The sequence below is a fragment of the Dermacentor variabilis genome, chromosome 9 (assembly GCF_050947875.1).
Source record: "Dermacentor variabilis isolate Ectoservices chromosome 9, ASM5094787v1, whole genome shotgun sequence".
Classification (NCBI taxonomy): domain Eukaryota; kingdom Metazoa; phylum Arthropoda; class Arachnida; order Ixodida; family Ixodidae; genus Dermacentor; species Dermacentor variabilis.
In genome coordinates this window covers 141298301-141358251 of record NC_134576.1, presented here as the reverse complement: position 1 = coordinate 141358251, position 59951 = coordinate 141298301, and the positions used below count along the sequence as shown (strand labels likewise).

General features: G+C 45.1%; 3 protein-coding genes and 1 long non-coding RNA gene across 4 annotated transcripts; all 4 read left to right on the top strand.

The window, feature by feature from the left end:
* Nucleotides 1–7986: 7986 nt before the first annotated feature.
* LOC142557697 (lysosomal alpha-mannosidase-like) lies at nt 7987–13096 on the top strand. Its single transcript, XM_075669732.1, has 5 exons — nt 7987–8144; nt 9274–9376; nt 11590–11739; nt 12142–12338; nt 12971–13096. The coding sequence occupies exons 1-5, from the start codon at nt 8007–8009 to the stop codon at nt 13094–13096; spliced, it is 714 nt and encodes a 237-aa protein (XP_075525847.1). The 5' UTR covers nt 7987–8006.
* Nucleotides 13097–13612: 516 nt separating this feature from the next.
* LOC142558570 (lysosomal alpha-mannosidase-like) lies at nt 13613–17294 on the top strand. Its single transcript, XM_075670704.1, has 4 exons — nt 13613–13691; nt 14627–14686; nt 15289–15471; nt 16935–17294. Exons 1-4 carry the CDS (start codon nt 13641–13643, stop codon nt 17292–17294), a joined length of 654 nt encoding a protein of 217 aa, XP_075526819.1. The 5' UTR covers nt 13613–13640.
* Nucleotides 17295–18867: 1573 nt separating this feature from the next.
* Nucleotides 18868–19663, top strand: LOC142557696 (uncharacterized). The gene is made up of 3 exons (XR_012822812.1): nt 18868–18932; nt 19454–19493; nt 19594–19663. It is a non-coding gene; the product is annotated as an uncharacterized LOC142557696 (long non-coding RNA).
* Nucleotides 19664–20755: 1092 nt separating this feature from the next.
* LOC142557695 (lysosomal alpha-mannosidase-like) lies at nt 20756–50306 on the top strand. Its single transcript, XM_075669731.1, has 11 exons — nt 20756–20917; nt 22335–22460; nt 27164–27355; nt 28024–28236; nt 29671–29789; nt 30471–30590; nt 32370–32442; nt 33558–33644; nt 36199–36417; nt 47091–47222; nt 47525–50306. Exons 1-11 carry the CDS (start codon nt 20813–20815, stop codon nt 47774–47776), a joined length of 1638 nt encoding a protein of 545 aa, XP_075525846.1. The 5' UTR covers nt 20756–20812; the 3' UTR covers nt 47777–50306.
* The last annotated feature ends 9645 nt before the right edge of the window (nt 50307–59951 follow it).

The following is a 59951-nucleotide window of genomic DNA, read 5'->3' as shown; positions in this document are numbered from 1 at the left end:
TATATGTATAAATGGGCTTTCTGTTGCGTGAACCCTACGAAACCTAATGTATCATCTCTGATACGCTGAATTTGATGCCCAACTACTACGATAGAAGAGCTGGGAAACCAATGTAGAGCCCATACTAGCGTTTTCCATAAGCTCGAAAGAAAGTTTCAGTTGTGAATAATTTAGAAGACTGAATTACTAACTAATATTTACCTTACTAATAATTTAAGCAAATTATTTTAATTTTCCTTGGTGCAAAAAGAGGCTCGGTCTTTTTGTGGTTAACGTCCATTTAACACACAGAATCCGTGAAGAAAACCAAATGCAAGCTTTTAATTTATTTTACTCGCTGAAAACCAATACACGACAACGCCGCTATAATAAAGGCCTTCAGGCGCATATAGTGTTCCGAATAAATGAAGTTTAAAAATATATATAATTTGGGACGCATGTGACCCATGCATCGTACACGGTTAGCACGTGTAAAACCTCGGACAGACGACGGCACCGCCCGCGTGAACTTCCATTCGAGCTCTCAAATACCCGCGAAACTGCGGCAGCTCGGATCGGAGATACACGGCTCGCCTGATTCAGTTCTCGGACGACGCTCAAAAGGCAAATAGATGGCGCGGTTTTTTGGCGAATGCCGGGAGAAAAGCTCGTACAAACCTGCGGCTGCGCTACAAAGTCCTCCGCCTGACCTGGCTAGGCTTGCGTATCGTGCAGTGTGACGAGCATTCCTTAAGCACGGCGCGAATCCTCCCTTACCAAACCTCCTCGCCAAAGGCCCGTTCATTGTTCTCCGTTGGCACAATCACGCGTGCGGAGACCTAATCCTCGAAATTAAACGAGTTCGCAATCCGAGCGTGGGCCGAGACCATATGGCGTCGGCTCGGATTGTCCGCCGAGCGGCGCCAGCGGTCTTTTTTTCTGAGCGAGCTGTTTGTTTGCTCAGACGCGAAAGTGGGGAGGAGGTCTATCGAACACCAGAAGCTCAGCGCTGTGACTCAAACTGTATAAACTCTGGAGATTAATGAGAGAGCGTCTAGGCGCACGTATACAAAGCACAGTGGGTGGGATCAGTATGTCTATCTGTTCCTTTCCGTCCGTATAGCGCCAAACTTGAGGCAAACATTTTTTTAGACAGTTTGTTTGAGAGAACCGGTACCCCGGGTCCAAACCAACGAGGTTGCGGCCAACCAGACAGGTGAGGCAAATTAAGAAAGTAATTACCTAAACATGCCATGCATTGGATTGATCGTAAGGTACTCTAAGAAGTTTGTTGATAACAATAATACGACCTCCCATAATGTTAATATAGCGGATTCACTTCCGTCAAGGGTGCCCGCACCACCTTGTCTTACTGTTAGAAATAAAATGCAGCTTGCTTTTGATTTATCAATGGTGAAAGTCAAAGCTTAGTGCGTGCAAACATTTTCCTGATATGAGACGAGCGAAAAAGTAGTGGTTGTTCCGTTGTTGTCGATTAAATGATACGACCCACAAAAAATAAGCCACTGAAGGCACCGGCAATCCAACAAAAATAAACTCCAGCGACTAAGAAAAGTGAAGAACAAATAACAGAAACAAAAGCGAGAAGGGGGACGAGAGACATCAGAAGGATAAAACATCGCGCAAGTCAAGCCTAGCCTGCCATACTTTATGCACAAGCAGAGAGCACATATTATATCGGCAACATGTGAGCATACAATCACACTGCCTTAACATCCGAGCGGTCACTACACGACATAGAAGACTAGACGGAACCTTGCACACATTGCAAAATAAAGCGCGTCGCTATAGATGATACACGTAAATAAGTGACAACACGTTCCAAATAAAAATAAAAAGGAAGCGATTGGCACAAGTTCAACTCGTAGTGCAAACAGGAAACCTTACCTCAGAGACGGCTCCCATTTCACCGTTAAAATACACGTAAAACTTAGAAATGCTCTAGTATAACAACCACTGAACGGATTTGAAGGAAATTTGTTGCGTTTAGAGAGAAAGCTTAATTTTACCGAAGATTGCGCGCGCGGCACTGATGTAGAGCATCAGTTGCTTTACAAATGTTGCGGAGAACAGTAAACTAAAAAAAGAAGATAAATTGAAGCATCAAATTGACATTCCATCATATCGCACGAAAATAGATAAAGAAATTTTACAAAGCATGCCTGTCATAGCGTCTATAACAGACAAGTACCACGCACAAGTTCGCATCGTTATATTTCTAACATCGCGAAGCTTTTCGTCCGTGAGAGTTGTTTGTCCGTATAGTAAAACGGCGCCAGAAAGCACACGGAACCAGGCGAAGAAGAACGGCCCGTACACAGGGCATCCTGTGTACGTGCCGTTCTCCTTCGTTTGGCCCCATTTTGGCCCCTCTGGCGCTGTTTTACTACGAATATGAGCCCACTAGCTCAAAAAGACGTATTGACTAGTCGTTTGTCGTTGGAGCTTCCTTCGATAATAATCATTCTGACATCCCGATTGGCTGACATCTGCTTTTGCTAACAGTCCTAGCGTAAGAAAGATTATTGTGAATACGTGCACCAGTTTGCAAAAGTATTATTCGCAAATTGTTTCTATGCTTCAGAGCAATGTGCAGTAGACTGACTGCGCACGCTTTAGAAGTCCTATAAGAGCCTGTTTACGTAGCTGCGATAGCCGTTTTTATTGCACCGTTATAGTTTTAGGAAGGATGGGTTAATCTCTTTTTTGTTTCCATTTCCTTTTTCTTTCGTAAAATTAAACGGCTAGGCTAAATATTTTTTAAAAACTGAGAGTTATAAACCTTGAGCAGCGTAATGTAATCGTACTGCACAAATCAGGGAAGCCGGTATGGGTTCGGCGCATACTTCACTGCTAGTGCTAATGCTCGTGCTGACGCCGATTCACGCCATGAATAAACGCATGCGCCCAGATTGGTTTTCGAGAGTAAAAAAGAACACAAGCCTAAGTACCATTTCAAGAAGAGCGTCCTGGCCGTCGCCATGTTGTCCCCTGGTTTGTGCTCATTGCAGAATATGCGACACGTGCCTTTGTATTCCCGCTGCGTATTCCAGACAGGAAGTTCTCGCTCTCCCCAGTGAGTACGTCTGTAGCCCGCTAAAATTTCCGCGCAGCCATGCACTATCACTTTTCTGAAAAGCCTAGGTTCAGCGCATGCATCACTCCCCATGCTAATGTTTGCGCTAACGCCGATTCACGCCATGAATAAACGAATATGCCCAGATTGGCTTCGTCGCAAAAATAATAATAGTCTTAATAAAAGTAATACTATTGCTTTTTACGATGTCCGAGGAGCCGTGTCCAATCTTCTCTGTGAAGCGCTATAGATCGGTCACTGAGAAAGAGGTAGGAGCGGTATAAGCAGGGAAACGAAGGGAAAGGTTTGAAAGCGATTCCTTCCTGTTGCTCCAGTTCACTTCGAAATATACACGAAAGCCCAACCCCAGGACAAGCAAAACACATGCTACGCCTTAACGATGCGAGCACTAAAGCGATGTAAACTATATAAACGTGAACATTATCATAAGTAAGAAAGCAAACATTGAAGACGTTGTTCTACAAAAAAGAAATAATTCCAACTATATATGATTGATCCTTGTAACGCGATTTGGTGCCGATTACGCTCATTATGCTTTCCGCGTAAATGGTGTTGTGGCGGTTACGATTACAAGTATGACTACTTATTTTAGTACCTCTTTCTTCGCTTAACTTGTTCATCGCTGTTTTCTTAATTACATTGACCGAAGACCTTTCCCTTCATTCAACCGTGACTATTTCTAGAACATCATTTGCACGTACTTAAAATTTGAAATTTATGCTAGTTGGTATGAATTCATCGTGACGTACGTATGATGCGCTAAACGAGAACACAAGAAGAACACGGGCAAGGTGCGTCCGTCTTCTCCATTGTATCTGTTCTTGCTTGGCGTCTATTATACGTACGATATAACGTAAGCCAGCCACTGCAGTTTAAGAGAGTAAAAAAAAAAATAAAGATAACATTCTGGTGTGTCACGTGCCGAAAGAAGACCTTATTGTGAGGCACGCCGTAGTTGGGAATTCAGTACTAAATGTGACCACCTGGGGTTCTTCAACATGTACATAAATCGAGCAAAACGAGCGTTTTTGCACTTTCCCTCCATCGAAATAAAGTTCAAGGGACACGTGACCTGCGATACAACGGAATTACCGCGAACCCTGGTCATATAGCCCCCAGCTCAAAGTTTCAACGTTTATAAGCTTCAATGCCCTTGCGACCAACACAGTGATACATTAGATTAGAAGCGTCCTGTCTTAACGGATCTGAAATTGGCATTTATCGTGGAGACTATATGTCCCGCAAACTGTCGCGGCCTACTGTACGTATGAATTTGGATGTTGGTCAATGTAAACTTCGCATCCAATCTCTCGCGTGCTATTTATTCAGAATTTGAATTTCCGAGAACTGCGGTTACGCGCTCGATAAAGCAACAGAGAGAACTCGCCGAGACGGCCGCCAGTCCGGAAACAAGAGCCTGGAAAGTGGAGCGCCGTTGGCGCGACAGAAACCTGCGCGACCCGCATGCGTCAGGCCCCGGGGGAATGGATTTTATTTGGAGCTGACCGTCGTTACCCTGCCGACTCGACGCTGGATCCGCACAGGCTAAGATAAAAAGGAAAAAGAAAGGCAGACGCAGCTGCTTGGATTGACAGCGCTATGCGGGCCGCGACGGGAGCAGCTGTTGTCATTGCGATTATTTTTGCTTCCGGACTCAATGACAGAACGAGCCTGCGTCTGTTTAGCACAGTAGGTAGCTTATGGGAGCGATGTAGTTTGTGCTCTAAAACAAAAAACAAGAAATGTGAGGTAGCAATGAAGGAAAAATTTTTGTGCTTCTCAAAGCGGCTATAGAAAGCCCAACGACCAAAACCTCGGCAACGACGGTTAAAGCTACGGTGGTGATCACAGCCCTGATGACGACGGCATGAATGCTCACACGGTGAGAATGAGCACGTTGGTGATGTCTGAGAGATGCGTTACGAAATCTATACGGAGTAGCCTCAGCAGCTATTAGAGTGAAAAAGAAAGAAAGAGAGCTTCCTTCTAACCGAAGGCATATAGACGTGTAAACATGGGGCGCCCCCCCCCCCCCCCCCCCCGTAGAAACTGTGCTCACGCCTATGACCAAAGGCAGTGTTTATTTACAGCTAGCGTTTCATCGAACATAGAGAAAAATCATGCGTGGGCTTCGGTACCGGAGGCACAACACCCGTTCACTTTTGTTTACCTAATACGCAAAGTAATAGCTAGAAATGAAAAGCTTATTGCGGCCGCTAAAGAAATCGGCTCGAAGCAGAAATGGCTTTGTCATTTCTGGCCTACCATGAGAATACGGACACTCTTGGCAGGCTTGACTTCCAAATGTACCAGAAGAATCCAATGGCCGAAACTGCAGCCCGAGAACAAGCTATCGAGTTTTATGCGGTCATGATTGCAGTGGGCTTCATTTTCGTGGCACTGATTGTTCTTTAAGGCCGCACCTTACGAAGGGGAACACGTCGTTAGAATTCAGTGCGACCGAAGTTTAGTATTTGTACTGCTTTGTGAGAAAACTGTGGTGGGTACCAAGAGTTAAGCGTACATCTGTTAAAAAGTGTTGTGAAGGTTACGACAAATTTCAGTCGCTAGAAAATACTGTTTGGATATTTTGAGCAAATTAATTTAGATTTACCTGCTCTAATATGAATAGCCTACGTACTCTTAGATGAGACTGCACTGCACATGACTGCGCCATAAGCAAGCAGCGAAATGCAAGTTCTAGAATTTTACATTTCGTAACTTTTGCAAGAGACTGGTTCCATTATCTGCTTCTCGATGTGCGCAGCGACAGGAAAAATGGAAGAGCACACTAACTTAAGAGGACGTTCCACAGCGCGCCCAATTTTTTTCAAAATACGTGTTAGACAAAAAAAAAATATCACCTGACCGCCAAAGACCGGTTGTAGCGAAATATCTGCTTCATTTAAAAAGTTTAATATTATTGGAACAGCACTCCAATTTAGGGCTCCAATTTCTTTGGAAAAATTACCCAGAAATTGAAGATTCCTAGAAATTCAGAAATAAAGTTCGCAGACCTCACAGCAGAAACAATATCACAATTCTGTAAAGCGTATCCAACAGGCGAACAAATTTATATATTATGCATTCCATTGAAACACTAACACGTAATTTGTGAAAGGGCTCTGGAAAAACTATCCAGTAATATATATATATATTACTGGATAGTTTTTCTTACTGGATATATATTCTTTTTTTTTCGTAAACAACACACTAATGAACGAGGTGTATCCTCTTTGGTTCACACATAAAAGGAGTTCGCAGAGTTCCTTTCATTGCTAAGCTACCGTCTTTAATTACCTTTCTTGGGGTAATTGTTTAAGCTATCTGCAGAACTAAATCAGAGAAATTCTCCCAGATATCACTATACTCAAGAAGAATGGCACACGATAGTGCAAGCAGCCAACGGGATCCTGGGCTGAGGGTCCGCAACATTGCTTTGCCCCTCTTTTATTTCTTGTTTGTTGTAGGTGAAGTTTACTACTACTACTACTACTACTACTACTACTACTACTACTACTACTACTACTACTACTACTACTACTACTAATACTACTAATTTAATCTCCTGCCCTGTGAAGCGTGCACCGCCGCATAATATTAAAGCGTGCAAAGAAGCCCTTGCGTTCAAAAAGTATATGGTGAGAATAAGAAAATGCGGTCGTTAGACAAAAGGTAGATCACTCTCAGGCCTGCCCTGTTTATATATATTTAAAAATGCAAATATTATGTTATTTCGCCCTCGTTGTACCAATCTAAATAAAATTTGATGCATTAACTATGAAACGTTAAAATGTAATAGCAGCAATTTTTTATGTGAACTTCTGTTTCTGTGAAAATTACCGGAAATTCAAGAATATGTACAAAAGAAAACTTAAGCACGAAGCTTAGAATGTTTAATGCCGCAATTAAAAAGTGGTATCATAGTACAGTGAATTCGAGTAACTGCGGCGTCTAAAGCGAAAACTGATATGGTGTACAATGAGTATGCACAGAAATTATTTGCCGTAAAACGTTTTCAGTCCTAATGCAGAAGAAATACTCTACCGAAGCGCTAATTTGTTGCCTTGGGTTTGCCTACTTTAGTCGCTCTAATTAATGCCATTGTCTAAGTTGTGATATCAATCTTCTATGCAAAGTCGCGGGGTTGTGCAACCTTGTAATTCAATTCCTTGTGAATTTTGCCTCTTTTTCGGCCAGAAGACGTGTCGGCAACATAAGAACGTGATGCACGCAGGTTCATATACTCTGAATTTTTAATGTATATTTTATTTAGTATAATGTTTCAGTGGTTGCCTGACGAGAACATTTCTGCGTTTCCGGTGTGTTGCTTTAAGGTAGTCGATTTTCGTACTGACCTGGAGCTATTTCTTAAGCGTGCATTTTTCGAATAATTGTTGGTTCCAAGCTTGGCTATGATGCAGGCTATGGTGTTACGGTGAACTAAGGTATATCATGTGTTTTTTTTTTCTCTTTTTCTTTTATGCAGAAAACTTAAAAAGCTATCATATCTTGAACCTTGACATTTTTTGCCGAAGAGGGCATTAGCCGCCAGCATTGTCAACAATAATTTCGTTAATAACCTAAAATTAACTAATTAAATATTTATTTGCTATCGTTACTAAAGCACCTAAATAAATATCAGACTCATAATGTTACGTTATTTTGTGTTTAGCTGTTCAGATTCCCTTCACCCAACGTATACATCTACTGTTCAACACAGATACAAGTGACCTCAGATGGTGGTACATATACAAAGAGCAAGCATATCCGTTTCTACTCGCTTTCCCCACTAAAAAAGCACAGCAAAAGCGACGTGCGTGTGGTGTCGGATCGTTTCCAGGAAGCGAAGCCGAGCCGCGTCTCTGCTTACGCCACAGAAAGCAGGAGTATCGCGGACAGTGCAAACATGCGTGGACTGCGCTCGGCGATCCTTGTGATGCAGCCGCTACTGCTGCGGCTACTACTTTCGATGTGGCTGCGACTGGTACCTGTGGTAAAGCAGACAGATGGAATAGTCGACGCAGCCAATCCATGCGAACTCAAGGTGAGAGGCACTAACCCCCTCTCGTACGCAAACGGACATTAGTTGATTGATTGATTGATTGATTGATTGATTGATTGATTGATTGATTGATTGATTGATTGATTGATTGATTGATTTGTAAATTTGCTTGTGAGCTTTTTTCTAGCACTTGAAGAGCATGCAAAGGGAAGAAGTGATTCTAGGTGTAAAAAAATAGAAAGAGTATTTAATTCTGACGAGTTTGAATTGATCACAAATGCATTAGCGTTGAGGCACCTGCTTTAGAGAGGACAAAAATGCGCGGATAAGCACGGGAAGTTAATGAAAGAAATAATAAAATACAGAAAAGAGAGGAAACCAGGGAAAACTTGGTGTTTATAATTCGACGCAGTGATCATATGCGGTAAGAAAGACATCAAAGTTGTGACCACTCTCCCATTCCGTTGTGGACAACTGCACAATTCGAGAGCTTTTTCTGTGACTCAACGCTCTTCTGAGGGTGCAGCTTCATCCGGAGGTGCAAATCCTGATTGCGACTGGTCACAGAGACTTGTCAAATCATGGAACTGCAGCCATTCGCTGTAATTTGCGGGTTGTCATTTCGTTCTCGTTTTACTGCTATGGTCATATGTCGTCAAAATATCGACTATGCCAGCCTTACTATTTTGTCATATTTTCAAGCCGGTCAATAAGCACCGGTCACCGATGGACGCACTAAAGTGCGTCTACACAGATATACATGGTATAGAGCAACATGCTTGAGGACGATGATTTTTACTAATATCTCCTTTGAAACGCGGCAGCGAAAAATAGCCACATAACCTCCTTGATCTAATCAAGTTCTTCTACACTTACATGTTATCTTTGCGCCACTTGTCATGATGGGTCGTTCATGTTACGCAAGACGTTGCCGGCTACAGCCAAAAAAAAAAAAACATTTGTGTGATTGATTATTGCCGGGAAACGTTGTTCGGTATGGATTGAAAAATTCGGCTCTAGTTGCACATAAAGCGTAATAAAGTGACGGATGGTTATCCAGCTGAGGGCTCTGCAAAGTAAGATTAGGGTTCTTAACCAGGGATCTTAAATGCTGCAGAAGCGCTATTCATTTGGTAACTCAGGCAGGAGTAGCTTTTGTTGACGTTCGCAGGGCTGCCCTGCTTCCAAGCCGGGCTACATCAACGTTCACGTTCTCAGTCACAGCCACATCGACGCTGGATGGCTTCAGACTGTGGACGTCATATACGAAACGTGTGAGTATTAACTTACTTCTTGCGCTGGTTGCATTCCTCTCCTAATCACGTAGTTCATCCGAATCATTAAACTTTCATCCCAACGTCTATTTCAGAAGGTTTATCCGCTATGAAAATTCTTACCACTCGGATCGAACTTAAGAAGAAATCTCTATACCTGCAACCCTCCCTGTTAGAGTACACTTAAAACAAACTTGAACGGACTAAGTTAGATTTTTTTAAAAAACTCAAATTTTAGTGTCTACTGAGCGCAAATTTTCTATTTAGCGCCTCGTCGTTGTTCAGATGTAGCTGAATATCGAAAAGTTCTCAGTCTGCGCATCAAATTTAGAAACCCCGTATAACTCCACATTAAAAATAGACGTCACACTTTTGCAAAATGCAGTACTTGTACATACTACAGCGCACACATATCATGTTATGCATTGCTCTGAAATATGCGAGCAATTTTTACTTAGTACTTTAACAAACTCATGTTAACAGTGTAGCGAGAGAAAGGGTCTACAAGAAGATGGAAACGAGATTATTACAATTGTCGAGCAACGAACGTCTAAGCCTAAAGCAAATGTTTCGACACAAGGAGTTGTCTTCATCAGGGCAAAGGAACGACTTCACCTAAATTGCCTACCAATATATTCACTTTTGTCTGTTATAGACTCTCAAGCAGGCGCATTTTACAGATCATACTTGACAAACAGGGCTAGAACAGACGAAAAGAGGAAGGTACCCCACGCACGACCACTGACTCACAATTACAAATTGTTGTTGTTGTTGTTGTTGTTGTTGTTGTTGTTGTTGTTGTTGTTGTTGTTGTTGTTGTTGTTGTTGTTGTTGTTGTTGTTGTTGTTGTTGTTGTTGTTGTTGTTGTTGTTGTTGTTGTTGTTGTTGTTCTTCTTCGAAGTTTTTGTGTGTCAAGTTCTTTAGTGCACACTTTTTTGATTATGAGGTTTTACGTGCCAGAACCACTTTTTGAGTATGAGGCACGCCGTAGTGGAGGACTCCGGAAATTTTGACCACCTGGGGTTCTTTAACGTGCACTTAAATCTAAGTACACGGGTGTTTTCGCATTTAGCTGTGCATATTCGAATGAGTGAAAAAAAAAAACTACACGAACCTGCGCTGAGTGCTCTAGAAAAGACTCTCTTCGGCCAAGTATCAGAATAGCACAATTTGTTCCCGAGAGAAGGCTACCTGTCAGTTCAATCAGTCTGGCCCCGCGCGGTTGCTCGCCGTGGTGGCTTAACGGCTATGGTGTTGTAAGCACAAGGTCGCGGAATCAAATCCTGGCCGTGGCGGCCGTATTTCGACGGAGGCGAAATGCAAAAACGCCCGGGTCCCGAGCATTGGGGTCACGCTAAAGGTTCCCAGGTGGTCAAAATAATCCGGAGTCCCCCACTATGGCGTGCCTAAGAGAGATTAAGAGAGAGTGCCTCAGAAAGGTCCCAGAAAAGGGAAAGGTGGTCTTGGTTTTTACTTGTAAAATGTTGCTCGGTGTGTTGCGTTCAAAATGAAGGCGATTTGAAAATGACACTTGGGGTGGGGGGGGGGGGGGGAGTATTCTAATGTGTAGACGTAGTATATGTCAAAGCTTGTGAAGAAAGCCAATATTCTGAAAGCAAGCGAACAAGCTTAAAGCATACCGTTGCCTAGAAGGCATAAAACCTAACGTGGTTCTTAGTACAAATGGTGCTAACAGCGGTTTAAATTGTACACGTAATTCCTCTAGGAAGCACGCTAACCAGAGGGCAGCTTTTAGCGTAACTTGGACAAGCTATACGTACACGTATCCCAGGAGACACCAAACGATGAGGAGTAGGGCTGGTTCAGACATCTCATGGCACTTTTGTACAATTGAAGAGCACAGAAGTTTTAGTGAATCGAACGACTGTACCCCTATTATCTGCTGGCGTAAACGTGACGACGGTGGCATCACCTAACCTAAGCTATTACATTCTCGATTACAAGAGTAATCCAAAACAAGAGTGTTTCTATAGCATTGCTTTTAATCACGGTGTCGAGAAAGTTGCCGCTAACGGCGCAGCTGTTGTGTAGGGAGCCTTCCTGCGCACACACGCTAAACCCCCGTTCGCAGCTGTGCGTGTGAAGACAGTTGAACACGTATTTTGATATGTGTATAACAGAGCCCGTCTCCGCTAAGCTAAACCCCTTTATCAGGTGCCAGAGTGCAAACAGGAAGTCGCACATCTTCGCAGACGCGACGGCTATCTACGACACGACAACATTCGCCCTGCTCCAGAAACCGAGCCGGCGTTTCGTTTCCGCCGAGAACGTCTTCTTCGCTCGGTGGTGGCGACAAAAGCCAGCACAAATCAAGGACAGCGTGCGAAAGTTAGTCCTCTCAGGTACGTGGAGTGAGTGAGTGAGTGAGTGAGTGAGTGAGTGAGTGAGTGAGTGAGTGAGTGAGTGAGTGAGTGAGTGAGTGAGTGAGTGAGTGAGTGAGTGAGTGAGTGAGTGAGTGAGTGAGTGAGTGAGTGAGTGAGTGAGTGAGAGAAAGCGCTTCTGCTTACAAGCGGCGCGACATGCCACCTTTAAAGTAAAGAAAACGCGCATTACGCTCCGGGCGCGTGACTCGTACGATCCGGGCACGATCCATTACTTAAAGTAAAGTAAACGCTTTAAAGTAAACGCGCATTACGATCCGGGCACGTGACTGCGCAACCATTTCTCTCAGTAATGCGCACCCTTGTAGGGTGCAGCGCAGCTCACGGTTCCCCAGTTCACGGTACCAAGACATTCTCTCGCAGGACGTCTACAGTTCGTGGGAGGCGGATGGACGCAGAATGACGAGGCGGTGACTCACTACACCGCCATAATCGACCAGATGACGCTGGGACTTCGATTCCTGAATTCCACATTCGGATCACAGTGCGGCTCGCCCAGTGTCGCGTGGCAAGCTGACCCGTTTGGACACTCCGTCACGCAGGCTGCACTGTCCACTAGGGTGCGCAGTGAACAGCGCTTGCAACCGATTTGATTCTTGAACATAATAATATAAATATCGCTGGAGGAACTGGATGGCTAATGTGATTGTATAGAATACGATATTTCAACAAGGTATATCGCACTCCTGGCTAACACTGACCGACTTTACCACGCATCTGCACAATGGTAGAGTCGTGAAAATTGTGAGAAATTATTTAGACATCTTGCTTCATGTAGGGAATCACGCTCGATTGGTTCTGTAGAGTGCACTATTAAAAAGAACATAATTAAAGTTGTCTCGCCGAATGACAAACTTAATTGGGTCAATCTCATATTAAAGTATTCTGCAAACTATTTTTTGCTGAGTCGCTTCCTCATTGCCTCCGGACAATATTTATAAACGGAATGCATTCGGGGCTATGGAATTTCAGTTGTGCACAAAACCTTTTCAAAATGTTTGCACGTAGTACATAAAATATTTACACGTCAGGAAATCAATCGCACGAAAGTTTTTCGGCTAACATGCGTACACCGATAAACCCTGGAACACCTACTCACTGCAATTACACGAAAGACCAAAAACAATGTTTCTGTCTCCAGAAACAGAATTCACGCGCACACGTTAACGTAACCATGACCGTCTCTTTGCAGATGGGCTTCAGCAGCGTCATGTTGGGCCGAATATCGTCAGACACCAAGAACGACTGGCAGAGGAATCGCAGCATGGAGTTCGTCTGGGAAACTGACAGCCGCGAACAGGGGGAGTCTGCTAGCTGATAAAAAAATCTTTCTGCAAATCTACCCCACGTTCATCAGATACACATATAAATAGTTAACAGATGGTATTTATAATTCTGTCGGACGTCACACAATGCAATTGCATCATTATCTCGACCAAGTGTCGAGGCTGAAGAAGACAAGGTCGACGTTATTGGGCGTGAAATAGCAAACAAATAATGTGATAAAAATAAAATACAGTACGTGTAAAGATTGAACATGAAAAAGAGACAGAAAGAGACAGAATAAAAGGATATAATCATTTAGTCATCGAATCATTTGAACCACCGTGTACGTCGAACTTGTCTTCTTTAGCGTCGAGATTAGTTTACCCTTTCTTCTGCAATAAAATTGCACTTTGGAGCACTGCAATTTCACACATGTAAAGCAATATCAATTACGGATAGGATCCTCAAAGCACAGGAGTGAGAAATTCGAGCCATCATGATGGTTATATTGCCGGGAGAAATTTTTATCTGCAACAGTGCTTGACGCAGGTGGTGACGATGGACACATTCTGGCTTGGGTGCCTGAGAACACGTACATGACGCCGCAGGCGATATGCTTCGGCTGGAATGACTGCCTGCAACCCGGAGTAAGCAAGATCAAAAGATCGTCCGCGTTTACATGAATATGACCGCATCACATCACCGTAGTCGGGTGAGGTATTCATGTTTAGGACGCCGTCACGCAAGAGCTGACATTTCACATTCGAACACCGGCAAAATGAATCAAAGTGACATGCCGTGAAATGTCGTGGGCTCTATGTCACGTATAGTGTAAACGCAGTCAACCAGTGATATAGAAGTTATGGCAAAACGCGACTGAAACAACGGGTGTTAAGCGGCGCACGTAGGGGTCAGTATTGGATTTAAAGTGTCGGAAAGAGGGTGTAAGTGAGGGAGTGGCACAATGGGTGATTCAGTGAGGAAGTGAGCAATAGCATGAGCTATGTGTACAAACTTTAATATGCTTGGAGGTAAGAAAATACGAGAAAATATATTAGTCTGCTGGCATGACACAAGGCAGTGCGAGTCTATAAGTTACCAGTCGAGTTCACTGATATCAGATCATCAGTCACTACATGAGTTTAAGATTATAATCACCAGCCTCTTCCCTGTCCACTGCAGCACGAAAGCCTGTCCCAGCGAGCGACCTCCAATTACATCTGTCTCTCGTAGACTGACTCTATTCTATTATGCAAAATAGAAGCGAGGCTTGCAGACAGGACACAAGAGTAGAGAAGTGGACAACACGAACGCCGTGTTGTCCACTTCTCTACTCGTGTGTCCTGTCTGCACGCCTGACTTCTATTTTGCATAATGAATTCTTACAAACTAGCTCAGCTTTCTGTCGTTCTAAGATTCTGACTCTATTCTAGGCTGCTTAAGTTTAGTATATAAATGTACAAATCATCTGGGTTCGTATTCACCAAACTCTTGTTTGAATAAAAAGCGAGGGTATACAAGCTCGGCTTCATGTTTGTGATTGGTATCGCGCTCACACTTTTATTTTATCTTTCACACGCAGGAATCCTTTCGGAATGAGCGTCTGACGCCGTCTGTTCTCATCGAATATGCGAGATATCAGGTAGACTTCACACTGTAAATAATTAGGACAGCAAAAGACGCGAAATCAGTGTTAATACAGTACGCTGTGTTTTGGTGAAACGTTTGGCTTTCACCTTGAACATACGTAATTAAAACCAGTAATCATTCACATGGTGTAGGCAGAAACAAAATCTGTGCAACGTTAACTCGATGCATATTAAGTGACATAGCAAAGGCATTGCTTTATTTCGTAGTCCATAACCCTTCGACATTTCAAATTTAGTCTCGGAGACTTCAGTGGCCTCTAAATGCTTGTTCAAAAAAAAAAAAATACAGCATGTCAGTGTCTTATTCGGCAAGCCCGTTAGATTTTTTATCACTACATTAACCACATTTGCTGTAATATTAATATATCTTACGCATTCCCCCATCTCCATTTTTCTTCTTACCGGCTTAAATTATAAAATTAAAGAAGAAAGAAAGAAAGAAAGAAAGAAAGAAAGAAAGAAAGAAAGAAAGAAAGAAAGAAAGAAAGAAAGAAAGAAAGAAAGAAAGAAAGAAAGAAAGAAATTGCGAGTGACTGTGTACAGAAATTGTGAATCGCTCGCTCCCGTTGTTCTGGGACTTGCTTCGACTTCGCAGACCGAGGTCTACACCAACGACACGGTGGCCGTGATGTCCGGCTGTGACCTGTGCTTCACCGACGCCAACGACAGGTTCCTGAGGCAGGACGGCGTCCTGGCAATGGCCAACCGGATGTCGGCCGCCCAGCGGAAGCGGCGACGCGTGCACGTCGTGCACTCGACGCCCGCCTGCTACGTGGAGGTGCGAAAGGGGGGGCCTCCGCGTTCCGAGAGATTTCATTTGCTTTTGGACACGCTTCTACGTTGTTCATTGCGCGTATACAAAATGGTGCTTCTGCGTTGGCCTGAGAAGAATAACCGACGACCAAACTCCGAGGCAGTCAGATCACACAGACAACTCTGCAGTAGCGCTTGTCGGTGTAAGCAGATGTAAGTACGTGTCCCTAAGTATATAGGGACCCGAAGACTTTCTTTGTGCTCTGGGGATGCCCTGCTGCATTCGTTGGAATAGTATACGGGAATTACGAACCTCAACATTATTTGCAATCAGAATATACTTGACAGAATTGATTTATTTAATTGATAATATTGAAAAATTCTGGCAGCATTTATCACCGGTATTTCCACAGCATTTGTTTGTTTAGTGAATATGTAGAAGCAACACGGAGATCTGAGCAGATAGGAACATAAGCAAATACATTGATACAATGGTGAGCACTTAGCGTCGGCGCTCTTGAATCGACGAGCGATGTAGTGGGCGCGGCGAGGCATTCGGTTCCATGTGCACACACTCATAAGTGTCCATGCAAAGAAAACAAGAAATAAAACACCGGAATATACGTAAGAATTAATCCGACATGGGCGGACATTGGCAAAACGAATAGAGAAATGGTGGTCAAATACAAGGCATACGTACTGAGATAATGCATATATCTTAATGATTTCGCTAGAATATGAACAAATTATATAACACAAATACAGAAAATAGAAAAAAATTACGACAGAATGCATCTATGGTGGGTCATGCTGACAACATTTGAATTTCAGGCGCCCTTGCGCATGCTGCGTGAAAGTACTGTTACTGTGTGTTTATCTAATGAGTACCGTCTTGTTTTTCTTCATCCTACGGCGAAGCTCGGGATGAGGAGATGGCCTGATGACAACGACATGATAACGACAACTTGACGATGAACGACAAAGGCAATCGTAGCAGGTGCAAAGAAAAGGACGGACATGTAGCAAAACCCAGTTACGGATTCTTAGCTGCTGTGACTGTAAAAGGGGATGCTGATCCTTTTTTTTTTTTCGCGTGGCTGGAGCAGCAAGAAATAACGCGTGGTCTTATTGCTCGATACGAACACCACCAAGGTGTAAACCCACCATCGAAACTCGCTGTCCAAGCGTCTGTTTGCTTCTTCTAAATGCGCAGCTCCTACTTTCTGGCCTTGGGCAGCTTCATACTTGCCCAGCCTAACGTTGCCAATTGACAGTTTTTTAGAGACCGCGTTTCTTACGACCGCTACAAGTCTGTCTTGTGTTTTCGACGATGGCTGTATACATATTAGTAGTGCCAGTTTTCGGATCATATGGCCGGCATTTAGCGCTGCATATTGAACCCGGTTCTAAAGATTACCCTTTGTCATCTTTTTTTTTCTCTTCCTCTTTTTCTTCCTCTGCATACATTGACTTGCATATGGCGCAAAGGCCTTGCATTCCGCATCTCGAGAATGGCCTCGATTTGAAGGAGACTTGCTGCCTTACACAGACCGGCCTGGCCGCACCTGGACTGGCTTCTACACGACCAGGCCCAATTTGAAGATGATGGTGCGATATGCCAACGGATTTCTACAGGCAAGAGAGCAGTCCATGAATTTTCAGTGCTACCCTTTTCAAATCTCCTGCTTCACTGCCGAGGTCATGATCATTACAATATCCTATATGCGCAGTTATGACAGTTACGACAGTTATGCACAGCAAAGGAACTGGCTTCAGTTCAATCCAGGATTGACGCATTTACCGAAGGCAAAGAGGCCTTCATTGTTCGCTGTCACTTTTATTCATTAGGCCTCAAGGAGCTTTTGTTCCCATATGCGTCTCGTCAATGCCGGGGCAACGCGCAGTGAAGATTTAGACAGCGGTGCTCGAGCTGCGGGGTTTTTTAAAGACCAACTGCAACAAAATTTTGGGCCGCGTAAAATGCCTAGCTGGATGTAGTGCAGATATAAAGCAGCCTCCGTGCAAAGTTTTGTGCTTGAAATTCTAGAGGATGCATCACGGAAAGCACGCTAACATAAACGTTTTGAATGCCGAAACTGAAACGAAAACGCCACCGCTACAGCCCGCGGGAAATGACGCGCGACCCAGAACGTTGAGAACCACCGCGGCTCCTCGGCGTGACCCCCAAGATTAGGTTACGCCATCGGCGTGATATAAATCAGTGAGGCGATGCATTAGAATTTACGTCATATCCTAAATTCACTAGGCACACACATTGTCTGCTTATGTGCTACTTAAGGCTGCTGTAAGAAAATAAAAAGTCTACAAGCCCTGCTGCTTTGCCAAGATTGCCTAAACTGTTAACCTATAACCAATTTAGCCAGAACGAACACTGTCTTTTAAGGTCAGTAGTTGTGGAGCTCTATTGTTCCACGTGCTGCCAGCTTTAGCGCTACAGCTTATCTTGTCGCTACCTGCTCCGGCCACTTGCTAGACACCGCGCGTCCTATATAATGATTGCCGCGCTGCCAGGTGCAAGCACGGCACGGCCGGGTTAGCTAGCACGTGCAAGGACTGGCAGTTTACTGAGGGGGCAGCAGTGACAGCAAGCACTAACTATTATATATATGAGATCAAAACGGGGAAAATGCCCAGTTCTTTCTACTAGGCAAAATACGTTTGGACACTCCCCCGTCGTCAGCGCCACCACTGCCATCACTTGCTCCACAGTAGAAGTTCCACTAAGAGCAATTTAAATTCACAGCGGGAGGCGCAAACCGATACGGGTCAACAGACGAACAAGGATCACTTCAAACCGCCATCTTCCTGTGGATATCTGGCCTGTTTGGATATCAACTCAAAATATCATGGGATAAGAGTAGATAAGAAAAGCTCTTTCTGCCCTGAGTATAGTCACCAACTTGCGCGGTTTCCTACTTTGCTGTAATTTAAGCTCACTCACTATGACTAAGTTCTGGGATATCCAATGTTAAATAGAATTAGTATCTCTAAGAAGCAAGACTTGGTTGTCAAATTGTGCTGTTAAAAAAGAAAGAGCGCAGAGTTGGGGCGGTATAGTGCACCGAGCGTTAAAATCGCTATATCTTTGCTTTATAGCAAACGGAAAGCTTATTGATTGCCCTTCTTCGAACCGCTAGCAAAAAATCAAAGTGACATTTTCCCACCTTCTTCCTCGTTGCATTGTCTTCTGTATAAGACTACCGCGACGACAGAGCCCGCATACAACGCAACTCCTTCCGTCGTATAGGCCGGAAGCTTGTCAGTGTATGCGATAGAGATATGGGGAAATTATTGCATCACTAATGCAGTTTTCGAACGGCTACACCTTTGTTTTCGAACACCTACGCTACACCATAGAAATGGCGATTTCATCGATTTTGGCCTATGTCTTTTTCTCTGAACAGGCAAGCAAGCAATTGTCGCTTCATGGGGGAGAGGATGCTGTAGCTCGAGTCAATGAACTGGGTAAGCATCGCGCCATTATGGCAGTTGATCGCATGGTTTCGCAGAAAACAGGTGCAAAACTGTACCGCTTTAACTGACCCTATCTATTTAACAGCCCCAACATGAACGGTTAAGATGCGCACCCGACAGGTTGACGTAAGAGCGCAGTGATGTCACCAGGTTCACAGAGAATAATGACAAGTTCATGATAAGGTGCTTACTTTGACCTTGTGATTAATTACTTTACTTCTTCGTTTGCTTGTTTTGTAGTCTGTCTCTCTGTTTGGAATTGTGCACGAAGTGAAATTAGCCAATAGTAATACATGCGCTTGTTAAATGGGAATATAACGTGGTTTTTGCGGTGCAGTGTCATCTGTTTGGTTATTTGGAAAAGCTTTCTCATTATGGCAGCGCATACTGACAGTGGACGAAAAAAGAAAAGATGACACAGTTTTCTCTCAAGTGTCATTTCAAGCTACGACTATATAGCAGCATTTCCAACATCGAGTTCATATAGACGTCCGCACTGCGCGTGTGTATAGGCGAGGCAGTGGCTACTCTTCAGCACCACGATGGCATCACGTGAGTCTCCAGCCGGCTGAGAACGCGCACACTCAGCCGTCCTTCCCAGCTTACACCGGGCGCCTCCTTGACACCACTCGGGGGCGCACTCCACGTGCAGGGGCACCAGCACAGAAGATGTGGCCCACGACTACGCCAACATCCTCTACCGAGGCATCAAGAGATGCGAGGCAAGGCATTGCACTCTTGTACATCGAGTGCCCACTTATGCGACGTTAGCCGGCTTTATTTTTATTGGCCCTCTGTCTGGTTTTCACTTTTAACGCAGTGATGCGGCTATGCGCACAGTGTCAGAAACGCATTTCCACGTATACAGTGTACACTGTATACAGTGGAAATGTTTTACACCCTCATGTGTGAGCATGTTAGTCATGGGACGAACAAGGCACCTTTAAGAGTGCTGTGATAACACGTTCTTTTATTCTCATGCGTCAAAGCCAGTAACTCCACAGTCATTACAGTGTATGACAAGGAGTTGCACGCTATATGTGCATTTAGTCAGCACGTGTGATTTACGATTGGTGTACAGAGATAAAAGTCGACAAAAGTAGGAGGCATGTGCCCTTCTACAAATATTCAGTACGCATCGCTTGTGTTCCCCGAGAGCGACTATAATGTATGCATACAACTATGCTGTGCTACAGTGTTTACAAACCTACTATTTTAAGCACTCTTTGTGAGGAAATATAAACAAGTAAAATAAAGAAGAATATTCAGAACCACTATTTTTTTGCCGCTACCACCGTTTATTCTCGTTTACATCGCAGGGCCGGGCTGCCAAATTTTTATTAGTTGTAGCCTAATATATTTATTTAGTTTATTTACTTTATGTTGAAATAATTCGTTATGATTTTGTTATTGGTTACTTTATCTAACTCAGCTTGGCAGCTTACGCTGGTATCAGCATAGGCACGCCACCGTAGACTAAAGCAAGTACAACCTGCCCCGACTAGACGTATAGTCAATATGTTTAAAGACGTCGCAGTGGAGATAACGTCTTTTTTTTCGGCACCGCATTACTAGTTGTGGTTGGCGTCAATAATTGTGTGGGAACCTTAAGTATAGCTTATTAATTACCTGCATTTGCACATTACATATAGCTTTGTCCCGCATAACGCGAAGCAGACTATATTATTTAAAATATGTTAACTGGAACGGATATGCATCTCTTCGCAAGTTTGGTGGAGAGTATCATGAAAATGATGTTAGACGCGAGGATTTTTACTAAGTGCACATTTCTTAAATATGCGTTTATCCCATGCTTTCGTCGGCATCTGTCCATACCGGTCCAGTTGGTGATTGCCAGTGGCCTGGTCTCCATGATGAACCGCGGCGCCACACCGTCGATAGAAGTGGCACCCCAGCTGGGCTTCTGTCACCTCCTCAACCAGAGCGACTGCCCCCTCACTGAGAGAGAACACGAAGTATTTGCACAATAACACTTCAAAGCTTCTTTCAGGAGATTTGCTTGCGTGTTTAAAAGGAACACAAAATAATAATATGAAGTAGCACGAAGAAATTACGCATCTGTGGTGTAAAGTGTCCCTAGCTCTTACCGTGAGCCGCTCTTACAGTCAGAGGAAATAACAGCGACAGCCGTCTTGGTTAGCCAGAAAAAAATGCAAATACGAAATACACCACGCTGACTTTGTTTCCACGTCAGCTCGCCATGGCATCTAAGATTTCGCCAACGTCTACTCATGTTCGCTGCTTAAGGGTAAAGAAGAACCGCACTGCACTAGTCTAAACGATCGAAATACCCCAATCTAGCAAGTTCATAAAACATTTCTGCGCAAAAGCGCACCAGATACTGAAGTCACAATGACGTGCCGGAGCAGAGGATTCGGCACGAAAGTCAAAAACAGGAAGTTTTACTTTTATTTTCTGAACTGGTGATTTTAGTATCCATCTATCGCATATCTTAAGTGAACGTTGAGGCCAAGCTAAAGTAACAGAGTATAGTTGCTATAGTGTTTTACGGTTTTCAACGTGCCACATTTGTCAGGAGCGCCACCTAGAGCAGAGCAGAGCGTTACGGTTCAACAGTTAAATACCGCCTGCCACTTACTACGTAAGCGCAGGGTATACCGCGCACGCGCAGTCGGTTGCAAAATGTATGTATTTAAAACTAGAACCATTCAGTAAAGCCAGATTTGTGCAGTAACTGCGAAAATACGGCATCATGCAGCTCCCATTAAGTAACCTTACTAATTATTAAAATGTAGCAAAACATATGGAACAAATAGCTTCATTGCGCTGCACGCGACATAAAAACGCAGTCAAGAAGACTCGTTTTACCTCTTCGCATTGTTTCGTCACTAGTTTTTCTATGAAAATGTGGCGCCCTCCAAGTGCTGGACTCCGACTCGAAGCAGGGCTCGGCGTCGAGGAGAGCATGGCTTCCGAAATCGCCGGCGCCTCTACGTAACATTTCATCGCAGGCGATCTGATTGATTTTACTTAAATCTAAGTTATTTTTTGACACATAACATTAGTATACCGCACCTTTCAAGATTTCTAGAAGTCATCAGACAATTCACTGGGTGCTACAATATTTGCTTTTAGTCTTCATTTCAATTGAACAGATGAGTTCTTTAGTAATAAGCATTCTTTTCACTTGATAATATTCCTGTGTTATCGTCTGCCCCTAAGGAACGGCCGTTCTAGGTGATATCGTTGGGCGGATTGTCACTTTGATCGCTGACGAAAAGCGAAAAACAACAGCACTGGAATAGAGTTGTTACGTTATCACCCCGGTCGTGGTTTATTTTCGCTACATTCTTGCACCCGCGTAAGTGTGAGATGAAACCATTGGTGAAATGTTTCTTCGGGTGCCAACAGTTTACCGTGTTGGTGTACAACCCAGCAAGCGTTCCACTCTCGTCGAACGTGCGGCTTCCCATTGGTGGCACCGATGAGCCGCTTATAAGCGTCGTGGGACCTGATGGAGAGAAGACCGAGTCGCAGGTACGTTATTCACGACTTAATCGGATGAAACTTAAGCATTTTTTTATTATAGGTGGTGCACGCACGTGTACGTTGCAATGCAGTGACATAGGCAGGTGGATGCACACCGAGGACCCCCCCAAACCCCTCCCCTCTTCACTTCCCTCCTCGTCCCTGCTCAAGTGGGCGCCCCTCTCGAAAAAAATTTCTGGCCACGCCATTGATTTGTTGTGCCGAGAACGGGCATGGTATTGCGTGCAGTTTAAAAAGGTAGATTCCACTGGCTCTTGCAAAGTGGCTCCAGTGTAAATAGTACATTTCAGGAACTGAACTGAGTTTGGCGAGGTTTGCCGCATTTAAAGGAATTAAACTCTATCATCTATTGGAGCCGATTCCTCAGTTAAGCCCTAATTATATTGCAACAATTGCTAAACATATTAAAATAAATAATAAAACATCAAGATGCTGCTTAATCATCATCGTCGTCATGTTCGTCATGATAATCTTCTTCCTCTTCATGTCTACTGTAACGGGCGTCTTTTTTGGCCGCACCAAAATTTTAAAGGTCACCTGTGGCCGATAGCACAAATGTAACCCTTGAACTAAATTACCCGATGAGGCAGGCATTCTTCCCCGCGCCATCAAGTTCGTATTCACTAATTAACGAAATTGCACTAGTTAAGTTTTTACTAACTATTTACTGCGCATATATTGCAATTTACAAATTGTAGGTAGCGAATTCGCAGATCATATAGACCTGTAACGAATTCTGAGGATGGTACCAGTTTCGAGGCACGCGCCGTCAAACTTGTAGAAAAATTCACTGTTGTTCCACTTACCTTTCTTTTTTCTTGAGAAAACGCTGTTTTATGCATTGAAGCATCAAAGTAACTGAAACGCGAATGCCAAGTCACGCACATTGAAAATTAATGTCTAGAAACTGGCGTCAATCTGGGAATTCGTTCCAAGTGGATACGCCTTGCGAACTCACCGGCTACAATCCGTAAATTACAATGTACCGTAAAGTGATTAATTAAAAAAGATAGTTAATGTGATTATGATAATTATTCGAGTAATCATTTTTATTTCTCATAGAATTAATACCCACCTCTTTGAGTAATGTAGTTCGAGGATTAGACTTGTGCTTCCTGCCACAGCCGATCTTTAAAAATCTGGTGCAGCTATAAAAAGCCCCTGATAGAATGATTTAATGTATTTCTTATAGCTCACAACCGGGTTAAGAAATTAAGATTCTTTGTTATTGTTATTCATTGAATTACTATTAATATGCCTTTGTTATCTTCTCTTGATTTTATAAAATTCCGCTTAGTTCTTTCCATCACCGCAAGATTCATGGTCTACCACCCCGATTAATTACCATTTACACTCGCTGTCAGTCAAATCCATCATTCGGTTTACTGCGCTTGTATTTCACGCAAAAGACTATGAAAAGGACACGGACGGGTACAGCGCAGTAAGCTGAATTATGTCGTACCAAATAGCCCCACTGGAAGCCTTATTAGAAGCCAATTCCATGATACGCTTAGCTGCGAAATTCTTCGCGTCGCACCCATCCCATCCTGTGGCGCTCTCGACTGTATCTCTCTTCCTGTACCCAAGCTTTAATAGACACCGTAATCTTGTAATCTGTAGTCACATGGAAATACCAACAAAACTGCTATCAAACCTCGTTGTAATAGACCACCGGTTGCCCGCTTTACGCGCTGCATGACCTACCATAATACACTTTCTATTCTTAGTCTCAACAAGAATAACAGCTAACTAGTCTTATCTTTATCTTAGTCATGTATAGTAACAGGGGAGTCGGCATGAGAACGAAATCTTAGGAAGGAAGGAAGGAAATCAACTTTATTCAGGTCCTGCAGGCCACGAGAGCTTCGGGCTCTCATGGAGTGGGCGTCTCCCACGACGGAACCGGGAGGTTGAGTTTCCTGGCGGCGTCGTGGACCTGCTGGACGGCCCAGAGTTGGGGAGCGAGTTCTTCGCTCCGGATTGCCTCTTCAAACTTGCGCTTGTCCTGTTCGTAGTTTACGTGAGCTTGCGAGCACGGCCAGAGTAAATGATAAACGTTAAGGGATGTATTGCAATTGGTGCAATAAGACTTGTCGTAGAGCTCAGGCATGTAATGGTGTAATCTGTTTTGAGTGGGGTATGTGTCTGTTTGTAGCATTCTGAGTGTAACTGCTTGAGCTCGAGTGAGCGTGCGGTGTGGCGTGCTATATTGTCTGCGTTGTAGGTAGTAGTGTTTAGTGACTTCGTTGTATGTAGTGGGCGCGTCCTTATTCTCCGAGTGGTCGGGTGAAGCCGCGCGGTCTGTAAGCGCGCGCGCAGCCTCGTGTGCCGCCTCGTTAAGGTTGGGGACGTCGCCGAGCTTTGGTCCTAAGTGTGCCGGATTAAAAGATGTTGGCGCACTTACCAGATGGTGTCAAGCCATGTACGGCAGCTTACCGATGTCCTTCAATTTTTATATTATCAGTGCATCAGTGAGTCAGTAAAATATCGCGCTAAAACTTGGAGGACAACAAAAGAAATAGAGACGAAGCTATATACCAACGCAACGAACGATCAGAATGAGAATAAATGTTTATTGCATATAATTGCATTCAGGTATGGAGTATATGCAGGAGGAGGCCTCGCAGCATATGAGTGTAAGGGCGAGACCTCCTTTTAATATATGCAAACAAGAAAATAAGAATTGTTATTACAGCAGACAACAAATCGATGTATACTTGACTGAAACATGAGCGCAAATACATAACAAAAATGAAGCATAGCAATGAAAGAACACGGTGATACGTGTGATAATAATGACAAATGAATATTATAGACTAGCAAAGCACCAAGTTTACAACCGTAAATCTTAATAGAAAAACGATAGCACAATTTATGAGCATCGCAAATTAGGTCATCAAACGAGAGTGGCAATATAGACTTGTTGGCTGGTCATTATGGAATGGTATCTGGCATATCGCAGCAAAACACGGACCCCTTCAGGGATTTGATATCGCTGTGCACGTGGCTTTGTGTGGGATGCATAAGTATGACCGATTACGGAATTAAAATTTCGTTGTTGATATTTAGCGCTTGTGTCTGTCTGTCGATCCTTGTGTCCGTGTTTCGACGCGCTATTCCAGATGCCATTCTAGGATAGGTCACCAAAAGCGTACGAAACTGGCATGTTAACACAGCTCTGATGTATGGAAGTATATTGTGAGTAACACTTTTGGAAGGCTTGTTACGCAATGTAAGAATTACACCCAATCAAACGTTGTTTGTCCTTACGTTGCAAGGACAGACCACTTTAATTTTTCATTTCTTCCCGGAACTGTAAAAGAATGGAATTACGCCACTCATTTTCATCATCTGAACTTTGTAGAATTAGTTGATACTCACGTTCTCGACAGTTGCTTATAGATAAAATTGCTGTTTTGCGCTGTTTTATTTGTTTTATTTGTTTTCTTAAGATGATATCTTTTTCTTGTAATGTTTCATTAGCTTTCTAGTCTTTCGTATTGTATATTTATCAGTGTACTTTGCGCATTCTGCTTGGGCCACAATACCTACAGCATCAAAACAGAAAAAAAGAAAACTAGACAGAGCGCCACAGACTTCAACATTGAAGATTTGCGCATCATATTTTTTTTCTGCTAGAGACTATGCACAGCAAAAGCAACAGCGCTAATTAGCCTAACTCTCATCTTTTGTCATAATTGTTCACTTTAGGCACTTCTACAGATAAAGGTTAGGAAAGAGATATTTGCGGACTTGCATGTTTGTAAACTTTGTCTTGGAGTTATTTTTTATAAACCAACTTGTGCAAATTTTTTTATAATAAATATTGAGGCCCTAAATAAAATTTGTGCTTTCCTTTCGTCGATGTAACTTTCCCTCTCAAATAGAACAAATTTTATTCACAACGCTTCATCGGTTGGATAGTTACAGCACTTCCGCGTTTTGCGTATATCTGAACAGAAAAATTAAAGCCTCAAGCAGAAGTTTGATTTTGAAAGTAGCATAAGATGCAATTGTACTGCAGAAAATAAGGTGGAACAGGAGTGAGAAGGAAACTTCTGTCATATGCCAACCTCCCGACATGGAGGCATACCTTCAAGGCGTTGATTTTGTGAGCGTCACATTAGGTTCCCTCTCCCAAACCCTGGCACGAAACTGAGACTCTCCCACTGCCATAGTTTTTTCGACACAGGACTCTTATTTCTTTTTCTTTATTAGCAGTGCAAGATGGAGAGGTCGGCGCTTATACGGTCGGTTTATCCCAATACTTTAGCAAGAAAAAATAACAAAACAAGAAAGGGACGAAATAACAAAAGTATATCAAAACAGCTCCTTGAATGTAGAAAAACAACGAGAAAAAATGTTATCAAAGTACAAAAACAACACCTTAAAGAGCATTTACAAACACGATAAAAGCATTAAAACATATAGGAACATAGAGAAAAGAACAAAAAAGGACAAATTGATGTTCATGATGAATTGGTCAGTGAACTCTCTCTGCCCAGGCCCGGAAACACCGAACAAAAATAATCAATCGATCAATCTGGGTTTAACATCCAAAGTAGGATTGAGATAATGATGGATGCAGATAAAATTTAAGTATGTCACGATGATAGCGCGTTTTCCATACCCACCACTACGTGTTTTGCTCAATCGCACATCGCAGTTACGTTTCCCTTTTTGATCTACAGGTGGTCCAATTAGTTCCCCACCGTCATGCCATACCGGAAGTCCTGGGCAATGCCACGTCATCACTGGTGTTTCAAGCAACAGTGGAGCCATTGGGCGCCAGCCTGTACCATGTTAAACGCGAACCATCTGCTGCCCAAGTGCCCAAGGACTTTCTAGAAGTCGACGAACCAGCCAACTTCATAGAGAATGAGGTACACCAAGCAAACCTAAATAGACGACTGTAAGTTCATAATGCGATAGCTTCTTTAACTATCACCCCGGATTCTCTTACGTCGTTGTTTGTTGTGTTTTGAGCAGATGTTCCTTCGTGACGTCATACGTTCTTCCTCCTCGAATGCACCAGGCGGCACGCATGTGGCTTAGAGTTGTTCGGCCTACTTCAGATAGCATTTAGCTTGTTTGTTTGAGCAATAATTAAGGAAATGATACCTCCAAACATTTTCGAGTTGGACGTAGAAGAATGACAAGGAAAGCCGTCGCGCACTTGAATGACGAATAGTGCTACGACCCGTCCCTTACGTATTTCTTTTTTCGGAAAAAAAGGTTTCGTATTCGGAAAAAACAAATATAGTTCTTCATGGGCAGGGGGCTAAACTCGAAACCACCGCTCGTTTGAGGCCATCGCTCGGCCAGCTGAGCTGACCGTCTGAGGAGGCCATCTGTTTGTTGCTAGTGTTCGCTCTTGGTCACTTCCTTGTCTTGTTCTCCGCACGTTTCCCACGTAACGTTAACATGTATACAACAATATCGTACTTCAGCACTTTGCGACGGAAAAGAGCAATGCACGTTCATTTCAAATACTAGAGTTCAAAGATCTGCCGCGGTCTAAAGGCTTTCCTCGTGTGAATACGTGGCTCAGCGATTCCGCATCGTTGTGAACCCGGAGACTGGCCTGGTCTCGAGCGTCGTGCTGCTGCGGCGCGGGCTGAGCGTCCAGCTTCGGCAGACGTTCGTCGCCTACTTGTTCGCGGCCAAGGCGCCGGGAAACATGAGCCCGCCGGGTCACTACGTGTTCAGCGCCTACCGCGAAGCGGAGGACATGGGAGACCAGGTCACCTACCGCATCGTCAAGGTCAGCCCGACAGCGGGAACTACCATCATTTAGAGCATTATTCAAGTTTATTTATTTTATTTATTTATTTGATATCGATACAGCAGATTATTTGGTGGCTTCTTGACTAAAGCTGACCCGAGCCATCACGTGATTAAGCGGGAGCTTTAGCTCGGGCCCAACTCCCACGCGGCCTATTCAAATACATGTAAAACGCAAAAACGTTTTTCTGAGATAGCCCCTGGACCGATTTTAATAAAAGTTGTTGCATTTGAAAGAGAAAGTTAGATTCTAGTGACTGCTGGAAGCGGAATATCGATTTAGGGCCTGAGTTATGTTACAAGAATTTTCAAAAATTCGGAAGTTTAAGAAAGATAGAAGCACGAAGTTTAAAAATTCACAGCTCTGCATCAAGAACAGATATCGCGGTTCTGTGAACGGCATCCATTAGATCATGTCATTTTACATCTTACGTGAATTTGTTACGTTGTTTACAAGGGTTCTACAAAAGCTGTATTTCCATGTTTTTAAATTTTTGAGATTCATGTGTAACATCAATTTTGTCCGCTTTGAATATACTATTAGGTCCAGTTCACAGAATTGTATTATCATTTTTCGTTGATGAGCTACAGAGTTTTAAACTTGATAGTTTCATTTTTTTGAAATTTTAGATTTTCGCCAATTTTTAATAAAAAATTCACAAACTAAATAAAAAATTGAAAACCAACAGTCACTAGATTTCAATTTTTCCTTTTAAATGCAACAAACCTCGTCAAATTTGGTGCAGTGGTTGCCGAGAAAAACGAATTCTCCTCTTACATTTATTTAGATAGGAGCACCCCAGCTAAAGCTTCCTCTTGAGGCCGTTAGAGCCGCCACACACTCTACATCACCAGCCGTACAGACCGCGCTTTTCGGGGCTTTAAGTGGTAGGAACTGCAAAGCAAAGTTGAAGCACGGCTCGATATGAGTACGTTTGCTGTTCGACAAAAAATATAACACTGCGAAGAGCACTCATATATTATTGACTCAAGTGTTGAGGAATACGTTTGTATGATAACACACAAGCAACCCTAAACTACTGATCTCGAAAAAGCACAGTACACGTACGCCATCGTCGAGTACAACACTTGATAAATTAGTCAAATATGAAACAAGCGGTCACTTTCGCGCCAAGAAATTGCCAGCTGTGCTCAAAATACGCGCACAGTTACAGGCCATGAACAACTACAGATTCTTCATCCGTTGCAGCATGTCTCAACACTTCATAAAATCAGTTTAGCGTGAACATATGCATATATAAATGCGAACGGCTCGAAAACGTGTGACCAGTGTTGTTTAAAAACGGTTAAAAAACAGATTACAAACTTTACTAACGCGCGAATACGTTATCATCTTGGCAAAATTTTCAAATAAGATGAGAAAGCTCGGTGCAGTTGTTTATTTTTACTGCAGGGTCCTGTGGTGCAAGAGATCCACCAAATCTTCAACGGCTTTGTTTCGCAAGTGATAGCCGTTCACAAGGACAGTCCCCATATCGAGTTCACCTGGACTGTGGGTCCCCTTACTAAACTGTAAGACTCAAAATACGCGCATAGTTGCACGCCACGAACAGTTACAGATGTAAAGCAGCGTTGGCAGAGGCGCCTAACTGTGTATACTGGGAGAGGGCCACCACTCAACCCACCATTCGACGACATTCACAACGCTGTTTGCCTTATTTATGCAGCGTTCTTGCCTACACATGTAAAGATGGGAAGTTCATTTACGGCACCACGACTTCTCACGGCCCGCGTATCGTGCCTGACAGCACAATATTACATCAAAGGCGAGCTGCATTTTTTATGCTCGTGCACCCCAAACCTATAGTTCTTGATGCACGAAGTGAAAGAAGCCACTATTTCGTAGGCTGCGTTCATACATCGGAGAGCGTAATTAACATATACAGCACCAGTTCTCGCCAGAAGCCGGAACGTTCCATGAGTTGCGTCTTGCTTGAACAGCTGAAGCAAACTCATTTTTAAACCTTTAACTTGCATAGCTATGAGCTGCTTTCCGTCGCACATGACCAAAACGGACGCTTTTCACTCGAAGACGGAGGTAACCGCAACACCTAGATTAGCATCTGGCTCCACATTAGTGACGACTGCGAGCGTCAGTGAATCTGCACATAGTAAGAATTAACACCATTGCTTAGTTCCGTAATTAGCTTGTGCCGTGACATTTACTCTCCTAACTCCTATCCGCTTTTCGAGGTTGACGCCTTCCATCATGCAAAGCAGTACGGGATGTGACGTGGTTAGCCGGTTCGACACTGACCTCGGCAGTGAAGAATTTCACACGGATGGAAATGGCTGGCGGAGCATGCGAAGGACGTGAGTACACCTTCTAGCGCCGAGAGCTCTGCTTGCCGGAATTCTTGAGGTGGGCAGCGTGAAAAAGGACCTAATACGAAGGCGAGGAAGATGGACACATCGCTATCAACAGCCGTTCTTACTGAACTCACACAAATATTATGTATATTTTAACAAAATAGTGGCAAAAAATGCCGTCTTTCTTTGCCTTCATATAAATTTTTAAGGTTTTATTTTTGCCTTCATATTAAATATTTTTCCGGTCTGCTCGATTCACAAATCTAATGCACAGTAAACCATCCTTCTGGATCTTTGTTCTACAACAAAATACCCGCCCTTCCACTACTGTCAAAAGGGGTACAAGCGAAGCTCGGGATCCGCGGCTCTTTGTTGTCGTAACGCCTCGGCTTCGCGCTCCCTCACGGCGAGGTCGGCACGTCGACGACGAGCCCTTTCTCAATCGAGTTCCCGGCGGCGTTCAACAAACACCACCTGTTCTTCGGCCAAACGCACAACGCGCGGTCCGCTCCTGCTGCCGTTCCTTCAACGGAGCCTGCTCTTAGGGAGAACGAACCAAACGCCGCCTCTGCATCTGACTGCCGGGCCTGAGCTGGCGGAAAACGGCGGGCGCCCGAGGCGAACGAACACGCGATCACATCCTTCCCTCCTCCTCCTCCGTAGGGAGGGAACGCCTGTGATTGGCTCGCGCCTTGCGCTGCGTCTAGTTCTTCATGCATATTAAAACCCCGCTTTAAAGGGCGCTTATGATGAACCGACAGTGGCTGAGAAACAAATGCACACATGGTACGCAGTCCGATGAAAGTTCAAAATTCAGGCAAACGAACACAAGCGTCCAGACGCGAAATCCATTCAGGTACGGGTTCAAAGGTAGCAACCACACCACGCACTTGAGCTGTTCAAATGTGATGTAACAATATTGGTTTGACACTACTCATAATTCAATGCAATAAAGAAAAAAGAACCGACAGTGGCTGAATCTGCTCGCGTGGTGGTCTCGCAACCCGGAGGTCGGTAACTCGAATCCGCAGCCCGACAAGCAATTTCTATTTTCGCGCGGCTTGGTTTTTTTTTTTTTTTCGTACTGCAACACCAACACCGACGCCGACACGAGTGAGGCAATAGAAGCTGCGCTTGAAAAATAAATCCTATTTCACGTATACATAAAGTTAGGTACGCGAGCCTTCCGGCACCTCGTCCATATCCTATTGCAGCTGCCTTGGGAGGGATTCGACCACGAGCTCGGCATCGCAAACGCCGCAGTCAATGAGCCGTCACGCGAAACCCACGTTCCAGCCACAAGTTCCAGCGCATGCGTCGACCACCTCAGCGAATAGAAGGATCGATTTTTGCCAATTGTACGTAACATAGTGTTCAGGGATGACTTTGTAAGGGGTCGTACTACACGGCGGATCTGGAAGCTGAGGAAAGAACATGTGTTTATTGTTAAAAACCCCAGATCCTATCATTATCCTTAAGTATGCGCTCGTGGCAGTGGTATAACTTCACGACATAGTGATTTTATGAAAATTAACCGTCTCATTTGCCGCTACCTTTACCTTGAATAACTTATAAAACCCGTAAGCAGCCACGAAATACTAGAGACAGCAACGAAATGTCGTCTCAATTCCACTAATACCTTCAAGCAAGCAAGAAAATTTTGGAGAAGTAGCAAAATGCTCAAAGAAAATTTAATGAAAGCAAGCCCATTGTTATCCACAGAAACATAACAATGCCTTTGACCTCAGTATCAATCGTGATTATTTTTCTCGGGGTACGCAGAGTAACGTTCCACAAGGACAAGCTTCCAATTCCCGCCAACTACTATCCGGTCACGTCTTGGATCTACATCGAGGTAGGCTTGATTGCTATATGGCGCACACATGAACTTCGCGAAATAAGTGCACAAGCCTATGATACGCACATAAGAACGTGTACCTAAATATTTATAGCATGCAATGTAGTGCGCACCTAAACATATAAGTCGTATTTAACTTTTACCGAAATGACGTTATTTCCTGTTGGTTCATGATGATTTTACACTGATGTTTTTAAAAGGCATTATCTTCTTGCCTTTTCTTTATTTCGCTTTCGTGCATTCGTGTGGCGGGGGGCTCATCAAATCGTCTGTTAGGGGCAATTTAGATAACAATAATATCTATATTGTTTTATTTTATTTCTTATTTTATTTTTTGTTGAAGATTCGAAAAGTTGTAACACCTGCCGTCCTAAATTATTTGAAGATATGCAATACTTGTTCACCTAGAAAAAAATTCTGTGTCGGAGTCAAAATTTTGAGATACCCAGTTACTAAAGTTTAACTTATTAATGCAGTAAATTGTATTCTATACGCTCTACTGTCTTACGTAATGTGAGCATTTCTTAAGTTTTACACTAACTTAACAAGGCAGGACCCAGAATCCAGGTACGGCGCAATAGACGTGCTGGTGTTCATTTTGTTCAAGCCCTTTCCAAAGTTATTTATTTATTTATTTATTTATTTATTTATTTATTTATTTATTTATTTATTTATTTATTACGCTCGCCATGACTGTGATTACGAGCTTTTCTGTCCAGTACACGGGATATCGTCCATAAAACGAAAGGGATTGCAAACTGCATCTACATTGTTATTATGAACAACGACAGGTAGTAACAGAAACAGATAGACAATTCTGTCTTTATTTTGCTAATCTTGTCCACTTCAGCACTGCGTATTCATAACGACGGACGAGCTTACTCAAATGTAACCTAAGTGCAAATATTGGCTTCTCTGCAGAAAGACCCTTACTGTTAAGAAGCCATCTTTCAAGGCGTATTTTGCATAAGTGCAAGGAAACCTCAAAAGTTGGACAAGGTTCGCCCACTCAGAAGCATCGAACATAAAACATCTGTATGTGGAGACGCAGAACCGCAGCTGCGCGCCAGAATGGCTGTGTTACAAGACGAGTTGTTACCCATCGCTCGCAGGACAAAGCCAGGGACCTGAAGATGCTGGTCGCTCCCGACCGACCACAGGGTGGGACCAGTCTACGGAAGGGACATCTGGAGCTCATGGTAAGCACATTTGTCTGGAGCTCATGGTAAGCAAATTTGTCTGGAGCTCATGGTAAGCAAATTTGTCTGGAGCTCATGGTAAGCAAATTTGCACTAGCAGCACTTCTCTTCTGCCAGCTACGATCGAAGCTACAGGGTGGCTTGCTATGCGCTACAAGAACTGTGGCTGAGAGCCCGTGTTTCAAGGCTCTGCGGCAATCAGTTTGGGCGTGAGATTGTGGAGACGCAAAACGAATTAAGCTTGAATGACGGGTGAGTTAGCACTGCATCGATTTTTTTATCTGATAAAAAATTAAAATTCTTAGGCACAGACGTACGTGTTTGATAAACGTAGAGTCAACGATTATATTCAGCTAATATAACAATACACTGAAACGTTCACAGATTCTTTTTTTATTTTTGTTGCTGCTGTTGCTTTACTTCCGCAATGAACTTACTAGCCTGATTTATAAAAGGCTCCAAGCTTCGAAAAAAACTGTTGCTAGTTAACGTCATGTGTTCCTTATTTGTTGGTCCTTTTCTATAACGTGCTACGTTTTTTACTCCGGTGGTCGAGACTCTAACGCAGAGATCAGCTTCGGCGCGCCAATTGTGTCTCCTTCAGTCACCGTGCATGCATTTGTGCGCGCGACTTGTTTTTTTTTTTTCAGTTGTGTTTAGTAGTGGCAGCGAAAAAAAAACAAGTACATTGATATGTACGCCATTTAAAGCCTCTGCGTTCGCGAGTGTGACTTCATTTTCCTTCAGCTTGCAGATGTGCACGACGACCTTACTGAAGGCATTACAGGTTAGACAAGATGTTCAGCATTCCTTTGGCAATTGTGAACAAAGCTTTTCTTTTTCTTCCTGGCAATACCTAGAGCCAGTATTCACTTGTGCATGTGTTTTTTAGGTGATGATTCATTTCAACGAAAAATGAAATACTACCATGGCTCACAGCGCACTAAATAAAGATCGAACTAGACTGAAATTACGAAGAGAGAGAGAAAGTTATTTACAGAAAGGTAGAGAGGTCGGCCTGAGCTATAACTTGCTCTGGCCTGCTACTCTACACTGGGGAAAAGGAACGGGGAGCGAAAGGGCTGATGAATGATGATGGTAAGAGTCACTAAAAACTGCACACATCGTAATCCTACCACATTGGCTTTCTTTCAATGAACTCTGTAGCGCATTGGAATAACATTATGTAACTTTGACACATTTGCTCGCGTTTACGCCGCAACACGGTTTTCGCCTTAGTATGTGCCACCACCGGCATCAAAACGATAGGCTGCTACCGGAAGCAGCGATTTAAACACATGAAAGTAGGTCGCAAGACTCGGCTGGGAGAGGGATACCTTTGGCGGTGACGGTTGTTGCGAGACGAAAGGCACGACCTCCGTTATTGGTGCCACAGCCATTCGTTTTTCTTCGTTCAGTCTCAATTTCAATGTTTTAGTCAAAATGAATCCGGAGTCGCCCAAATACGGTGTGTCTCATAATCATATGAGGCTTTGGCGTTACGCTCCTAAGCCTAAGGGCGTGGCATCAAATCCCAGCCGCGACGGCCGTATCCTGATAGGTGCTAAATGCAAGAAGAGCCGTGTACCGTGAATTAGGTGCACTTTCAAGAATCCCAGGTGGACACAAATACTTCGGAGCCCCCCACTACGGCGTGCCTCATAATCATATCGTGGGTTTGGCGCGTAAGAAACCCAGATTTTATTTATTTGTTCTTTTCGTCTCTTTTTTTAAAATCCTTTAAAATTGCGTTGTTTGATGTCCCGGAGCTGCGCAGTGGGCTAGGAGTGACGCCTAGAGGGCCGCTCCGGATTAAGGTTTACCACCTGGGGTTCCCTAACGTGCACCTAATCTCACGATACATTAAAGTTTTTGCATTCCGATCCCATTGACATGCGGCAGGCGCGACCGGTAATCGAATCTACAACTTCATACCCAGCCGCACAATGCCATGAACCACCGCGGCAGATAAAAACAAAAAAAAAAAGAAGGGCATCCCCGCATGTTCCGAGAAAGTCAGCGCCAATCCTCCAAACAAGGACAGGTGACACGAAATGTACCAATGAAAGCTTGATTATGCTTTTTTGAATAAGTTGATCGAAGGCTGGCTCACGCATGCGCTATACTGCATGTAGTGATTTGCCACGCCTGGACAATAAGACCTACTTTATCCCGATGTCTAAATAAAGCTTCGCTATCTTCGAATTTAGCCGTATAAACTTGCAATAGCGGTAGTGCAATGCGGACAGCACGCAGACAGCCTTCTCTATCTCTTTCTTGCATGTGTATTATTGTTTTGTTTGCTTTCGTTCTCTGCCATTACGCGGCCTTTCAGCTGGCAGTCGGCGTTTGCGTGATCATTTTCGTTCCTCTTATGCTCGTGTGTACGCCTGCCTTTCCAACCCTTGATCTTGACCAGCCTGCTCAGCTGTCTATTGTTATATGGAAGTCTACAGTGTTTGCTTATACAAACGAGCAGGGTAACGTAAACAGCAAGGTCACCTACTCAGGAAACACACCGTCATTATGCCTAAAGCGTCACGGTATACCGCAGGTACATCGGCGGCACGCGACCAACGACGACCTTGGAAATCCCGAGTTCCTGCTCGAAACCGGAAACGATGACCAGGCCCTGGTCGCGAGGGGAACTCACCGCCTTTTCTTGGGTTCACTAGCTGAAGTTGCGAGCATCATGCGGCTGCAGGCGCTGCAGCTCGTCTATCGGCCGCTGTTGGTCTTTGCTCCGGCCGGGTGGAGACCCAGAAAGGAAAAGGTAGGAGTACAGGACTCCCCCGAAACAGCCTCATAATTATTGTTATCATTCCTTTAAACTCATGATTATAGCAACAATAAATTACTTTATACTCCTAGTGTATTATTTCGTAACTCTATCTTCGTTCATTTGGTCGGAAAAAGCTTGATTAGAGAGAGAGAGAACTTTAATGAGAATGAGAATTTAATGACGTGCGCGGTGTTGGCATAAGCTTTGATGAGGGAGGTAGCTCGTGCCTTGCTGCGTTCTTTGTTGTGGTCTGGGTGCATGTTTTGGGTAATAGGGTCGGCGTGTATCTATTGCTGAATGTTGCGTGGTATTGGGTGTTTCTCTCCATGTTGGCGGTGTTAGGTGATATGAAGCTTGGTTAGAATGATGCGGCCCGTTTCCGTGAGGGTAAGCCGCTCCAGTTGGGGTCGACGTTGGTCTTCGATTAACTCGTCTAGCGTGTTGTGGATACCTAATTGTAGTAGAAGTTCCGTGCTGGTGTTGTTGGATAGTCCTAAGGCCTGCTTATAGGCTCCTCTGATGACAATGTACAGTTTAGTCTTTTTAACTTTGTACCAGTTGAGAAAGGGTGCAACGTAAGTAATGTGACAGATGATAAAAGATTGGAAAGGCGGATGAGGCTTTCTTCCTTCATACCCCCTCGTCTGTTGGTGACTCGTTTCAGCAGTCTGGGTGTATTAGCGGTCTGTCGAAGGATCTTGGAGAAAGCCGTAGAGTTAGCTCCGTTGGCTTCTATGGTCATACCAAGAACACGGATGCTAGGGACCACGGGTATGGGTCTGCCATCCCTCAGGTGGAGTTCGATTTCCTCGTATTGACGTTTATTCGTGGAGCCCCGTGAGGGGCGTCCACAGAGTGTGGGGCGGTATAGGATTAGTAATGTAGAAAATTAAAGCCAATCTTACCTCTTTGTGTTTCTCTCGCTGAAGCCTCGAGCTGGTACGTCAGCATGACGTCATGTATATCATAGTATTAGTGCTTTTGTATATGGGTTACTTTCGAGACGAATGAGAAAACAAAAAACACGCAGATCCAACGCGATGTTGAAATCTAAATGATGCGATGCTTGTTTGAGTTACGTGTAGCAGCGGTAGCGCATGACACGAGCGCAGCCTCGTCGGCTGCAGCCGTAAGGTTTGCGTCACAAGGACAGAGGCAGTGCGTGATGCTTGTCGAAGCAGAAAGCACAAGACATACCTAAAAAAATATACATTTAAAGATTCATACCCCATGGGTCACAGCGGCACATCCATTCTAGGGAACCGGCCAAGAATGGACACGTACCATGCAGTGGTCCAAGCTGTTTATTCGGCAAGACAGCAGCCAGCACATGCCCAGTACACACACACACACACACACACACACACACACACACACACACATACATATATATATATATATATATATATATATATATATATATATATATATATATATATATATATATATATATATATATAGTTGGGACTGAGGAAATCACGCTGGCTTCGGTAGTAAGATGAAGAAAAAGAGTACGACGTACGAGTACGTTGGATTTGCACAGTATATTTCACTGATGTTTGGGCTGATGGACGAGCCAGGGGCACAAATCCTGGGACACGTCATCAGCCAGTCTGGAAATCCACACTGATGCCAGTAGCCTAGACCTCGGCGCCGTCCTAGCCCAGAAGAAAAATGGAATTGAACGGGTGATAGCTTACGCTAGTCGGTCGCTGTCAAAAGCGAAAGGCAATTATTCTACAACCGAAAAGGAATGCCTTGCCATCATATGAGCTACAGCAAAATTTCGCCCTTACCTATATGGCAGACCGTTCAAAGTCGTAAGCGACCATGATGTCTTGTGTTGGTTAGCGACCTTAGGGCCCTTCTGGACGCCTGGCACAATGGAGCCTCAGAATGCAAGAATATGACGTCACTGTAATTTACAAGTCCGGACGGAAACACACTGTTGCCGACTGCCTGTCTCGACTGCCAGGCACGCCGCCCAAAGATTACCAAGACGAAGACGTCTTTTTAGCAACAATAAGCACAGACGACTTTGCCGAGCAGCAGCGAGCGGACTCCGAGCTAAGAAGCGTTGTTGCGTACTGGGAATGCAAGACCGACTTTGTCCCGAGAATATTTAGGCGCAGATTGTCTTCGTTCTTCTTGCGAGATGACGTCCTGGTGAAGAAAAACTTTTCCCCAGCCCGTGCAAACTACCTCCTGTTGTGCCTGCAGCACTCCGGTCAAAAATCCTGCACGCCCTGCACGACGATCCGACCGCTGGACACCTCAGATTCTCCCGGACACTGTCGAGGATACAGGAAAGGTACTATTAGCCGCGCCTGACCGCCGACGTCGCCCGTTATGTAAGATCACGCCGTGACTGTCAGCGACGCAAGACACCACCGACAAGGCCAACGGGATTACTACAGCCAATCGAGCCTCCCTGCTGACCATTTCAGCAGATAGGGATGGACTTGTTGGGTCCCTTTCCGACGTCAACAACCGGAAATAAGTGGATCGTCGTGGCGACGGACTACGTCACCCGCTTCACTGAAACGAAAGCTCTGCAGAAAGGTAGTGCGGCAGAAGTGACGAAATTCTTCGTCGAGAAGATCCTGCTGAGACATGGTGCCCCAGAAGTCCTCATCATCGACAGAGGAACGGCGTTTACAGCAGAGCCCAGCCAAGCCATTCTGAAATACAACCAGACAAGCCACAGGAGGACAACTGCCTACCAGCTGCAGACGAATGGTCTTACGGAGCGGCTGAACAAGACTCTCGCCGACATGCTAGCAATGTACGTCGACGTCGAACACAACACGTGGGATGCCGTCCTGCCGCACGTAACCTTCGCTTACAACACGGCAATGCAAGAAACAACACAGATCGCGCCGTTCAAGCTGGTTTATGGGAGGAACCCGACGACCACTCTCGACGCCATGCTGCCACACGTCACCGACGAAGAAAATATCGATTTCGTCACCTATCTCCAGCGCGCCGAAGAAGCCAGACAGCTCGTCCGCCTGCGCATCAAGAACCAGCAGAGGACCGACAGCCGACACTACAATCTTCGACGACGTTACGTGGAATACCAGCCGGGCGACCGTGTTTTGGTTTGGACCCCCACGCGCCGACGAGGACTGAGTGAGAAACTATTGCGACGCAATTTCGGACCCTACAAGATCCTCCGACGCATTGGCGCACTGGACTATGAGGTCGTGCCAGGCGGCATTTCGCAATCACAGCGGCGCCACGCACGATCTGAAGTTGTCCATGTGGTTCGTCTTAAGCCCTTTTATGCACGCTGACGAACTTCGTTATTTTGTTGTTTCTTTACTACGAGTGTTTTTGTTTATCGTTTTCGTTTGTTTGTAGTACCGGGACGGTGCTTTCTGAGAGGGGGTTATTGACACGTGTACTTGTTCATCTTTATCGGGTGACCAGGCTTTACCGCCTAACAAATGTTATCGCACAGCGCAGGACGCGCCTGCATATCTCGGAAGTTTCTCGAATGTTATCGATGGTTATATCCACTGTTTGTTGTAAACGTACCTTGTGTAATCAGATTTCATGCATGCGCGACGTGAATGGTGTAGGACTGCCTGGAACACACGCGGGCACCAGGGCTTACTCTGGAACCTTCCATGACTGACGTATAAAAGCCGACGCGCTTTTGCGTCAGCGGCGTGTTTTCTTGATGCCGCGACCATCACATAGCGTGAAGCCCTGTATCGAGATGCCGCCGCTAGTAAAGCAGTGTAACCGGGGCTATTCGCTTGAAAGCGCTTGAGTAGCGGCGCGCGAGCGCCTATCTATTTCGTATTTTGGATGTTTCGCGCGCTTTTGTTTTTTCTCGGAAAAACCAACGAGGCAAAGCTGAGCACTAAACAAATGCTTGATTCGGAAGTTATTTGAGGTGCCCAACAACTTTGTAATTGATATGTTTGCAATTCGAACAATAATTAAAAAGGTCACTAATTAAGAGTAATTAATTAATACTTCGTGATGAAAAAAATACTGGCCGTAAGTACATACAACTACCGCTACTATGCACTCGGTAAGATTTCTCTAGAGCTCTTGGGTATTTTTAAAATCTTAGTCCAAGTTAGCTGGGACACCCTGTATATATCCAGCTAGGAAACTATATGAGAAGCGACAAACTCCTGCAAACAAGGGAAGCTCCGCATTAAAGGTTCTCGAAACTTGCTGTGCTGACACTTTGGTTCCTTTAGGAAGGAATTTAATCCCTCTTACCTTTATGACTTTAGAAAGGCCATGAGACGCTGACAAAATCCTTGACATCACGAAAGCTGCTTCGGAAATTTTAGAGTGATGTCACCAACCGCCTTTCGTTTTTGGCGCATTTTTGGCCTATCGAACCTCTTCTAGCGGTAAGCGTGGCCGCTTAGCTATTACAGAAAAAATGCATTTTTGTTTTCTTTTTAAATAGCAGAATTTTGAACAGCGCGAGACACCGGCCGAAGAGGCACAGGACAGAGCGATCTGTCCTGCGCCTCCTTATTTTGTCCTGCGCCGCGCTCTTCAAAATCTTGCTATTTGAAAGCATGTACCAACCAGCCCAAATGAGCACGCTGCTATCTTTATCTCGCACGTCCCCAACGTACCAGTAGGCTAGAGGAAACTATTTAAAAAAGCTAATACACGTATGTTCGTGAGCTACTCTTTGGGTCCCAGAAAGAAGATATAATGATACATTTATCAGGAAACGCTATACATTTGACTTACTTGTTTGCAGAGCGCGAGTTATATATTGGTTCCGTAAATTATGACTTCGTGCTTAATCTTTATTGAGTAATTTTGTTCCTTTGCGTCTGCCACACCTGACAGATCTAGAAAGTGCCGATGACAACAGTCGATTGCGCTGAGAATGTTCGACTGTGGATGAGGCAGCATGACTGAGTCGGGCAGGATCGAAACCAAGCTTGCTTAGAAATGATCGTGTAGCAGCACTCGATCTACATACAATTCTACATACATACATACATACATACATACATACATACATACATACATACATACATACATACATACATACATACATACATACATACATACATACATACATACATGCGATTGGCTGAAGTGCGCTGGAAATTGCCTGCCATGACAGATGTGGTAAAAAACCGCCTGTAATCGGTTATTTTTATGAGAAATTTCGTAAGAACATGTTCGAGGACATTTCCTTAGGTAATTTCACTACATATCTACATATAGCTGAATTACTGTGTCGTATTCTTATCGGTGAAGAAAATGGCGTTCGATTGTAAAGCGAAAGCTTTACTAACGTCGTCGAGCCGAGTTTCGTCGTCTCAAGCAATTTCGCCTTCATTCGACCGCAGTTGCGCCGTAGCCTTGGCAACGCATCACGTGACTCACCGCGCCGAGCTCCGCCACCGCCGCCGGCTTGGCGCATGCGCCCTCCGCAGCTGGGTCGCCGCCTGACCACGTGACCCGCCGCGAGCCTGGCTAAGAGGAGCGCCGCGCCAACACCCTCTAGAGAACATAAGGCCTTCTGGCTGACCTTCTCCCGTTGACCTACGTCACGCAAAAGAGGCTTACATAGAAGTTCCGTGCAGCGTGCTACGAAGCTACGAGCAGCGCACCTGTGTTGAGAATAAGCGCGGAAGATATACAATAGTTAACCCCGACTATTCGGAGAAGACCGAGGGGACGACAGCGGCGACAACAAATCGATTAATTCCAGGAGCCCTGCCGCTCCTTGAATAGCTTCGGAGTTAAACAAGTCTCGGCGTGCTCGGCCATGCTGTTGCATGCTTCCGAACGCACATTTTTTCTAGACTTGACCAATGCATGTAGTCTCAACACTTGTGCTGTGCTTGCGATTGTGTGTACCGCGAGTCTTCATTTCCCCGGAATGTGGAGTGTCATGCCAAGATATGCCTAATAAGTGCTGCGTGCCCAATTGCCAGAGCAATTACATGTACAAATCGGGGCAGAAAAATCATGTCTTCAAGTTTCCGCAACATGAATAAGCCCAGAGTGCCTGAATTAGGGCGCTTCCACGTGTATACTTCATTGTATTACCTCACTCCAGGGTAAGATGTTCAGAACTTCTTTAAATAGTTACCTTTGAAAAATACGGAAAGGTTAATTGCTCAATTACAGAAAGTGCCTTTACAGAAAGTGATGATTCCTCATAGTTCGACGCCTGCGAGGATGGACACAAATGTGAATTTGTGTTAAGGAACCTTTTGTGGTGTAGCACGAATATTTTATTGAAGAACTACTGCTTCAAGATGAATGACAAGATATTGGACGCCAATGCTAAGGCAAGGAAGAGAAAAGCTGAAACTCTGCGCAATAAGGCAGCTGTTCCCTTGTAAATGGCTGCACGAATGTTTTATATCCCATTTCTAAACTTATTTGAGTTGTTGTAAGTTAGTGGACAGCGGTAATTAGTGGGTCGAAAACGAAATTATTCGTTTAAGCATAATCTATATTGGAATAAGTACACGTGTCCCTAATAAAATTGTTGATACGCAATTGTGAAGCTAATCGAGCGCGTTACATTCATCATTGCCGGGCCATAAAAACCATAAGTACAAAAATACAGAAGGAAAAGTTTTTATGGATTCAATTTATTTGGAGTAATAGGTATAATAATAATAATTCACAAAAAACGTACATTACAAAGACGACAAAGCGCGACGCTTTAAAAACTGCTGGCATCAATACCTGCACAAGCTTTACGAAGCTGTTTTGTATCTGTGCCTCTAAATAAATGCTTTGTAAGGGTTCTGCTGCTCATTCCGCAGTTTCGACTGAAGTTTCGACGAAGCCGTTTTGTATCTGTGCCTCTAAATAAATGCTTTGTAAGGGTTCTGCTGCTCATTCCGCAGTTTCGACTGAAGAAAAAGTGTGGAGTAGTCAATGGAAGCATACTGCTGCTAAGTGAACCAAGCCGCGATTCCTTCATTCAACCCGTATCCCCAAGCGCGCCGCCGGCCTCTTCTCCGTGGCGTCACTCGCTGAGCACTCAGGCCTTCTCGTCTAGGAGGTGTTGGCCGCGCTCGCCTTGTCAGTGCCAGCTTGGCCATGGATGATAGCGCAGCCGAGCCGTCTTCTCTGAGCGTTGCGCGGAAGCGGGAGGCTTTGAGCCGTCGTTGCCAATCGGCGTCCACCCCGCGGATATCGCCCGGCGAGCTGCTTCACTGGACAGGGTCCGGAATGCAACAGGCGTCGCACCGTCGAGATCAATGCAGCGACCGCGTTCGCGCCCTGTCCGTTTGAGCTTCGACGCTGCGCATGTTCGCGGCGTCTCTTTGAAAGTTTAGCAGTTGCGCTTTCCCTGTGGCACAAGAGGCGTCGCACCGTTGAACGATGCGTGTCCACCCAAGCCTAATCACACTCATGTCTAGCCACCGACCTAGGCACAGCCGTCATACCTGGCTTAACGATGATTTTATACCTAAGTGTAATCATCATCATCATCAGCCTAGTTACGCCCACTGCAGGGCAAAGGCCTCTCCCATACTTCTCCAACTACCCCGGTCATGTACTAATTGTGGCCATGTTGTCCCTGCAAACGTCTTAATGTCATCGGCCCACCTAACTTTCTGTCGCCCCCTGCTACGCATCCCTTCCCTTGGAATCGAGTCCGTAACCCTTAGTGACCATCGGTTATCTTCCCTCCTCATTACATGTCCGGCCCATGCCCATTTCTTTTTCTTGATTTCAACTAAGATATCGTTTACCCGCGTTTGTTGCCCCACCCAATCTTGTCTTTTCTTATCCCTTAACGTTACACCCATCATTCTTCTTTCCATAGCTCGTTGCGTCGTCCTCAATTTCAGCAGAACCCTTTTCGTAAGCCTCCAGGTTTCTGCCCCATATGTGAGTACTGGTAATCACACAGCTGTTATACACTTTCCTTTTGAGGGATAGTGGCAACCTGCTGTTCATGATTTGAGAATGCCTGCCAAACGCACCCCAGCCCATTCTTATTCTTCTGGTTATTTCAGTCTCATGATCCGGATCCGTGGTCACTACCTGCCCTAAGTAGATGTATTCCCTTACCACTTCCAGTGCTTCGCTACCTATGGTAAACTGCTGTTCTCTTCCGAGACTGTTAAACAATACTTTAGTTTTCTGCAGATTAATTTTCAGACCCACCCTTCTGCTTTGCCTCTCCAGGTCAGTGAGCATGCATTGCAATTGGTCTCCTGAGTTACTAAGCAAGGCAATATCATCAGCGAATCGCAAGTTGCTAAGGTATTCTCCATCAACTTTTATCCCCAATTCTTCCCACTCCAGGCCTCTGAATACCTCCTGTAAACATGCTGTGAATAGCATTGGAGATATCGTATCTCCCTGTCTGACGCCTTTCTTTATAGGGATTTTGTTGCTTTCTTTGTGGAGGACTACGGTGGCTGTGGAGCCGCTATAGATATTTTCCAGTATCTTTACATATGGCTCATCTACACCCTGATTCCGTAATGCCTCCATGACTGCTGAGGTTTCGACTGAATCAAACGCTTTCTCGTAATCAATGAAAGCTATATATAAGGGTTGGTTATATTCTGCACATTTCTCTATCACTTGATTGATAGTGTGAATATGGTCTATTGTTGAGTAGCCTTTACGGAATCCTGCCTGGTCCTTTGGTTGACAGAAGTCTAAGGTGTTCCTGATTCTATTTGCGATTACCTTAGTAAATACTTTGTAGGCAACGGACAGTAAGCTGATCGGTCTATAATTTTTCAAGTCTTTGGCGTCCCCTTTCTTATGGATTAGGATTATGTTAGCGTTCTTCCAAGATTCCGGTACGCTCGAGGTTATGAGGCATTGCGTATACAGGGTGGCCAGTTTCTCTAGAACAATCTGACCACCATCCTTCAACAAATCTGCTGTTACCTGATCCTCCCCAGCTGCCTTCCCCCTTTGCATAGCTCCTAAGGCTTTCTTTACTTCTTCTGGCGTTACCTGTGGGATTTCGAATTCCTCTAGGCTATTCTCTCTTCCACTATCGTCGTGGGTGCCACTGGTACTGTATAAATCTCTATAGAACTCCTCAGCCACTTGAACTATCTCATCCATATTAGTAACGATATTGCCGGCTTTGTCTCTTAACGCACACATCTGATTCTTGCCTATTCCTAGTTTCTTCTTCACTGTTTTTAGGCTTCCTCCGTTCCTGAGAGCCTGTTCAATTCTATCCATATTATAGTTCCTGATGTCCGCTGTCTTACGCTTGTTGATTAACTTAGAAAGTTCTGCCAGTTCTATTCTAGCTGTAGGGTTAGAGGCTTTCATACATTGGCGTTTCTTGATCAGATCTTTCATCTCCTGCGATAGCTTACTGGTTTCCTGTCTAACGGCGTTACCACCGACTTCTATTGCGCACTCCTTAATGATGCCCATGAGATAGTCGTTCATTGCTTCAACACTAAGGTCCTCTTCCTGAGTTAAAGCCGGATACCTGTTCTGTAGCTTGATCCGGAATTCCTCTAGTTTCCCTCTTACCGCTAACTCATTGATTGGCTTCTTGTGTACCAGTTTCTTCCGTTCCCTCCTCAAGTCTAGGCTAATTCGAATTCTTACCATCCTATGGTCACTGCAGCGTATCTTGCCGAGCACGTCTACATCTTGTATGATGCCAGGGTTCGCGCAGAGTATGAAGTCGATTTCATTTCTAGTCTCACCATTCGGGCTCCTCCACGTCCACTTTCGACTAACCCGCTTGCGGAAAAAGGTGTTCATTATCCGCATATTATTCTGTTCCGCAAACTCTACTAATAATTCTCCTCTGCTATTCCTAGAGCCTATGCCATATTCCCCCACTGACTTGTCTCCAGCCTGCTTCTTGCCTACCCTGGCATTGAAGTCGCCCATCAGTATAGTGTATTTTGTTTTGACTTTACCCATCGCCGATTCCACGTCTTCATAAAAGCTTTCGACTTCCTGGTCATCATGACTGCATGTAGGGGCATAGACTTGTACCACCTTCAATTTGTACCTCTTATTAAGTTTCACAACAAGGCCTGCCACCCTCTCGTTAATGCTATAGAATTCCTGTATGTTACCAGCTATTTCCTTATTAATCAGGAATCCGACTCCTAGTTCTCGCCTCTCCGCTAAGCCCCGGTAACACAGTACATGCCCGCTTTTTAGCACTGTATATGCTTCTTTTGTCCTCCTAACCTCACTGAGCCCTATTATATCCCATTTACTACCCTCTAATTCCTCCAATAACACTGCTAGACTCGCCTCACTAGATAGCGTTCTAACGTTAAACGTTGCCAGGTTCAGATTCCAATGGCGGCCTGTCCGGAGCCAGGTATTCTTAGCACCCTCTGCAGCGTCACAGATCTGACCGCCGCCGTGGTCAGTTGCTTCGCGGCTGCTGGGGACTGAGGGCCGGGGTCCTAAGTATAATAATTACAGCTAAATGAAAGGTTAACCAAGTGAAACCAAGACTTAACCAGCTTTCGTTTTGCATATCCAGGATCAGCTGACCTAAGCCGCAACCAATTTTTTTCTTGTTCTAGAATGGAAAAAAAAAGTGGCCTAGCTGTCACAGGATTCTGAGGAGAACGGAAAACCTCTCGAATGCACATAATCTCCGTCACTACTCCGTCTTCTGAAATCCACTGATGATACTCTGCAAAGAGTGTTGTCCCTATCTCGTCCTGCAGTTTTCGGCGCTGAGACGGCCACTTCCGAGCACCGTGCACGTGCTGACTTTGGAGACGCTCCAAGCACACGAAGTGCTCCTCCGTCTAGAGCACTTGTCCATCAACGACACGACCGTCAAGATAGACATCACCGTGAGTAGTATACCACGCTTGAAAGCTCTCAGTCGCTTTTTGTCCGAAGACTTCCGATTGCGATGCGCAAATGTTACGCAAAATTACCATTCCCGTGGAGAGCTGGGTGATCTAATAAAACATTTGCATGCACATTTCGCAAGCCAAGCGAGAACAGAAGTTTTCGTCCTTGCGTTGCGCACTGCCCTTACAATCCCGAAGAGACTTCACACTTTCATAACGCACCCTGCTTGCATCCCTTACTATAGTTTATAGACCTAGCTTAAAGCTTCTAAATGTGATTGATTTATTGATTTACACAGCGTCTGCTGGCGGGTTGCCGACTGGAGAACGTCCGGCCAACGACACTGGGGGCCAACCGCTTCCTTCCGGGTCCCAAGCGCCAACGCTGGCGCCCGCAAGAGGCGGCAGACGGCGGGAAGTCACGGCTTCCCGTCGACGACGTGCCAATGACAGCTCCCGAACTGAGCACAGAATGGAGCACGGGCGATACGCACGTCAATCTGCGACCGGGACAAATCGCTACTTTCTTGGCGAAGCTGGTCGCCGAGTGAGCGCGTTGCCTGCGAACCAGGCCCGATCAGAAACGACGGAAGCATCACAGCAGCTCATCGGCGTCATGATTTTGCCAGGGAATCAATTTTAGCCAATTAGCGCGTTCTGACAAGGGTTACGAAAGTGGTTTTTGAGTGTGGGTGCAAGAGCCTGGCTCATTTTGCCTATACAACCGTTTTTCTATTGTGATACCAATGCTTATTTACTATATTAGACGGAGCCAGTGCCCCCATGCTATGGAACCTGTGAGACGCTCGCTCCCACTCCGCCCCTTTTCGGAGCCGCTGCGTTCGGACGAATTTCTGCGTCGCCAATTTCGAAAGCGCTACTGAGTGAAATACGCCACCACTTCAAACGCACCCCCGAGAATCACATGCTATGCATTTAAAAACAACGCGACCCCAACAAAACCGGCGCTGGCTCGACGGATGACGAGAACACAGTTCAGAGCCAAAATTTTTCTCCGCGGTCTCAGGCACGAACTGGCATCTCGGGGTGGGGAAAGAAAAAGTACTGTCGCTCTGCAGGAAGCTTCGGGAAGGAACAACGCGCTCTCGCCACTAGCTTCACGAAGAGCAAGGCTAGGCAGAAGTTTCGGATTGGTGGACGTCAAGGGGCACTGACACCTCTGGCATGTGCGCACTCGCTTTCTTTTTATTTAGATTTCTTTATTTTATTTTCTAGTCCTTCTCTTCACGTGAGTAGCACCTTTGGGCAAAAGAAGCTGGCGTCGCTTCAAGCGCATTGGCAAGATTAGCACAACAGCAGAACATGGGCCGCAGCGACCACCGGATCCCTACATTTTTTTCGTGCTGTCATGCACCGCCGACCAAAACATCCCCCGGCGCCAGAAATCACTCTGGATTTTGTCTAGACTATCTTTTTCACGCTCGAAAAGACATTTCGGCGCGAACATTTACTCCCTTTATAAGGGACTAAACGAGACCTATCCAACTAAAGACCGATTTCCTTAGCCTCTAGTTGCAGTTAACTTTTAGAACATGTCGTCTACACACATATTATTGAGTTTCTTGAAACCAACAATATTTTAGCAGCCTTCCAGCATGGATTTCGCAATGGCCTCAGCACCATTACGCAAACATCTGAATTTGCTCATGACGTCTGCCGCGCACTTGACCTAGCCTTTTGGTTCGTAGACTTTTTCAAAGCATTTGATACAGTTGCACATTCCAAGCTTTTGCATAAACTAAATTGTATTTTAAATAATCCCAGCCTAGTAGCCTGGATCTCTGGTTTTATCTCAGATAGGTCGCAATACGTTTGTTTCAATTCTGCCAAATCGCCTACGATGGCCGTTACCTTTGGTGTTCCGCAGGGTTCAGATTTAGGCTCGCTTCTCTTCCTCCTGTATATAGATGTCCTACATAACAACGTGCTACCAACCAAAATCCGTCTTTAGGCCGATGACTGCGTTATCTATCACACAATAACCAGTTACGGAGATCACGTCATTCTGAATAAAGCATTTTCCAACTTTTGTACTTGGTGTAACGAGTGGCAGGCGAACATAAATTTTCGCAAAACTGTCTCTGTGATCTTCTCGACACATACTACACATTTGTGCCTTCCTTATTGTTTCAATGGTATTCCTCTGGGAAACGTTTCTCAATATAAGTACATTGGCTTCTATTCACAGTACTTCTATTTACACCTGATTTACCCTGGTCCAAACATATTGAAGCAACCTGTTCTAAAGCTCTAGCACGTCTAGGTTACCCAAGGCGTTATCTGCACTGAGCCCCCAGAGAAACAAAATTGCTCACGTACAAAACCCTAGTGCTGGCACACCTGTAATCTTGGATTACGGGTGTGCCATTTGGAATCCATATCTGAAATCCGACATAAAAAAAACTCGAATCCGTCAAAAAAAAAAATAATAATACCTATTCAATCTATATACCGGCGTTACAAGGACTTCTCCCCCTCTTCTAACTTTCACTCTTTAAACCTCTCTTCGATAGTTAGGCTCTCTATAGAGAGCCTTAAACTGTTTTGCACCACTGTTAACTCTGAACGTTGCTCATCTTCAGAATACATTAAGTTTACTAAAGCGTCTAACACACGGAATTTTCACCTTCGAAATATAACACCCCTGTACGCACGGGCTGACAAATTCAAATATAGCTTTTGCCCCCATCCATTGAAATGTGGAGCCAGCTTCCCCCTAACATACGAAAACTGACACTTGATGATTTTGTTAAGGCACTCACTGGTTGATGCTCGTCATTCCTAGGACCATTACAGACTTGTTTATATGCACATATGTATATATGTATTGAGACCATTTTTCTTTTCAGCATATTTCTTGCTGTGTGCCTTGTACCTTTGATTTGTGAACCTCCCTTGTTGTGTGCGCGGCACCTCTGATTTTGTTCCGCACTTCTGAGATAACCCTCTTAGAGTTGCAATATGTATGAATAAATAAATTAACAAAAATAAATAAATAAATAAAAAACTCGGGGTGGATTTCGTGGCAGCGCCCAACCGCCTGGAGTCACATAACGCAAGCAGACCCATCCAAGCACAAAGTTTCAAGGGCATTTTGATGGCGAACGCGGGCTCGACGCGGCATCTCGCGGACGCCGCGAGATGCCGGAGCGCATGATCGAATTTCAGTTCCGAAACTTTATGGGTATAAAGTTCTCAAATTTTTGATGCAAAAGGTGCATTGACATATTTTCCAATGTGGTGATTTAGATTTTCAATTCCGGAACTTTGTGAGCTTAATGTTCCTATAAACATTTGAGGTCAAAGGTGCATTGACTGTTCTAAACTCGTACACCGGACCATACAGCGGGATAAGCCAAATCAACGCATTATCAGACAAGTTGACCAAGCACGCAGTGGGGTCTGATGAGACAGAGTTGTGGGGGTTTGTGCCGTCGTGTCACAGAAAAGACTATCAACATTTTTTTCACCTGCGCCAAAGGATCCATGTCGAGACACTAACGCAAGCAAAGGTAACTACGTTCTTATTTATTTTTTCTACTTTGACTTTCACTCGCGAGGACACATTGAGGTTCAATTTTTTCTGTTCTCGCTACCCGCGGACTGCCCAAGCCAGCCAGAGCGCATTCGTTTTTATCGTGTTGCCCCAACCACCGCGCGGCGCACTTCGGTGCGCGTTCGTTTTCCTCTGACCGAGTGGATTTTGGCCTGGCAGAGTTTTGGATGCTTTTCGGCTAGCAACAGATGAGAAGAAACAATGGTCGTTCGCCGCCATCACTCCGAGGACTTGACGGATTGCAACGCGTTCGCTTGAGGGCATCACCTTCACTTCGATGTTATCGCAACCTCTCCGGAAAGTCTTCTGTCTCGCCGGTGTTGTATTGGGGGCGAGGACTTACGGAGGCACCATCCGTCGGAAGCGTCTCCCTTTCACGTGGCGCGCTCATAGGTTTTGCTTACGCCGCTCAATAAAAAAACCACGTGGAAGTACTCTCAAAACGAGGGGAGTTCTTGATTGTCGATATAATAATCGTGGACAAACTGAAAGCACAGAATCGTTTACAGACGCTATCTCATTACCGAATACGTACAGTGGACGCCACTGCGTGCGGTCGCCGCGATGGAGTCTCCCGAACCGGCTTCTTGCGTGAAAGGTAGGCAAACGCTGAGAGTAAACTATGTGAAATATGCCCTTATAGTGGGCTGTCTGTGTAGCCAAATGGGGCATAACCAGAATGAAGCCTCAATGCAGCGATCGCACGGGTTCGCAGCGACTGACTGCGCGTCTGCATGCTTGTCCGCGCACGATGTTTTGCTTTCGCTGTGCGCGCGTTTTCGCACCGTGCCGTGAGCTATAGGCCGCAGCATATAAACATTTGACAGTACACGAGCAACCATTGTTGCATGGACGCTATCAGAACTGTTTCGTTATAGAGACTTCGACGCCTACGACGACTGTGATGTGCCGTCGCGACGATTCAATCTTTTTTTGTCTTCTAAATTTTTGGACATTTCAATATTATTTCTCAAGTTGCGTCGCACTTTATGTTTATCGGTCTTCTCAACGTGCGATTTCCATCTGCTTCTTTTTCGTAATCCAGTGCATGAATTCATAACACAAACATATGACCATATGCCATGCCTTTTTAATGTGCGTCGCGGTAAAACCTTACCGCTCCCTTTCCGTTCCAGTGAACTTGCAGTGTCAAGCATCAACATGTTCATAGGCCAAACCGTCCTGACATTAGCCGAGCAGCAGGCGCGGGCGATCGTCTCAGTGCGCGTTTTCAGCCACTCACCGAACATCGCAGTCGCGGCGCCATGGCAAAAATCTTCCTCGCGGCTGTGCTTGCTGCATACCCGAGTTGTAGCCGACGGCTGTCTGCCGGTTCTAAGTTTCGGGAGCCAAGCTTCACGCAGGTCCTTGCTCGAATAAGGCTGACATCGGGCTCCGTTGCGTACGTCCGGCACTGCGGCACCGAGCACTAGCCCACCATGCTGCACGCCTCCAAAGGCAGTCACTACCTATTATAGTACTTTCAAATGTTGTCAAGCAGACACCCAAGGCGGTAAAGCCTCACCACTTAATCAGAACCGCAGTGCAGCCGGGACTTTAAGCTTTCGTTTTCAGTTCGCTTCGGCGCTTTCGAAGCAGCCGCGCGGCCGCTGTGTCCACGTGATCCCTCATGCCACGTCACGCCGACGGTGGCGCCAGCTTTTCCAGGGGTGGAGCTCGCCCCAATGCCGAGCAATATTCGTATTGTTCTCTGCGGGCCAAGCGTATTAAGATTTCTTCGATATTCCTTCGGTAGCATTAGGTGCCCAAAGTAGGTATTCGAGTGTGGCCAACATGCTTTCCTTAGCGTTTTCTTTTTTTGTCATTTCGGTGCCCACGTCCCCCAAAAGAAAAAAGGACATTGCAGCACAGCGAATTGTCGCATGGTGCAAGTTCGATTTTGTTACTTCTTTTGCGGAAAGCAATGGGTCACGGAAATCTTGAGTTGCCGGATATTCTTTTGGATTATTGTGATAGCAATAACTGTGAAGAAAGGCGTCAGGCAGGGAGGTACGATCTCTACAATGCTATTCACAGCGTGTTTACAGGAGGTATTCAGAGACCTGGATTGGGAATAAGTGGGGATAAGGGTTAATGGAGAATACCTTTGCAACTTGCGATTCGCTGATGATATTGCCTTGCTTAGTAACTCAGGGGACCAATTTCAATGCATGCTCATTGACCTGGAGCAGCAAAGCAGAAGGGTGGTTGAAAAAATTAATCTGCAGAAAACTAAAGTAATGTTTAACAGTCTCGGAAGAGAACAGTTTGCGATAGGTAGCGAGGCACTGGAAGTGGTAAGGGAATACATCTACTTAGGGCAGGTAGTGACTGCGAATCCGGATCATGAGACTGAAATAATCTGAAGAATAAGAATGGGCTGGGGTGCATTTGGCAGGAATTCTCAGATAATGAACAGCAGGTTGCCATTATTCCTCAAGAGAAAAGTGCATAACAGTTGTGTCTTACCAGTACTCACGTGCGGGGCATAAACTTGAAGGATTACGAAAAGGGTTCTACTTAAATTGAGGACGACGCAACGAGCTATGGAAAGAAGAATGATGGGTGTAACGTAAGGGGTAAGAAAAGAGCAGATTGGGTGAGGGAACAAACGCGAGTTAATGACATCTTAGTTGAAATCAAGTAAAATAAATGGGCATGGGCAGGACATGTAATGAGGAGGAAAGAACCGATTGTCATTAAGGGTTACGGACTGGATTCCAAGGGACGGGAAGCGTAGCAGGGGGCGGCAGAAAGTTAGGTGGGCGGATGAGATTAAAAAGTTTGCAGGGACAACATGGCCACAATTAGTACGTGACCGGGGTAGTTGGAGAAGTATGGGAGAGGCTTGTGCCCTGCAGTGAGTGTAACCAGGCTGCTGCTGCTGATGCTGAGATAGCAACTATATGGACACACCAGGCGCATTCCTACCGATGCCGTCATGTTCCGTATAAAGTCCAAGGTTGACGCGCGCCGCATGCTGTATGTGCGAGTGAAAGCGTGAGGGGGGGGGAGGGGGCGTGGCATGGCTGAGCCGACGATCGTGGCTCAGTCTCGTTTGCACAAAGGAGAAAAGCGGGGAGAAAGCACGCCGCCTTCCGTCGCGCGAGATGCATCGGAGGGGGGGGGGGGGGGGGGGCTTGGGATTCTGTGATTTGTGAATCTGTGATATTGTGCAACATGTTTATTTGCCTTGTTTGACGTATCATATAAGGTGATTTTTGCTTGGATACGTAGAATTATTGTAGAACTATACACATGTTTAAATATCTTGTTGCGAGGTTTCATGTTTACATGCAGTAAACTTTGTTTCCAGCGACACTTTTTTGCCCTTTATCAAGCTGTATCTTCGCATTGTTAATGTATATTTTTCCCAGAACTCCTGCTTTCTATATGTGCTGGTTTCGAACTGATATAGTGCTAAAGTTTGTGTGATATTTTCTTTACATATCAAATAGACAAAAAAAAAACGGAAGCATTGACATCAGTTATTTCTGGCACAATTTTTTGCGACATACGAATATATTCTTCTATGACCGAATACAGATTTTACTTGTCCTCACAGTGTGTAGCGTTCAAAAAATTCGTTTGTGGCATGTATATATATATATATATATATATATATATTATATTGACAGACAGCTCGCAATGAGCATAGTTACAATGGAGTGCTTGAATTGAATGCCGAACTCAGGAACGCTGTTCATATCACCCAGGCTCATGAATATCCTGAAGTATCCAGATCTCAATATGCGAGGGCATGAGGAAAAACAGAGCACGCTTGAGCAACCTTCCAGAATCACAGACGAATTTCTAGCTAATCTGTTTATTTCTACCATTTGTATTAAGGATTTTAATAGCCCGTAATTAAACCACACAAAAGTTTAGTACTTTTCATGCATGCGACTCATAACGTGAACTCCGTTTACTGCAAATTTAAATTCCATGTCACATTTCATTTGACAACGGGGGAAAATTCGTAGAACTTTTGTGTAACGCTGTTTTAACCCACACAAATTGAACTTCGCATGCACATCAGCCATAATGCACTCCCAATTTAAGTTAACTTGAAGTCGGTGCCAGGTATATGTAGTTCTCCTGGAACAGAGGGCTAAAATTCTATGTGATTCGTAAAGCACACTTATAACGCTCTGGCATGCTTGCATACCTAATTTACTGTAAAGGCAACTTCTGGTTTTTCTTACAGTAGATTGGGCAAGAAAGACAATGGAACGTTTCTAGCCATTTTGTAAGACCTTCCCCCCCACACTGTAACGCCTTTTGGCACCTGTGGGTACTGAATAAATAAGGAAATCGCAGTAGTGTGGCGAAATAGACACCCCCATACATTGAGCAGTTTTTTTTTTCTCGACACCTAATTACGAATTTACCAACAAATTTCACCTTATCATACTCAGAAAATAATATCTACATTGCTTAAGGCATGGTAGGTATTCATTTTATTTGAAGGTATAGAAAGGTGCGTCTAGCACACTGAGCCATCATAAAAACCTGAATTTTTTTTCCGGCATAGTAGGCTGATATGGAGAGGATTGGATATCTTTCTTAGGGTCACAGGCTCGCTGGTTGTCAAGGCACACGCAATACCGTCTTACAGATATAGCGATATCCTTTAAGGAGTGCATTGTTCAGAAACCCGAAGAGTGGCCTCACTTGGAATCTCGTCTTATCCGTCGCTCGCCGGCAAGCAGTAGCAGCCTACTTGATCGGGAACCATCCATCACGTAGTACGTGCGATGAAGATACAAGCGATGGGCCACAAGAGGTACGCGCTGGGTTAGGGACCTCTCTGGGACGAGCTCAGAGGTACACTTCTCTTCGTCAGTGGCCATGGGCCGCCAGATATTTCGCTATGACCCAGAGCCCATGACTGAGGCAGATGTCGTCCCGCTCGATAAAGCAGACCCCTTTCTTGCAGCGTCATTTTAAGCACGCCTCGTACTTAAAACAACTGACAGTTGAGCATGTTGCATGTTTAAACGCGCGCAACATAACAAAGGAACTAGGTGCAAGACAAGCAATAGTCGGCGCTTAAATTGCCTTGCGTCTACGACCTTTGTGTCGTCCTATAGGCGTCCGCTGGCAAGTATGAACCAACCCAGTAAAATGTTTTATTGAGCAAGTCGGTGTGTATTTATGACACCGAAAGGCAGGCGAGTAAACATGGACACAAACTGTAGCACAAGAACACACAAGATAAGGACAACATGCACCCGGGGCTTGTGTTTTCCTTTTCGTTCCCACTGAGTATGTGTTTGCACACCAGGCCTTACATTACCATGCATTTACCATACGCCAACGTGTATGGTAATAGTACCTTGCTGGTGAAGCAGCGCACAAACACGGACACAGTGGAGACAAGCAGGAATAGACGACACTCGCTGCACTCGCAACTATTTTATTTCAGAACACATACTTCAAGTTTATATACCTGCGCACCCTCAGGCGTGCACCCTCAGGCGCACCCTCACCAACTAGCCCAACTTTCCACGTTACTGAACGTGTATGGTAACCTTGGCCATGGCACCATGGCATCTTTGAAGGTGCAGTGGTATAATGCTTGGTAAGGTTTGGGGAAGCAGGACATGCATATTCAACTACGCACATTGCGATTGCACGCCTCTCAGAACCGACACCGAGGGGGGGAGGGACTATTCTGTAAGTGTCCAAGTAGTGGACATGTCCATTTCATCTGCTGCTGAAGTTCTGATTGGCTGGGCTGGGATACACGCTCGAAGGAGACAGGCACCCCCCCCCCCCCCCCCCAATCAGCACTTTAGCAGCAGACGAAATGGACGTGTCCACTAGATGGACTCTTCCAGAATACCCCCCAGAATTCAGGAAGCCATCGGCACTGGCCATTCCTAAGATAACTCCCACCCGCAATTTCGACACGAGTCACAACACACACACTCACTACGTGGTCTTGGGAGGCGAGACTCTCCGAACTGGACCTGGGAAGCCAACTGGCGGCCCTCGACCAGGCCCGGCGAGCCGCGATCGCCAGTGGAGCCCTGTCAGAGGGAACCACCCAGGAATAAACTGCACAACGGTTTCTGCGATAATAAAGTTCCTCCTCCTCCTCCTCCTACCCCCTAAACCAAGTACCATATGCTGCATAGCTTGTAAGAGTTGGGGTCGAGCATGAAATAGATGGTAGCTGGCCCATGCCATCGTTCCACTCATCCACGTTAAAGGGACACTAAAGGTTAATATTAAGTCAACGTCGACTGTTTAAATACCATGCCAGAAATGTTGAAACGCTTGTTGCATGCGAAGAAGAGATTTATTTCATGAAAAAATGCATTCTGAAGCGTCCGCGTACCTCTAGCGCAGTTCAAATCGCCCGCCCTCCGATCGAGGAGTGGTGACGTCACGGTCTCATAGTGACATTACGCCGTCGGTGAGTAAAACGGCGCCCGCAGACGGCGCTACGACTTTCCTGCGCAAAACGTAAACGCACGGCCAGAAACAGAGCAGAGAGCAGCGCGAAAGCGGAACTATGGTGACTACCGGAAGGGAAAGCGCACGACAATAAGCTGGTTCTCTATTTTATGACGCCAACTTCGACGCTCGTTGCAATGGACGACCCTGAGAACGACACATTGGCTCGCAATGCTGGGCTCGACTTCAGCAATTTAAGCACTGATGAACGTGACCTGCTGCTGAAGGCTCGCACTGCCGGCGTCGTTGCGTACTACTACGACGGCAACTGTATGTCATGGCTGTACATATTCGCACATTTGTAGCTTTTCCTTCGTGAAAACCAAATGCCGCATTCGCCGTCTTCGACCTGCAGTTGTTCTTGCCCTTCGGAGAATGCAGGCAAGACCGACAGAACAGCGCTACGGGAAAGCATTGCTTTTGAAGGCACTCCACACGACTTCAGTAAGTCGGCGTTGAACTCGTAATCCTCTGGATGAAAGTGCAGCGAGCACACTACATGATTTTTCAGCCATTTGCCAGCGCGCTGTGGTAAAGGTACAGCACTTAACCACTTCGAACGGAGAGGTTCACTCGTTGGCACACAGTGATAAGTAACGTTGGATTCGCTGCTGCAACTGCCCTTGGACAAGTTCCGCGAACCGTTCGCGCATCCCACGACATCACATGGACATGGCATTTTCACTGCTTGTTCCAAATGTAAGTTTCGCGAGCCAGCAGAACCAGCGCAGCATGACGCGATAACGAAACAACTGAAACTCCAAAGTGCGCGCGATGCAGAGTCAAGCGCGCAGAGTCAAGCGAAAACGAAACCTTTCGACCACCCATACTACTGAAGGGTAATGTCAAAATCATATTTCTTAGCATCAAACAGAAGTAGACAAGTAGCATTTTCTTCCGTCTTATAACCTAATGGAATGATCTTTTTAATATGGGTAGTTGAAAACTAGTGACATAAATTATGAGTGCCTTCGTCATCGGGCTAGTAACGGAATGTTACTGGCGGGTCTCAAATCGTGTCATGCATTTACCTCAATTTCTCGGTTACTAAAGCTCTGTTCGCGATTATATTGACACCTTAGATGTTCTAGAGCATTGCTTTATCACTTTAACTTGACTTCATAGCAACCTTTAGCGTCCCTTTAAGGACGTTGTCAAAGGGAGGGACTTGTTCTCATCGAGAACGAGGAATATGGGATTTATTTACAATATCTGCATGAAGGGTGGAGAACGTTACAGTTCATAAGAGAATGCACCTGAAGCAGCTGTAAATGGCTGCTTAAAAACACTCTCTCCTCCCCAGATCCCTAGGTGAAGGAAAACTGCCGTTCAACCTTCGTCCAATGGGAGAGTCATAGTAGTCGACCAGCCTTTGAGGGGGAGGGTTCACACACTCACTTCCGCACTTTGGTTTCACTGAACACACCAAGGTGAGGGGGTTCTCGTAGACAGGGGTCTTGACCTGAGCAGGCTCCTGTTGATCCCAGAGCTGACCCTGCAGTCAGTAGCCACAGCGTCGGTCCATTGACTGTGACGACTTCTGCGGCCCGTGGGAAAGCACCGCAAAACATCCTTTTCCAGGAGTTCTCTTGCTCCAAGCAAATCGTGAAGGCGACAGCGAATTGACTAACAATACTCAGTCCGCTGAATGTGGCTAGACATGCCGGCGTCATTGAGCTGTTGAAGGGGCGCATTGTTGTCTTTACAAAGCGAGTCGTCGCAGCGGGCTGGGAAGGGTTCAGAGGTCGTTTCTCTAAAGATTGCCAGCCCCAGCAGGCCGATTGTAATAAGCTTAGATGATCAGGGGCCGTATTCTGAAACGCTTGCCTTCCACGATAGTTTCGCCACCGCGATAGTCAGGTTCGGTAAATCAAGCAACTCCTTACCTGTGACATCAGTGTGCACTACCAACACGCACTCTCGAACACTTCACATCGCATGAGAGAGCTCACCGTGCGGGTGCACAGCGGCTCGGGTGTGTTGTTTTTGTTTGTGGTGGCCGCAGTATGGGTTCTGCACACTGACTATGGTTGGCTGCGTCTGCTTTAGGTAAAATAAATTTAAAAAGGAAGTGTGAAATTATTTATTTTAAATGCATCAACAAATATTGCCACAAAGCAATGTGTGTAAGATGCCACCAAGACTACTATAATCTACCACCTCTCATATCTACTACACTCCACCACCAACCGAACGCCAAGAGACGTGTTCATCTATTCAATACATGTCGAGAGCACCCATTGACACCATGACGTTAAAATGACGTAGGCCGGAACAACTAGATTGCGCTGTTTATTTTCCGGTTTTGCTAAAACAGCCAATCCGACTGTGCCATTGGCAGAGGCGTGGCCAAGGCGATAGTTTCATGGAAGGCGAACATTTCAGAATATGACTCCTGGCAAGGATTGGCATATTCTGCAAGACGCCCTCGGTGACCACAGAGGGATGGCAGGTGCAACATGAGGTGACTTCCACATTATGAGTTCAGCCTACTGGTTTAACTTAAAGCGAAACAGAAGCACGGTTGGCGAAAGGCACAGTATGTTATAAGTTTCTGTTCTTTTGAATATTTTGAAGGGGCAGCGCAAGATGACAAAAATAGAAAGCAGGAAAGACACAGGACAGCGCTTTCCTGCTTTCTGCTTTTGCCGTCTTGCACTGCCCCTTGATGATGTTCGACAAGT

Bases quoted from the DNA above. Each gene is read 5' to 3' on its own strand.
- LOC142557697 (XM_075669732.1), top strand. From the start codon at position 8,007: ATGCGTGGACTGCGCTCGGCGATCCTTGTGATGCAGCCGCTACTGCTG. The intron at 8,145-9,273 runs GTGAGAGGCACT...TGACGTTCGCAG, and splicing joins CCAATCCATGCGAACTCAAG to GGCTGCCCTGCTTCCAAGCC. The intron at 9,377-11,589 runs GTGAGTATTAAC...ACATCTTCGCAG, and splicing joins GGACGTCATATACGAAACGT to ACGCGACGGCTATCTACGAC.
- LOC142558570 (XM_075670704.1), top strand. From the start codon at position 13,641: ATGACGCCGCAGGCGATATGCTTCGGCTGGAATGACTGCCTGCAACCC. The intron at 14,687-15,288 runs GTAGACTTCACA...TCGACTTCGCAG, and splicing joins TCGAATATGCGAGATATCAG to ACCGAGGTCTACACCAACGA. The intron at 15,472-16,934 runs GTGCGAAAGGGG...TATGGCGCAAAG, and splicing joins CGCCCGCCTGCTACGTGGAG to GCCTTGCATTCCGCATCTCG.
- LOC142557695 (XM_075669731.1), top strand. From the start codon at position 20,813: ATGATGAACCGCGGCGCCACACCGTCGATAGAAGTGGCACCCCAGCTG. The intron at 22,461-27,163 runs GTACGTTATTCA...TTTGATCTACAG, and splicing joins GAGAGAAGACCGAGTCGCAG to GTGGTCCAATTAGTTCCCCA. The intron at 47,223-47,524 runs GTGAGTAGTATA...TGATTTACACAG, and splicing joins CCGTCAAGATAGACATCACC to CGTCTGCTGGCGGGTTGCCG.